The 72,089-nt window shown below is 40.4% G+C and overlaps 3 protein-coding genes and 1 long non-coding RNA gene across 11 annotated transcripts in view; 2 read left to right on the top strand and 2 right to left on the bottom strand.

Annotated features, from left to right (window-relative positions):
• Nucleotides 1-7,192, bottom strand: part of LOC131231473 (uncharacterized protein C57A7.06) — a 13,237-nt gene extending 6,045 nt beyond the window's left edge. Inside the window, exons 1-4 of the mRNA XM_058227674.1 lie at nt 6,751-7,192; nt 4,163-4,813; nt 909-1,130; nt 456-773 (exon numbers count right to left, since the gene is read on the bottom strand). Of these exons, the coding sequence (XP_058083657.1) occupies nt 456-773; nt 909-1,130; nt 4,163-4,813; nt 6,751-7,098 (1,539 nt within the window). The 5' untranslated portion in view covers nt 7,099-7,192. The remainder of the gene's footprint in view (nt 1-455; nt 774-908; nt 1,131-4,162; nt 4,814-6,750) is intronic.
• A 10,868-nt stretch (nt 7,193-18,060) lies between these two features.
• Nucleotides 18,061-20,643, top strand: LOC131231615 (dormancy-associated protein homolog 3-like). 2 transcript variants are annotated; one of them, XM_058227874.1, is made up of 3 exons: nt 18,061-18,274; nt 18,362-18,420; nt 20,377-20,643. In XM_058227874.1, exons 1-3 carry the CDS (start codon nt 18,076-18,078, stop codon nt 20,401-20,403), a joined length of 285 nt encoding a protein of 94 aa, XP_058083857.1. In that variant the 5' UTR covers nt 18,061-18,075; the 3' UTR covers nt 20,404-20,643. The 2 variants fall into 2 exon arrangements, with proteins under 2 accessions (XP_058083857.1, XP_058083856.1); XM_058227873.1 differs by having other exon boundaries at nt 18,362-18,529.
• A 4,884-nt stretch (nt 20,644-25,527) lies between these two features.
• On the bottom strand, nt 25,528-46,032 carry LOC131230679 (uncharacterized). Of its 5 annotated transcripts, none has more exons than XM_058226585.1 (5): nt 45,912-46,032; nt 27,755-27,966; nt 27,247-27,345; nt 27,007-27,158; nt 25,528-26,198 (listed from the first exon to the last, which is right to left on the bottom strand). In XM_058226585.1, exons 2-5 carry the CDS (start codon nt 27,962-27,964, stop codon nt 25,817-25,819), a joined length of 843 nt encoding a protein of 280 aa, XP_058082568.1. In that variant the 5' UTR covers nt 27,965-27,966; nt 45,912-46,032; the 3' UTR covers nt 25,528-25,816. The 5 variants fall into 5 exon arrangements, with proteins under 5 accessions (XP_058082568.1, XP_058082572.1, XP_058082570.1 ...); XM_058226589.1 differs by having other exon boundaries at nt 27,794-27,966; nt 45,912-46,024; XM_058226587.1 differs by lacking the exon at nt 45,912-46,032 and adding an exon at nt 43,242-43,371.
• An 18,057-nt stretch (nt 46,033-64,089) lies between these two features.
• Nucleotides 64,090-66,526, top strand: LOC131231047 (uncharacterized). 3 transcript variants are annotated; one of them, XR_009164172.1, is made up of 4 exons: nt 64,090-64,168; nt 64,249-64,408; nt 66,090-66,161; nt 66,382-66,526. It is a non-coding gene; the product is annotated as an uncharacterized LOC131231047 (long non-coding RNA). The 3 variants fall into 3 exon arrangements; XR_009164173.1 differs by lacking the exon at nt 66,382-66,526 and having other exon boundaries at nt 66,090-66,362; XR_009164171.1 differs by lacking the exons at nt 66,090-66,161; nt 66,382-66,526 and adding an exon at nt 65,794-65,870.
• The last annotated feature ends 5,563 nt before the right edge of the window (nt 66,527-72,089 follow it).

Genomic DNA, 72,089 nt, shown 5'->3' with positions numbered 1-72,089 from the left:
AAAGTCTTGCTTATCATAATCTATCTCCTAGCATGCATTTGGGATCAGGGCCACAATGCTCATTTCACCGTGTTCAGACCAAAATTTCCCCATAAGACGAAAAAAAAAACAATGCTGCAAAGAAGTGATGTTGAGAAATGATGACACAAAAATGTGAAGTCACATGTCAAAATATGATTCTGAACAAGTCCATGATATCATACTTCACCATCAAGTACAGAAACAATACAAAGCATGCCAGTGACAAACAATGAAATTTTCAGTTGGTTTACAAACTTGCAAACCCCGGAGTCACAGAGAAAATGCTTGGCCTAAGAGACTAAAAAGAACATGATGCATGGACTGTTGAGGAACACAAATTATCAAAGGGACTAATCTCTCTTAATAGAAAAAGAAACGAGCAAAATTACAGGATAACATAGCCAAGGCATGACAGAGGTTACTGCAGAGCTTACCATGAAAGGCAGGGAAAGCACTCCTGTTTTGGGCATCTCATCCTCCTCTTCCATGACTTTGAGGGTCTTCTCTTTTGCTCTTGTAAGGAGCTTGGATGGCACTTCATTGTCAGAGCTTTCATCATCTTCATCCTCATCACTACTGTCATCACTGCTACTATTATCCTTCATAGAATTCACTTTTCTGGTCAAAAGTGAATGTTGATGAAGCTGTTCAGAGATTGCTGCTCGAGTTCCTTCATCTTGTGCTTTCAATCCACGCTTTAAAATACGCTTCGCCCATTTGGAGCTGTTTTTGTGCTTGAGTGTCATACGCTCCTGTATTGAATTATAAAACAAACAAACTTGAAGGAATCAACTCCCAAATAAAGCTTTCAACTGCAGTGGATGATATCAGATTAAACAATAAAAGCAGATTTTTTTTTTAATTTTTTTAAAAAAGGTGGCAATCACCTCTGCCCGTTTGAATTCCTGCTTCATTGCATTTTCTTTGGCAGCTTCAGGATCCATTTCTAGTTCAGCAGATGCAGCTTTTAATCTATCCTTCTTCAACAGGCGATGGAAGGTCTTAGACTTAATCTTTTTAATGTGTTTTGCTTTCAATTCGTGACGGAAAAGAAGGCTACGCATTTTTGCTAGACGATTTTGCCGGTCCCTCACGTCTTCAATAGAAATCTGCCAAGCATTATCAACCAGTTAAAATAATAATAATAATAAATTTTATTTTTTTTTAAAGGAGAAGAAGAAGAAGAAGAAAGTTCAGAAATGTTGTGAAACCACATGCATGTGGATGGAGCATAATGGAAACATAGTTGAACAGTTCATACTAACAAGATTCAATCAAAATTATAGACGAGATAACTGGGACTTGTGCATTGCACTATTCTGAAGGTAATGACAAGATACACGACCCCTTCTTGGAAAAGTTCTTAATTGTTTATTTGATAATATTCTTGTTTTTAATCCTAACTCATCCATCCACCTTGATCACTTATGACAAATATATGATGTACTACGGAGGAGTCACTATGTGTTAACTTCAAAAGGAGCTCATTTCCTGTTGATGGTGTTATGTTTTTAGTGTATATTGTGTCAACAGAGGGAATCAAGGTTGACTAGGAGAAAATCCAAGCCATTATGGGTGGCCCACCCCACAAACTCTTTCAGAGGTCCTTCCACAGCTTGGTGATATTTTACCAGGGATTTATCTGAAATTTCAATACAAATATATCTTTTAAAAAATCCAATACAATTATCGCACTCATCATCAACTATGTGCATGGAGGGAAGTTCGTATGGACTAAAATAGCAAACCAAAACTTTGGTACCATATAAAAGAAGATGACAGACTTGCAATTCCAGACTTCAACAAAGTCTTTAAAGTGGAAAGCAGCTTCTAATGTTGGCAGTGGCGTGGTACTGAGCCAAGATGGAAAGCCAAACCTTTCTTTAGCAAAAAGCTTAATGATGCATGGAAGAACTACACATATAATCTTGAATTCTGCAAAGTAGTCCAGGCGCTCTAACATGGGAGGCATTACCTGAATCATCGAGAAATCATTCTATACTCGGACCATGATGCATTGAGATATCTCAACTAATAGAAGAAGCCGAATACTCTTCATCCGAAGTGGACGGTTTTTCTACAAGAATATACTTTCTTTTGCGTCATAAAGTTGGAAGATGGAACAAAGCAACTGACACTTTGAGTAGGAGGATGATTCTATTAGGAACACTCAACGTGGAGGTTGTGGGGTTCGAAGCATTAAAAGAACAATATAAGGAAGACCCAATTTTTGGCAAGGTGCTCGACAAATATGTGGATGGTCGAGATCCAAAATGTGAATTCATCTCACATGATGAACATTTAGTCAAGGATTCACACTTATATATTTCCAAAGGATCACTGCAAGAAAAGATTTTACCTAAGCTACATGTAGGAGGATTGGGTGGATACTTCATGAGAGATAAAAAATTGGTCATGGTGGATACCATTGGCCCCATATGCACCATGACATTGAATGGTTCATAGCACAATATCATCGATGCTAAGTCTCCAAGGTCATGTCCAAAATACTGACCTTTATACACCTCTTCTCATCGTAGTCGCATCATGGGTGGATATTTCTATGGACTTCATTCTAGGTCTCCCTAAGATGACCATTTTTTAAAATGGCCCAAGGACGATAGACACTACGCATATCACCAGCATATTTTTCATGAAAATTATGTGACTTCATGGGGTACCAAAAATAATAATTTTGGACTGTGACTAAGTTTGTGGGGCACTTACAGCGCACTTTATAAAAACATTTGGAGACTAAGCTTTAATTCTGTCATCCCCAAACAAGTGACCAAACTTAGGTAGTGAACAAGAGCCTTGGTAACCTATTAAGGGGTATTGTGGGTGACAAAATATTTCAGTGGGACTTGGCTTCATCACAAGACGAGTTTTCCTACAACAACTCAATAGATCATACCACGAGAAAAATCTCCATTTGAAATCGTAAATGGGAGAAATCCACATCATATGCTTGACTTAGTACTGTAACCAGTTCAAGACTAAGTGCCCGGATATGTCAATGCTTTTGTCAAGCACATCCAAGACTTGCAAGCTCAGATGAAGAAGAAGATTGAACTATGAATGAACATCAGTGAGCGACCGAAAATATATAAAGTAGATTTAGTTATAGTTTATCTCCAGACAGAAAGGTTTCCAAGGGAAACTTGTTTGCTCAAGTCTAAGAAGAATGGCTCATGCCGAGTCCAAAGGAAGTTGAGTGACGACACCTATAGATCGAGTTGCCAAATAACTTAAGCCAATTTTCAATGTAGCAAATTTGTTCAAGCCATATGGCAAGGTATCTAACATGCAAGATGAAGTCATTATCAATATGGATAAACAACTCCTAAAGAAAAAGAAGGAAGAAGTTGAACAAGTGATGTGCATGAAGACCAGTGACACTCAACGGGACCGATACAAGAAATACTTTGTGAAATGGAGAAACAAGCCATATTCTAAATGCACATGAATCACAGGTGGTGAATTGAAAAGATTGGATCCGGACCTCCACTACTCGTATAAAGTGTGTCTAACTTGCCCGAAACAAGTTCTTTCAAGCCCAGGGGGAAAAATAGTGCAACCTTGTTATCGAGTCAATGAGATCCTGACACCTAAATCGCAATGAACGGAACAAGTGCATACTCAACTATTACATTGATTTCAAATCAATTTACAAATAAAAATTTCACCAACAATGATTTGGCCTAAAATAGCAAAAACAAACCGACTAAATACACACAGAATCTTCAATCATATCTTCCACACCAGCCCCCAATTTTCCACATATGGTAAATGTGATCTCTTACATTTAAGCCCCAAATCTTGCCATAAATAACCCAAAATAAGTACATGGTGGGCCTTATGGTGGGGCATGGACATACATAAACATGTTTCCCTAATTTTTTCGATTGTTTTAACATATGATGAAGCCCGTGACTAAGAACCCTTCAAGACTCTCTACTTCATTAAGTAAAGAAATGGAACAACTCAAAAGATGATGACAAAGCTTGACATACGAATGAAGAGGATAAAGCATACAATATCACTCCCAATACAATGACAGCGTCAATATTAGCCTTCTTGATTAAACATTGATATCCTATAATTATGTCTTATAAAATAAATTTAAGTTAGAGCTCCACACCTTGTTAAGCTCAAGAAGCCTTGCACCATCCTGGGCATGTGCTTCCATAACCTTAGCATCACAAACAAGCGAAGCCATCTTCTTCTCGAACTCTGTCCTTGGCTCAAATTCAGAAGCAATCGCACCCACAGTGGAGTACCCCAAGTCCACGTCTTCATCAAAATAAACAGTGGGCGCCTCCCTATTCCTCTTGACCAATGGCTCCCACTTCGTAATATCTTTACTCGATTGCTTGTATGCGGCCTTCCTTTCCAACTTCTCCCGATCTGACTTGGGAAGAGGAGCTTGAATAGATATTGACTTTCTCTCCAGCTGATGCATTCTCTTTCGTAGCTTGTTGTAGCCAGCCTTCCCATGGAGAGGTTCCAAGAGATCTTGGATGCTAATATGGCCATCACCTTCAGGAGCTTTCCGGGTAAGATTATATTCAGATTCTTGGTATGCCTCCGACAAAACGACCTCCTTCTTTTTCTTACCTTCAAATGCCTCACCAGACATTCCGGTAATTCCTTTTAACATCCTTATATGCCTGTCGTTGTCATTGTCGTCTTCATCGGCCCCAGCCTCAATTTCTGATTCATCAGAAGAATCCTGCGCATCCTTCCCTTCACCAGCACCAACAACATCATCATCTGATGGCACATTCTCGTCCTACAAGGAAAGGAAGAAGCACAAGATCAGGCAAACAATCTTTAGTAGTAGAATTGGAGCTAGTGAGAATGAAAATAAATGATCTCCCAGAAATATATATATATATAGTGAGAGAGAGAGAGAGAGAGAGAGAGAGAGAGAGAGAGAGAGAGACATACACACATGTACATATATGCATGTATGTAAGACAGATTTAAAGATATTTGGTAGAGAAAAATGGCAATTTTTTTGCCACATGCAGCAATGGTGCAGCTGAGCCCCACCTTTCTGTGCTCCAGACAGTTCATCTGATGGGAAGGCCCATTGTAGATGGGTCATTCTACGAAAATCTAATCCATCAGATGTTTGTAACTGTCCAAATTTTCCTGTCAATGAACAGTTTATCCAACAGCCTACAGCCCTAAGTTCAAGGTGAAACAAGACTCTGATAATATGGCCAAAAATTGCAGGGCTCGTAGGATGAACAGTTTGGAGCACTGAAAGGTGGCACCCACCTATACCTTTGCTGGCCAAGGAAAAAACACTACTTTGAGCAGTGGGCCAGGCCTCACCCTGAATTTTGAACTGATAGAGATGGGCCCTAATCAAAATTTGATTTTGCCAGGCTCAGGCCCAGGCCATTGCCAGCCTAAAAAAACATATGCCCAAGCATTGTAAATCTTACATATGTATGGAGGAATTATATGATCCTCAATCCCCCTGCAATTTTTGACTCTTCACCAGTCGATTATGGACTATTTCTGAATTTCAAATGTTAACCCTATTTGCAAGCCAAAGATAGAAAGGTTGGTTTTATCATATCAAGGCGACTTTTAGGGCATCATATATCCATGGTTGTTTGCATTAGACCAATGGTCTAGACGACGGAAGCATGGACTCTAACTGGGGGGGAGAGAGAGAGAGAGAGAGAGAGAGTAAACTGCATACCCTTGTCTCCAGGATCATAATTTCCTCATATGATAAAGGTATTATACAATGCTCCACTGTTCAGGTTTTCAGTGCATAAAAATGGACTCATCCTTCTTCAGTGATTCAGACCATTGATTCTATGGGTCCTGCAGTAGATAGTCCATGCACCAAAATTCTCTCCAATTGAAAATTCCTAAACCTTTAAATAGGTAGCCAACATAGAATACATTTTGAAAGAAAATACAACAGCAGTCCCATTCTACCAAAAAAACCCAGATATGCTATAGCTAGGATCTTTCAATCCAGGAGATTTTGGCCCATGAACCATCCACGCTGAATCTCATCATCATCATCATCATATGAACGTCTGGATCACATGTCCATGTGCCCCACTGCACAAAGTAATTCTGAAAATGTACTATAAAATCTCTGGTCATTCTACACTCCATAGTATGTGTCTATGCAACAAAAAATACATCAATGAAGCGGGCTCTGAAAACCAAATTCCTCCAAAATGATCATATTGCACAAAAAAGATCTCAGAAAGGCAATAGACATGAAAAAACAAAAACAAAACAAAAAAACGAGAAAACATAAAAATAGCAATAAACCAAGACGTTGGTTCCTCTACAAGTCCTTGTATAGTAATGTGGGCCTGTCCAGAAGGGTCGCCCCACCACAAAAGTCGGACGGCCCAAAAACTGTACCAGTCCGACCATGATACCGCAGCAGCAGGGCACCACATGAATTTGAAGATTTTGGGTGGTTGTCAATTGCTTTCTATGGTTGTGGCCAACCTGATGATTGGATAGACTGATTTTTGGAGCATCCTATCATCATGGTGGGACTCACTTAATGCATGGGTTTGGATGGAATACACACAACCTGGTGGACCCCACACCGGTGAATTGCTCGCAGAATAAGCTTATTCTACAAGGGTACTTTCAGATGGAACCGACTTCATAAATCAAACCACGAATTCAAATACAAGAGAATGGAATCAACAAAAAGAAAAAACATAAACCAACCTTAAATTTGTGAGGGAGCTCGTACTCGAGATTATCGACGGGATCGAACCGCCTGTTCTTACTAGACTCCTCTTGTGGGACCGGCTCGTCATACTCGTACAAATTGTTCGCTTCTTCTTCTCCGGGGACGAGATCTCTAGTGTTAGGGTTAAGGATACCGAGCTCTTTCTGGAGCGCGGACGGCAGGAGAGGACCCGTTTGCTTTCTTCTTCTGCTGTTGCCGTGATCGTACTTGCTCGTCTTCGTCTTCTTCCTAGAATCTAGGGTTAGGGTTTTAGAAAAACGATGATTTTTCCTTTTCTTCGACTGCCCGTCCTTGAGCTTGCTTTTTGTCCTCTCTTCCGCCATTTTGGAGGAGACTGTCGTTGCTTCTGCAGCAGATCCTTACAAGCGGAATTGAGGGTTTGCTATTTTGCGCGTGTGGAGTAATACCCGCACACGTGACAGTGAGTAGCGTAAGTGAGATTGAGCTTTAGTACTGCAGAAGCGGATTGCGTACTACCCCGCCACCAGCCGATGGCTGATGGTTGATGGTCGGTGCTCTGTGGGCCCCACTATGATATATGTATTCCATCCATGCCGTCCATCTATTTTTTCAGATCATTTTATAGCATGAGACCAAAAATTAGATATATCCCTATCTCAAGTGAACCACATTACAGGAAACATTTTTTGAATGAGCATCGACCATTAAAAACCTTTTGGAGGCAATAAAAGTTTTAGATCAAGCTGATTTTTTTATCCTTCATCTGGGCCTGGATGACCTAATCAACAGATTGGATGTCAAATAAACAGTATAGTGGCCCTTAGGAGGATTTTAATGGTGGATATTCAATAACTATTGTTTTCTTGTGGTGTGGTCCACCTAATATCTATATCCTTCTCATTTTTGGTATCAAGCACTAAAATTATCTGTACAAAATGGATGAACGGAATGGATGAAACACATACATCATGGTGGGGTCCATAGAGCACCAACCATCAACCACCGGGTTGGTGGCAGGGAGAGTAGCTAACCGTTTCCAACTAGAGGTGGGCATTTTGAACCCGATCCGGTGGATCCGACCCGATCTGACCCGACTCGGTACCGTTCCAAACAGAACCGACGGCTTAGATTGGCCTAATTGAGTATATCAACCCAGATCCGATAGTATTTCGGGTCGAGTTCGAATAGGGGTTAATCCGGACAGATTCGACCCGGATATCCGAACTGAAAGGATCCGGCCCGAATCGACCAGACCTGATCCGAAGCCTAAAGATGGTAGATTGTAACCTTGACTTTGACTCAGATCATGATCAGGCCCATCTACTTTCGTTGCATACACGTGCCCGATTGGCATGTGCGAAGGTCGAGTAGCATTCCCCATTTTTCCCGCTGAAACTCATCCTTTCATCAGACGTAAACCACGTGGTCCGTATTACCACACGCCAGCTACACTAGCCTCAAGCTAGGTGGCTAGTTCCGTGCGAGGGGACGGATTGGTTGCTCCCCTAGTCGGTGCTCTGTGGGCCCCACATGATGTATGTGTTTCATCCATTCTGTTCATACATTTTTACAGAACATTTTATGGATTCATAAAAAAAAAATGATAGGCATGTAAATCTTAGGTGGACCACATAACAAGAAAACAATAATAATTGGATTTCTACCATTAAAATCATTCTAAGGTCCACTGTATTGTTTATTTGACATCCAATCTATTGATTAGGTCATAAAGACCCAAGTGGATGGAAAAAATAAATATCAACTAGATCCAAAACCTTTAAGCCTAGAACATTTTTAATGGTCAATGTTTATTCAACATTGTTTCCTTTAATGTGATCCACTTGAGATTTAGATATATCTCATTTTTTTTTTTCATATTGTAAAATGATTTATAAAAATAGATGGAAGGCATGGATGAAACACATACATCATGGTAGGGCCCACAGAGCACCGACCAACAACCAATGGCTGGTGGCACCGTGGCAGGGGGAGTAGCCAATCCGTTTCTGTGCGAGGATGAGACTGGCGCTCCTCAAGCTCCGACTTGTACGAACGGTTCAAAGGAGATTAAAGGTATATGGGCCCCACAGTGATGTATTTATTATATCTACACCATTTATATATTTTTAGAGATCATCTTAGAGTATTATCTAAAAAATTATTAATATCCAAAGATCATCTGGACCACACCACAAGTAGTAGCAGCGAATGATTTTTACCATTAAATATTTTGTGTGGTCCACTTGATAGTTAGATTTGTCTTATTTTTCAACGTAAGCCTTATGACGAGCTCACCAAATGGATGAACGGTTTAGATATAACACATACCCCATGATAAGACCCACATAACTCGCTAAGTTCATTACAGCAAGTCCCCACTCACTGTATATATATATAGGAAAAAAGTCAGAGTGCTTTCGTGTAGTGTACGTTAATATACATGTTCGGTAAAAACATAAACACAATAACGGATAGTTTTTTTATAGCCATGTGGGGCCCACCTTGATGTATATGTTTTATCTAAGCCGTTTATCCATTTTCACATATCAATTAAGGCCTTGAGAAAAAAAATAACATATATTAAAGGTTGAAGTGGGCCACATTATATGAAAAATTAAATTAAATTCACATAGATCCGAATCATACCCAACTCGATCAGACTCGGTTTCTCTGACCGAGTTGGACTCTGTTCGGATCAGACGAATTATTTATTGGATCTGTTCGGGTCAGGTGACCCGGATTTGATTCCAAATCTGATCGAGTTTGGGTCAAACCATGGCCATTTCAGATCCGACCGGGTTGAACCCAATCCGCTCCGATCCGGACCGATGCCCACCTCTATTTCCAACTCGCAACACTGTAGTGTATGGAGTAAACTCTGTGGGGGCCCACCGTGATGTATGTGTCTTATCCACGCCGTCCATCTGTTTTATCGGCTCATTTTAGAGTACGACCCCAAAATTGAAGCATATCCACAGCAAGAGGACAACACCACACTGTGAAGGCTGGTACACCATGCAATCCGAGCCAGACGGAAGCAGATTGGCTGATGTACCACATACCACTGAACTGACTAATGTTGACATGACCAAATTATATGGGTCCCACCATGAGGTATGTGTTATATTCAAATTGAAGTTTATTTGGCCAACTGGTTGCAAGGTGTGAGCCTAAAATTAAGACTAGTCTAGAGATCAAATAGACCACATTGCAAAAGATAGTAGAGAATTGAAGGAACCCTTCCGGGGTCATATAAGTTCGGTCGATATGGTATCTATTTTTACTCTTCATCAATGTCCACATGACCTTATAAACGTATTTGATGAAAAATTAACGTTATGGTAGGCCCTATGAATATTTCAACGGTAAGAATTATTACCCTCACTGCTACTAGTGGTGTGGTGCACTTATGTTTTGAATATAACTCACTTTTTAGCTCATGCTTTGAAATCTCACAAGTGGATGAATGGTGTGGACATAATAAATACATTTTTGTGAGGCCCATGTAACTTTGATATCCTATACGGGTATCACACACCACCAACCTTGCTTGAGCTGGTGTTAGTAAGTTCTATGAGTACTCATGTGCTATATCCAAACTATCAGTCCATTAGGGAGCTCATCATAAGATTTGAGCTGAAAAATAAAATACATCCAAAGATCAAGTGGACCACAGTGCAAAAAACAGTGGAAGATTGAACGTGTACATTAAAACCCTTTTGTTAGTAATAAAAGTTTTGGATCAATATGATATTTATTTTTCCTCTTCACCCCACATGTGTGACCTTATAAATAAATTAGATGGAAACTAAATGCTATGGTGGGCCTACGAATGTTTTAACAGTGAGAAACATTCTATTTACTACTATTTGTAGTGTGGTCTACTTGAGCTTTGGATATGACTCATTTTTGGGCTCATGCTCTAAAATGATCCCACCAAATGGATGAGTTGTGTGGATATAATAAATACCTAATTTCAGGGCTACGTAACTTTGATCTCGTTTGAACTGTTCTTACAATTGAGAGCTCCGAGGAGCGTCAGCACCCATCTTTGCACAACAGTTGCCCACACCAGCTAGGTCGGTGGTGTGTGGTACACCAACAATCCGGACACGGATGGGCTACTCCCCTGCCACCAGCCAACGGCTGTGGTCGGTGCTCTGTGGAGCCCACCATGATGTATATGTTTCATCCATGCCGTTCATCTGTTTTTCTAGATCATTTTATAATATAAGACAAAAATTGAATATATCCCAATCTTAAGTGAACCACATTACAAGAAACAGTGTTGAATAAGCATCGACCATTTAAAACTTTTTGGAGGCCATAAAAGTTTTGGATCAAGCTGATCTTTGTTTTCTTCCTTCATCTGGGTCTGTATGACCTAATCTACAGATTGGATGTCAAATAAACAGCACATTGGACCTTTTGAGGATTTTAATGGTGGATATCCAATCACTATTATTTTCCTATGGTGTAATCCACCTGAGATTTGTATACCTCTTATTTTTTGTATAAAGCCATAAAATGATCTTTAAAAATGGACTAACAGTAACACATACATCATAGTGGGCCCACATAGCACCGACCCCAGACACCGGGCGGTGCAGGGAAGTAGCCAATCCGTTTCCAACAATCCGCGAGGACGCGGATTTCCTGCGAAAGCTCGCAGGAAGTTCCTGCGCAGGGATTCTGTATGGGGCCCACTGCAGTGTTTTTGGGAAAGCCGCTCCGTCCACCTGTTTCTAGAGCTCAGGGCATGCGACAAAAAATAAGATGTATCCAAAACTTCAACGCGCCACACGAGATGGAACAACGGAAAAGAAATGCCGGAAACGGATCGGCTGCTCTCCTGCCACCAGCCATGGGCTGGTGGTCGGTGCTCTGTGGGCCCCACTATGATGTATGTGTTTCATCCATTTCGTCCATCTATTTTTATAGATCATTTATAGTATTAAAAAAATGAGGTGTATCTCAATCTCAAGTGGACCACATTATAGGAAACAATGTTGAATGAACGTTGACCATTAAAAACGTTCTGGGAGCCATAAAAGTTTTGGATCAAGCTGATATTTACTTTTTCCCTTCATCTGGATGTTTATGACCTAATCTACCGATTGGATGTCAAATAAACAGTTCAGTGAGCCTTAGGAGGATTTTAATGGCAGATATCCAATCATTATTTTCTTCCTGTGGTGTGGTCCACCTAAGATTTATATTCCTATCACTTTTTTGTATTAAGCCTAAAATGATCTGTAAAAATGGATGAACGAAATATATGAAACACATAAATCATGGTGGGGCCCATAGAGCACCTACCACCAGCCACTGGCTAGTGTCAGGGAAGTTGCCAATCCGTCTCCAGAAATGCCTACTGTTGAAACCTTCCTCGGCTCCACCTTGATGTTTATATTCAATCCAAACCGTTTATAGGGTCATTTTCACTGAGATTAAGGGAAAACACTGAGAACTTAAACCAGGCTCCACCTTGATGTTTATATACAATCCAAACCGTTTATAGGGTCATTTTCACTGAGATTAAATAAAAACACCGAGAACTTAAACCGATACAAAACTTTTGTAGTCATATAAATGTTTTAAGGGTGGTCACTAAATCCCCACTATTTCCTTTCCAGTGGCCCATTTAAGTTTTGGATACATCTTATTCTTGGTCAAACGTACTAAAATGAGCTCTAAAAACGGATGGACGGAGTGGCTTTCCCACAAACATTGCAGTGGACCCCACGCAGAATCCTTGTGCAGGAAGGTCCTTCTCGTACATAAGCCATGATGCATTTCTCAGTATAATTAATGCTGTCATTGGGCTAGGGCTAGGTTTGCTAGAAGCTCAGATTCCAAGTTTACATTTGAAAAGCCCAGGATCTAGCCCAATTTCAACCTGCGAAGCTTGTACAAATCTGGCCCATGAACTAGATATTTGGGCCTAATTGGGCCCAGTCCACTAGATAAGTATGACTGGGCCGAACCCATCCTACATTGCTAACCAATAATGTTCAAATAGTGCTAAATATGTTAGACCTAGTAGTAGGTTCTTTTAGGGCTTTAATCAGTTAGCCATTTTGATTTTGATTTTTGAGCCACATATTTACAGTGGCCCCACTGATGAGCCACCTATATCTTGCACCGGCATGGATTGGGTTATACCCCCACCTGGATCTAGCTAGAGAGAGATTGTCCTGTTAAGGGCTTCGTGGGTATCACGGTGATGTATATGTTTTATCAGAGTCATCCATCTAATTTGGCAAATTATTTTAGAATGATAATCTTAAAAAGGAGGCAGATTGAAGGCTCAAGTGACCACACCTTACAAAGCAGTGGGGATTGAATTCCTTTCATGGAAAACTTCTTAAGGCTTACAATAATGTTTATTTGTCATCCAACCTATTCATAAGGTCACATAAACCCATACAAAGGGAAAAACTAAATATTAGCTTGATTCAAAACTTGTGTCCCCAAAAAGTTTTTAACAGTGAGCTCTCAATCCCCACTACTTTTCATGTGGTGTGGTTCACTTGAGCATGCAATCTGCATCCTTTTGGGCTCGTGCCCAAAAAAGATTTGTCAAAATGAATGGACAACATGTGGTGGGCTCCATAGAGCCACTGACAGGACCATCCATCTCTAGCTAGGGCTTGTGGGGGTGGTACCCAAACCGCATCCATACCACACACTCATGCCCCACCTTTTCAATCTTTTGTGGTGGTTCACTTTAGCATCCCCTTGGATGATAAAAATTATAAAAATGGATTTGCCCAGGGGATACCTGATAGACCTAACTTGATTTTAAAGTCCTCGATTAGGTGCTAACCCCCATTAGGACCCTGCTAGAGACGAACAATCTTTGTCATAGCCTCTATACTATGATGTATGTGTTTTATTACCATTTTGACAAGTCATTTTAGGTGATGAGCCAAAAAATGAAACATATGAAACCATATCACACAAATGTGATAGGGATTGAATGCCTACTGCCTAAAACCTCTAAGGGATCACAAAAGTTTTGGACTGAGCTAATATTTATGTTTTCCCTTCATTTAGATCTATGTGACTTTATAAATAGATCGGATGGCAAATAAGCATCACGGTTGGATACAAGAAGGTTTCAATGGTGGGGTCATTGTCACCACTGCTTCTCATGGTGTGGTCTACTCAAGCCTTCCATCTGCCTCCTTTTTGGGATCATATCCTAAAATGATATTTCATAATCGATGGATAACTTAGATAAAAGATGTATATCATGGAGGTTCCAGGGAGCCATGACAGGACCATCCGACTCTAGGTAGGTCGGGGTGGGGTAGTACCTAATCTACACCCAATATTAACAAACCTAGATGTTATTATTTTTTAGATGTATCTAATTTTAATGCGGCTGTTTTTTTTCCTTCTTCTTCTTTTCTCCCCATTTTAGAAATCAAGATAGTTTTTTTTTTTGGGTCAGCTTGTTAGTACACACCCATGTCAGTACACACACTCCATGTTAGCCACCCCTGCTAGGGATTGATGCCAAGACCTCAAGTGTTGAAACGAGGTATCATGTCTGCCAATTGAGCTATGGATCTGGGTGCGCCACTTTGGATCCGGTTAAAAGTTGGGTTGGCCTAGGTATGCCATCTTGAACTTGATTAAAATCCAGTTGGGTTGAATTTAGTTGGTTTTTATAATAATATTATATATTTTTAAAATGCATTGAGTATTCTAGCCCAATAAAATGCTGAAGCGGATTGCATAACGAGTAAATCAGTAGAGGGTATGGAGTAAATTTTGTGGGGCCCACTGTGATGTACCTATTTTATCCACACTGTACGTACATCCGCTTTATAAGATCATTTTAGGGCACGAGGCCAAAATTGGAGCATATCCAAAGCTCAAGTAGACCACACTGCAGGAAGAAGTTTTGGATCAAGTTGATGTTTGAGTTTTCCCTTCATCCATGTATGTATGACCAAAATATTATCGGATGAATCATGAAATATAAACATTATTGTGGTGGACTTCCATATCCCTACTGTTTTTTATAGTGTAGCCAACTTAAGATTTTGATATGCTTCAATTTTATATTATAACCTAAAATGAATGGGTAAAATGAATGGATGGCATGGATAAGACACATATATCATGACATAATTGAGATTGGGTCCTAAAAAGGTACCTAGAACCTGTGGATGGCCTTACCAAAAATAAAAAATGAGCTTAGACTCATTAGGGGCTCTGTGGGGCCCACCATGATGTATGTGCTTCCATCAATTTTTTTTTCAAATCATTTTAGAAGTGTTTGTTTTTTCAATTACATATATAAAGGTAAATCAATAATAATAACTTTTGAAGGGTGTTTGTTTAAGAGCAAAATACACACGTAGTGTGAAATCCAAGATGGATAGGGTACTATTAAAAATAGTAGGTCCCAAAGTGATGTGTGTGTGTGATCCACGCCGTCTAACCTTTTTACCATCTAATTTCAGGACATGAACAAAAAAAAAAAAAGTAGATCAGAATCTCAAGTGGATCACACCATAGGAAATAAGGTGGTTAATGATATTAATCATTCAAAATTGAAGCATTTTTAGGGCCCGTAGGCATGTGTATTTATCATCCAACCCATCCATAAGATCACACTAACATGTATAAAGGATATATATAAATACTAGCTTCCAAAACTTCCATGTCGAAGTATTCAACATTGAATGTTCAATTCCCACCATTTCCTATAGTGTGGTCAACTTGAGTTTAAGATCTCCTGTAAACTCAAGTCCTTACCCCAGTGGTAGACTCTAGGTAGTTTTAACATGAGGTCTTGGGTTCGATACCCATAGGTGGTGAAGTCCTACTATGGCGTGTGTGGGTGTGTGTGTAAGATTAAAATAAATAAAAATAAAAAAGATCTCACTCCCTAAAAAATTTTAAGGATGGTTGAACGGGCATTGATAAGATGCATACATCATGATGGGCTCTACAAATATATGAAAATTTTAACCATTCTAATTTACAAATGGACAGCTTAGCAAAAAAAGGTTCTAGGCAGTGTTAACCATTGGTTGCTCATTTACCTTCAAATACACTGATAAATAATTATTTTAAAAAGAAAAAAAAAAAAAAAAACACCACCAGCGTGAGTCTAGAAATTAGTTAGGTTGAATACTTAAGTGGACCGCACCACAGGAAGCGTTGATGTTTATCTGCCATCAAACCTGTTTATAAGGTCATATATACGTGGATTAAGGGAAAACAAAAATATAAGATTATCCAAAAATTCTACCGCTCATTAAAAGATTTTAATGGTGGGAACTTAATCCCCACTGTGTGGTCCACTTGAGCCTTGAATTGCTTTAATTTTTTGTTTATATTTAAAATTGATCTGGAAAAATGGATAGATGGAGTAGATAAAACCCATAGATCACGGTGGGCCCACAAAGCAGCGTGCAGTCAGCTTCCAGCTACTGACTAAAGGCGATTTCTAAGGCACAGATGATGGTTTTTTTATACGCAAATACCTCTATTCTGTCTTTCTGAATTTGTTAGTATAAATGGTAGTCTACTTTAATAATTAAGGTTTCTTTCCGTCCAATAAAACAACGAGAGTAATATGTTGGGTCTATAGCACGCAAAATCCCGGTTTCCAAACTAAGCCTCGAACAGTTGATCCACAAGATCTGCCATAAACCAGCTGGGAGTTATCTGATACTCTGGCGTCGTGACGCTTGCTACGCAGGCAATAATAAATTGTACACCTAGCATGTGTTTCCTCAGTTTAACTACCTAAATGTGAAACCGACTCTCTCACATTCCCACCGTAAGATTGGTTGAATAATCCCAACCGCTTATTTGTGGACACTTGTTTGTTAAAATTTGGCTATTAGCTATTTTTCATTATTAACCGTCCAATAAATGTCCACAAAACTGATAGTCATGTATTAGAATCAGAGTTTTTTTTTTTTTTTTTTCTTTCCTAATGAAATATCTAAAGAGGGATCCATAATGTTTACAGTTTGATTTGAATTTCCTGTATACCATGTACACAATTAAGAGTAATTTATAAGTGCATGCGTATCATCCATCACATTGCCGAGCAACGAAGGTTTTTTTCTACCCGCCGTGGCGTTTTTGTCGTTATCTAAAGGTGGATTTTGTTTCGATTGGATAAATTCGAGAAAATCGTCGTTCCGGACAGAAGCGAATTGCGTCCTGCACCCGCCTGGACGGACTCGGTCCACGCAGGGGCTGTGGGGCCCACTGTAATGTATGGAATTTATCTACGCCGTCCATCCATTTTTCTAGATCATTTTAGACATGACAATAAGAATGAGGCAGATCCAAGCCTCAAGTGGACCACACCACAGGAAGCAGCGGTGATAATGACGCTACAGTTCAAATAAAAATAAGACTGTAAATGATTATCCGAACGGTGGTCCATGTTCAATCGAACGTGTTGATTATAAGTCGCCTGTAATATGGCTAGAATTATCAAAATACAAGGACCCACATGATGAACGGCTTAGATATTCACACGCATGCAAGGATCGCAACTGTGGCCCGCGTGTAGAGATGCGAGTGGGCTTGCCAGAACTCACACACGCAGCCTTCCGGAATCTTCGTTACCCGGCAGAAATGATCACGTATGATAGCTACCGGAGGTTAGAGCTAAGTAGGGCCCACCGTGGTGTGAATACGCCATCTAAACCATCCATTAGATGCATTTCCCATTTTAAGTACTGAAAACCAAAAAATATAGTTTTATCTACAATTCATGTGGGCCACACCAAAGAGAAAAGTTGGGGATATTCGGGGAGGGTAATGCCCATTGTAGAAACTTTGAGATAGAGTTTAGGGTTCTCTGTGTTTTTTATATTCTATCCAAACCATTCATCAGGTGAAACTCAAGAGGATGAAGTAAAAACAAAAAATAAGACCGTTAAATATCTTGTATGGGCCACATCATGTGAATATATAAGTTATCTTTTTTGTTGTACATCGGTCATTTTGGTGTGTCCCATCAGAGTTTAGATACATATGATTATTGGAATGTATGATAAACAAGAGAAGAAGGACGGTTTGGATTTGACATAACCATTATAGATGGGCCCTGCACATCTGACGTATGATAACTTCCGTACGTGCGTGCGTACGCAATCATCCCCAGTGAATGCCCTTACATCTGACTCGCTCTCCCTCCGTATAAAACAAAGCACAACGTGGCAGTCCTATGCATAGATCTCGGCTTCTCTTTATCACAACACGTGTTCTTATCTTCTCCACGTCATCCCTCCGGATGAAATTCAACGGCCAAGATCCCTTATCTGGCCCACAAACCAGTTCAATGTTTAATGGCCATCGCCTATTTCAGGACTTCTACCAGAGGTGGTTTTTTCTCCTTTCCTGATTTTCTTCTGTTATCGAAGCAGGATACTCCAAAAGCCATGGGCATTCTCGACCACCTCTGGGATGACACGTTCGCCGGACCTCTGCCGGAAACCGGCCTCAGCAAGCTCCGGAAGTCGTCGACCTTCAGTTACCGTGGCAAAGGTCTGGTGGCACACCAGGCGCACGTTAGATTCGCTACTGCGGTTTTGTTTGTTTTGGGTACTGATTGTTTTGGTTGCTGAATGGCAGAATCTGACGGAGGGAGCGAGCGATCGGACGGCGGGGATTCGTCAGACGATGTGATGAAGGTGAGCAGGAGTATAATGATAGTGAAAGCTGCCGGAAATCCGTTGCCAGGGAACGGATCGCCGCCGTCTTCGCCGGCCGGATCTACACCGCCGGTGTCTCAGTTTTCTGGTAAAATAGCCTACCTTTGGTAGCTAAAGTTTTAGGTTTTTTTTTTTTTTTTTTTCATATAATCCCTTTGTTTTCTGATATTTACGATTACGTCTCTGGTTTTGCAATTTTCATTTCTCTCGTCTGTTGGTGTCTTTTGAATGTGAAATGACGAAAAAGCCCTCTCTTATGTAAAATGATCAAAATGACCCCACAGCCGAAACCTCCACTAGTCCAAGACCCCCACCTACGCCGCCATCCAGTCCACCTCCTACTCTACCCAATCAATCCACTACGAGAGGAAGATGTCGGCCCGGCACTCGTCTGGTAGATCTGAAATGACATTGTGAGGAGGAGCGAGTGTGAAAATCTAATCTTTGATGGTGGAGATCGAGGCTGCTGATTTTGTGCTCTTCATTTGATGGTGGAGATAGGTGGGGCCCACCGTGATGTTTGTGAGAAATACAACCCGTCCATTCAATTTTCCAGATCATGTTAAGACATGAGCCCAAAAATGAGGCAAATCCAAAACTCAAGGGCCACAGTACAAGGAAAAAGTGGGTAAGGAAATGCCTACCATTGAAACCTCCCTAAGGTCCACGGTGATGTTTATATGCCATCCAAACCGTTCATGAGGTGGGATGAACTGAAAACAAAAAATATTTGAGCTCGTGTCCTAACATGATCTGGAAATACGGATGGACGGGTGGATTTCTCGCAAACATTACAGTGGGCCCCACCTAGCTTCTGACAGTGTGTCGCAGGCAACGGGCGTCCGTTAGTTCGGGGCCAGTGGAGGTGGCGAGGTTATTTGATATAAGGAAAGGTATTCTGGTCATTTCGGCTAAACTGGGATTGTGTACTTGCGAGTAGGTTTCTGATTCTACCTGCTCCAGGAGCACAGCTAACGGTCTTTAACGAACACCGATTGCGTGGTGACCCAGCCACCACCCTCTATGGTGGCGGGATTCTGTGGGGCCCAATGGGATGTATATGTTTTATCCACACCGTCCATCCGCTTTTCAGGATCATTTTAGTCCATAATCCAAAAATCGAATCAAATCCAAAGCACAAGTGGACCACACCACACAAAACAGTGGTAATAATGATCATTCACCGTTGAAACCTTCCTTGGGCCCACCTTGATTTTTTTACTTGTCATCCAGCCTGTTCATAAGGTTACACAGACCTGGATGAAGGGAAAAAAAATACTATCAGTTTGATCCAAAACTCCTGTGGCCCCCAAGAAGTTTTCAAGAGTAGGCATTCAATCCCCACCATTCTCTGTGGTGTGGTCCACCTGTGCTTTGATATGCGTCAATTTTCAGCTTGTGGCCTCAAATGAGCTGGAAAAAACGGATGGACTGCGTGGATAAAACATATGCATCATGGTGGGCCCCACAGAATCCTGCCACCATGCTGGTGGTAGTTGGGTCACCATCCAATCCGCATACTCTTCAAAACCAGATCTTCACGGCCCACCATGTTGTGTACACGAAATCCATCCGTCCATCAGGTGCTAAGGACATCCAATTAAAAAACGTGTTGATCAACGGTAGAGCCTGCAGAATGCCTTGTTAAGATCACCGTACACGTGTTCATGATCTCGGTCCCTCAAGGTGCACTGGGTCAGCTGATCCAGCTGTCAAGTTGCACCAGGGGACTTTTGGGAGAGATGGAGCCGGTTTGCATTGCACCATGGTCTATGATCTAGGAATCCAACGGCTAAGATAACTTATCGAATGGACTACAAAATTCTGGGCCGTTGGATTGATGAACTTTGTTACTGTTTCTACGAGTTGGTGTTTGAGGGCATTTGAGGAAATTCCATTCTCTAATACACAATCCTCTCTCCATGTATATGTCAGGAAGGAGGGAATGGAGCCGTATTCTAAGGTCAGATACTCAAGAAAGAATTTTTCTTCTACTACTCACGTTGACGTGGGAGATTTGAGTACATTTTTTTGACAATCTCATACAAGAGAGTAAGAAAAGGGGGTGTATACATGTACGTATTTGTATATAGGTATGCGGTTTTGTGGGTGTTTTTGTAAAAGAGGTGGGTGTTTATTGTAAGATGTTTGTTTGTTTTATGTACAGTAGATTGTAAGAAGGTTGATGGATGTTTTGTGGGACTCACTCTCTCTCGTGTTAATCTGATTGGGCATTGCATGGACGTACATGTCTCAAATTCTGCCATACTGGAAGATCCTAGCCATGGGAACTTTGTGAGAACTTTTGACACATGATGTCAGCATAAAATCTGGACCGTCCCCTTATAGCTTGATCCATAAATCTAGTGGGCCATAGCAAAGTGAAAACCCCTGGCTCTTGTTATGTCTCTTGTTTTACTATGGCCTACTTAGATTTTTAGGACATGCCAAAAAGTTAGCCTTGAGATTTCATGATGTGACTCATTTAGTAGGCTATCTGATTTAATGCCCACATCATGTATCAAAAGTTTCCAAAGGAGAATTGTTTCTTAGAGAACATTTTTCTCTCTACACACATTTATACTCACTTTGCATATCCTTCTAGGTGAGAACTTGGGTGCATTTTTACATGTATTATGAGTAAAAAATCTGAAGGGTCCACATGATATAGCACCCATCTATAAAACTTTTAGGGCCCAACTTTTAGCCTGATCTAAAATTAGGCCATGGTAAAGAGAAATAATTTCTTATCTTGATTTCTCTGCTTTTACTATGCCCTACCAGAGTTTTGGACTTGGCTAAAAATAGAACCTTAGGGTTTCATAGGTGCCACACAAGGTGGACAACTGTTTGAATTTTGTGCCCATGACACATGTTCAAGGGTCTGCACCAGTTTTCACCTAAAAAGGTATGCACTTGGGCATCTCAATATATATTTCTTATAAATTCAATCTTATGCCAGTGTTATATTATATCAGTGTTAAGAGAATATAATTTATTAAATAATAAAATATATAAATTATTATGAGCTATCATCATGTTGGATCTATCTTTGTCATGGATAGTTCATTATTTTGATACTATTTGATTGGAGGGTGTAGATTGAATTTTTCCATTTATAAAGAAGTGTGGGATTTAACATACTCTATTACAATGGTAATGAAGCACAAGTTTTTATTCTATTAAAGTTCTTTATAAACCCTAACCTCATCTTTGAATAGTGTATCTATAGTGTTTTCTTCCCATTCTTGAATTTTTTTTATCCGATCTTTTTTTTTTTTTGGCTTTCAAATGTCCTGACATTGTTATAGCATCATAATCCTTACATCTTGGTCGTGTTATAATAATCCAAACCTCATCTTTGAACAGTGTATAGTGTTTTCTTCCCATTCATGCACCTCTCATTCCATTCAATGCTCTCTCTCTCTCTCTCTCTCTCTCTCTCTCTCTCTCTCTCTCTCTCTCTCTCTCTCTCTCTCTCTCATATATATATATATATATATATATATATATATATATATATATATAGCTTTCAAATGTCCTGACATTGTTATAGCATTATAATCCTTACATCTTGGTCGTGTTTTAATAATCCAAACCGTTTATATGATGAGCGTCACTGTGGATTAGGGATAAAACAAACCTTGATTGGAATAATTTCAACACTTTGATCATTTAACTCTTTTCCTTTGGAATTCGAATATAAACTATCTCCTATATGATGTTTTGTGGTCCAATTCGATCAAACGTTTGAGATCTTTTATTGTTGAATACTTTCGAAGCATCTAACATCAGCTATGGATCTCGCCAGATCAACGGTTTGAATCACCAGGCATGACCCCTAGACCCTATAGCTACGGTCCGGTTGTATCCTATAACAGTAGGTTGGGAAGTACTGTAGTAACCTCCTTAACAAAACCATCTATGCATGGCAAAATAATGACATGATAGCTTGCTTGCATGGATTTATCATCAGCCATATTGGACAATTTAACATATTTGGATCGTGTAGAAATACTAGGCCAAAAGAATAGAAATCCAGAACCATCTAGAGAGTAGTGAAGATTACCTCCAATGGAACATCCTAGCCATTCAAATGGTGGGACATACAATGAAGATTACGTGGAACGAAATTGGTACAATCCATCCATTAGATGGACCCCAAATCTACATTGAGTTTGGGTGCAAATTTCCTATGAGACTTGTTGTAGGGAGCCCATGCAATAAAAAGCTAGTGGGACCTACCGTGATGCTTGTGTAACTTACACTGTCCATCAGTTTCTCCAACTCATATTAGGATGTGACCCCAAAAATAAGATTGATTCAAAACTCAAGTGGGCCACACTAAAAGAAACAGTAGAGTTGGGGGAGCCCACCATTGAGACCTTCATGGGGCCCACCTTGATATTTGAATTCTGTCCCGTCCATTCATAAGGTTGAGTCCGTCCCCCCAGAATGACGAGTACGCAAATATCAGACTGAGCCAAAACTTCAGCTAGCCCCGAGTAGGTTTCAATGGCCCGGTGCTATTCCCCATTTTTCTTGTAGTGTGGTCAACTCAAGCCTTGGGTCCACCTGATTTTTGGGCTCACGCTCAAGCATGAGCTGGCGCAACTGATGGATGGAGTGGATCTTACACAGATTTGACAGCGGGCTCCACAGAGCCTTTTGTTGTGCAGCTCCCTGCAACACTTGATTTTGGGTGCGTGGAGTTTTGACTGTTCGATCATCTGGGGTCTATCAATTTCGACGGTTTTGCTTGCTTGGTGATCTTTACTCCCACCTTTAGCCAAAAAGGAAAAGAAAAAATAGAAGCGTTGTACGTCCAAGTTCCAATACAACGTTTGCTGTGAACATTTATTCTATGAGGCGGTTTCTTCTGCATCATTTGTAGAGTAAGCTTATTCTACAATGCAGTGTGTGAGGCCATATCCATTAGTCCTTAACAGATGGTATAAGGATGCCAATTGTTAAAACTTTCCAAATTATGTGGGACCCACCATGTTTTAAAACTTTAAGAGTGCTGTGTGGAGGAGATTTTTGGGTCAGTGAGATTAGAACAGATCAACGGTCTCAATTATTAAACCATGAACTGCATTTGTCAGAACTGAAAACACACTAATATGGTGCGCAGTAATGTATCATGTAATAATTTCTTACGATACTCACCCTTTAGGGAGGAATTATAAGATAAAAATTTCATCAAATCCTCACCCTTAGGACTGATGGCCCATCTTTCAAGTTAATCTCAATCATTAACGTACATGTAAAGGTTAGTAACGTACGATGTGTGGGCCGACCGTGCTCCACACACATTGAGTTGAATACAAGAACCGAAAATCAGGTCAACATAATCATTAGGTGGGTCACACCATAGAAAATAATGTACATTCACCCAAAAACTTCCAAATTCACATGGTTGCAAAATTTCCATTTTCTTGTAAAACACAAGTCATTGCCACATTTTCCCAACTCTAAAGAAATTAAAAGGCTGAAATGATTTCACATCACAGACATTTGAATTTAAAGTTTAGTCGGATGACATCCAACCCCGTCCATCCACACCATGATGATCAGATGAACCAAACATCTGGCCGATGATCATCAAATGGGCTGCATGTGATTTGGATGTTTGTCTTGGGTTGCATTTGTTGGTGGGTTGGAAGTCACATGAATGTATTTAGTTCTTTTCGCAAAAAAATCAAATGAACTATATATATATATATATATATATATATATATATAGAGAGAGAGAGAGAGAGAGAGAGAGAGAGAGAGAGAGAGAGAGAGAGAGAGAGAGAGAGAGAGAGAGAGAGAGTCATGCTCCCCTGCGCACCTACGCACATGCGCACCTTTGCACACGTGTCATGGGTGTCTAATCTGAACGGTCCATGTGATGCGGAATCCCATGAAACCCCATGTGACAAAATTTCACCCTGATCTAAAATTCTGGTGGGCCATAGCAAAGAGAAATGCAAATCAAGGGAGGAAACTGTTTTCATTTTTCATGGCCCATCAAAGTTTTAGATCAAAGTAAAACTTGGTCCTGGGGGGTTTCATGAGGTGTTGCTTCACATGAACGGTTCAGATTTTGGATCCACATCACGTATGATGGGTTCTCAAAAAAGTTTGTATGTAGTACGTACGAACTGGTTCGCAGGTGAGTGTATGTGTGTGTGTGTGTGTGTATATATATATATATATATATATATATATATATATATATATATATATATATATATATATATATAGAGTCATGCTCCCCTGCGCACCTTTGCACACGTGTCATGGGTGTCTAATCTGAACGGTCCATGTGATGCGGAATCCCATGAAACCCCATGTGACAAAATTTCACCCTGATCTAAAATTCTGGTGGGCCATAGCAAAGAGAAATGCAAATCAAGGGAGGAAACTGTTTTCATTTTTCATGGCCCATCAAAGTTTTAGATCAAAGTAAAACTTGGTCCTAGATGGTTTCACGAGGTGTTGCTTCACATGAACGGTTCAGATTTTGGATCCACATCACGTATGATGGGTTCTCAAAAAAGTTCGTATGTAGTACGTACGAACTGGTTCGCAGGTGAGCGTTTCCGTGTGTGTGTGTGTGTGTGTGTGTGTGTGTGTGTGTGTATATATATATATATATATTTGGGTTGCAAAAATGGAAATTTGAAAGAATTACAATTCAGCTGAAACAGAACATTTCAAACAAAGTGGGAATTGAATGTCTATTGCAATTTTGATCCAGGTGAAAAGGAAAATTTTAAGGACTCTACTTCACAATTTAGGGAGGTTTTCTTCTTTTAGTGTGCGTTTGGTTGCACCAAATATCAAATTATCATGAAATTCTGTGATATTTGGTGCAACCAAATGCACCCTTGAAAACAAAACTTCTGACCAGGCAAGGAAATTGTTGTTTGACCAATGGAAATCAAACATGGAGAAGATAGGGCCCACCTGGGATCCCTAGCCAAACGGAGCCTGATTGATCCCAGCATGCAAACAGGACCTGGAACAACGTTTTTACGCTACATCATTAGATGATAACAAGCCCACTTTCCTGACTAGAAAACACAGCAGCAGGCATGACTAAAACCACAACTAGCTAAAATCGATTTGGATGGAATACAATGCACTAATCTAAGGATATAATCCATCTTTGTGTTGACAAGTAAAAAATGCAACAAAAAAACATCTTCATGGGACCGTCTGCCCATCCTACACGGAGCCCACATTGTACTTGTGATGTAAAGCATCGACATCCTACAACGACCCAAAAGGCCAAACAAGTGCACAACAACCGTCTGATTCAGACAGGCCGCCTTGGGGATGCCAATAGAATACACAGTTTCTAAAGGAGAGCCGCAGTTGGAATTCATGACCCCACATTGCCTAACCAGAAGAACAATGGGAACTGGGCCACGGCCATGAACAGTAGAAGGTAGTGGTGTCGGCTTGAATGCTTCTCGTAGCTCCTTACCTCTGCGAAGAGAACCCTTTTCATGGTCTTCACCAGGAACACCCCCATGCAGATGCACATCCACGGCATCAGGCAGTAATAAGCATATCTTGAGAAGATGCCCGCCAGAACAGCCAGCGACATGCCGGTGAAAGCATACCCACCGTATGCAACAATATCCAGCAGTGGGGCCTCCCCAGTCCCCAGTGAATATAAGGAAGCTTTAAGCAGGGCGACCTGCAAAAACCAGCCAAGCAATCCTTTCGAAAACTGCAGGCTCAAAGCTTCGGGGCTAAACCTGCATAAGAAACAAGAACAGGTGATGGGTATAAGACTGGCGGGATTCCATATTATATTTGACCCCACTTCGCATTGCTTATAATTCCAAGGTAGCACTTTGGTTTGATGATTCTAACCATGTGATCTACAGCTCGTAAACAACAGATGGTTGCAACAAATTGGCCCCATCAAAGGGTTGGATCTTCCAAAAGCTCTCGCGCATTGGAATATTTCAAACACTTTGATCACTGAGCTGTTTCCTTTGAATATGGAGTCTCCCTAGTTGTCTTTTTGTGAGCCATTATCAGAAGGTTAGGATCTTCCCATCATGAAGCTTTGTAAGGCAGTCCTGCAGGTTGTGTATCTCAATGATATCAACGGTTCCCATCGCCAAACCATGGCGCCACACACATGGAATCATGTGCATAAACAACTCGTATGTTTGCTGATGAAGACCCTATAATTCCTCATAAGATTCTGATGAATTATTATTAGAGCCGAGAATTTGTGATGTCAGGATGAGCATATTGTCATGATTTGGCGCGATCCGCACAAGTGGGGCCCACATTTTGGTGATCCAGTATTGTTTGATGGAGCAGGAAGTTGATGGGGATTCCCCAAAAAACAGAATTAAATTTTATTTATAAAAAAAAAAAAAAAAAAACTTCCATCAGAGGAAGTAGCCAACGCTGCTGAAAGCTAATCAATGGTCTGGATCAGTAAATGGTCGCTCCAGTTGTAAGGACTGTACATGCACATCCTAATGCATCACAATTAATTCCCCTAAGAAAGAAAGGTGTATACGCACAATTAAATTCAAGTCTTACTTTCCAAGAAGGCCCAACGCGAAGCCCACAATAACCACATAGGTGCCAAATGACATGAAGGGAATGTACAAATCTGGAGCATTGATGTCGTAGATTGGAGGTTTATAAGAGAGCCTGCCCCCGACTGGTTCTGTTATCCTCGTCCAATGTCCCTGGACAGAACACAGAGAGAAAAGATTCAACACCTTTTTTAAGTATGAAAGCAGCTCAACACTGATAAAGAAGAACTGGACTGTTTACCCTGTGTAGGAATGGAAACAAGATAACCTTCAACTTGTTCCTCACATATTGGTCATTCACTTGAAAGTAGTATTGAGGATCCGAAAAATACCTACTGATCTGTTGACATGGTTTCAGAATGTTAATACAGCAACATATCATGGAAAAAGCTTTGCTAGCCCAAATGTACCTCCACACAATGGCCACAAGATCTAACCTGGCACAGATATGGGATGTTTGAGCTGTACGTGAGAAATGACCTCATCCAAAAATCATGCTGGTCAACTTGTCAGGTGGGCCACATGTAAAAGCAACAAAGAATTTTGAATGAATTGAAGACTGCTCACATAGCACCAACATCAGTGGCCCACCTGATAATGAGCCAGGATGATTTTGTGGGCTAGTTCATCTACTCAGTGGGATCCACCTGATACAGGTTATCATGTGCCACACATATTCCAGGTGATCACATGTGGATAGGTAAGTGTGCTTGGCAAAAACTCATTTAATGAAATATATTGCAGGGAACCATTGGCTGTATTTCTTTTGATCTCCGGACATTGCATACATTGCTTTGCACGTACTCAGAGCTCGATCCAAGGATTTTCTCCCCGTATGCGCCCAGCCCACCTCGGATGAGTCCTGATCCAGCTCCATAGAATGTATTTCCAAAGGGATTTGGTTGGGGGTTCATGGGTGGTCTTGGCACCCCAGGCTGGCTTCCCAAATTATCATACATTGCTGTAAGATGACAGAAAATGACATTAAATTATTTATGAAATCAAGAGAGCCAGCAATTGGAACAGAACATGAGTACTAGAACCTTATCAAGCAAGAATACTCTCATTTGAGGATAAAAGCCAATTAATCTAGAAGAGCAATAGTTATCTTGTGATAAATTTCAGATAAGCTGCCCACGGAGCATCTCCCTAAGTGGTTGAGAGTGGGCACCGTGGGCATAACGAGCTTTTTGATTTGTAAGGAAAAAAAAACAAGAATATGTGGACAGACTGCCAAATGATATTTTAAAGACGGGTGGTTTCAGAGAGGATCGTATTGCGAAGGTTGGCACTTATTGCTAGCACTTGATATTGCCAATGAAGCCTGAACAAAGATGAAATGTCCACGTGGGAAAGACAATCAAAAATACCACCACTGAAAGTAAGGCTAGAATCCCAACATATTCATATGAAAGCATTAAACAAACAAACATTTTAGGGGGGAAATTAGAACAAAATTTGTCATTTAAAGTAGCTTCTGGCTTCAAAGTTGGAATTTATTGTAGTAAGTTAGGCTCACAAACGACAACCTGCGGAGTTATCATCTATTGCAATTTGATTTGGTATATCACGGTTGGTTGGACCTACATAGATTGAGAATTCAACTTTAATGAGATTGAGAAATGGTCCAAATCTTTTATCCACGAACGCACGCACGCATATATTGAGAGAGAGAGAGAGAGAGAGAGAGAGAGAGGCATGCTCACTTGTGCACCTTTCCACACGTGTCATGGGCCCAAAATCCGAACGGTCCATGTGATGCGGCACCCCATGAAACCCTCAGGGACCAATTTTCACCCTGATCCAAAACTCTGGTGGGCCATAGCAAACAAAGATGAAAATCAAGGGAGGAAACTGTTTTCTTTTGCCATGGCCCACCAAAGTTTTGGATCAGGGTAAAAGTTGGACCCTGGGGGCTTCATGGGGTGTTGCATCATGTTGTCCGTTCAAATTAGGGGCTCACATCGCGTGTGATGAGTTCTCAAGAGAACTGGTGCACAGCTGAGCAATGGGATATATGTGTGTGTGTGTGTGTGGGTGGGTGGGTGGTACTATAGGGTCAAAGCGTATATAACACTACCATGAGGTCAAGTTGTGTTTTCTCATCATCCATCGGATGACAGATTTGCAAAATTCACGGTGCAGATGCCAGCGCCGTAATAAAAAAGCAAAACCGGCTGCAAGAAAGAACCACAACAGGAGAAATCGGCCCTCCAGGCAAGTACTCAGCCGTATTGGTTTACCCCACTACGACTCCTACGGCTGCGGAAGCAGATTGCGTGGTGCGCACAGAACCTCGGTGATGTCTTGACGTCACCAAGTTTTGTGGGCCCCACAATAATGTATGTGTTATGTCTATACTGTCCATTCATTTGGCAAGACCAGTTTAGGGTATGAGCTCATACCCTAAAATGCTTCTTGGTTTTGCTTTTTAGTTTAGACATAACACATACAAAAACATTGTGGGGCCCACAAAACTTGTTGACGTCAAGACACTGCTGAGGACACCACGTAATCCTTCGGCCTTCTTGGTTTTGCTTTTTAGTTACAGCGCTGGCATCTGCGAGACGAATTTTGCAAATCTTTCATCCAATGGCTGACGAGAAGACACGACTCGACCTCACAGCCCTATAGATTCGCAACTGATTGGTTGGTATTAACATAGATTAAGATTTATGGTAAATTTTTTTAAATCAAGAAGGTGATAAAATTTGCCCTAAATCCCAGTTGTATTGCACTCTGATCTCCTTATGATGGAGATGATCAAACCCATGCACCTGATAGGCCCCAACATGGATAAGCACTATAAAATAAGTAACAATCGGGCCATAAGTCTATAACCACACAATCCATTACATATAAACCAAAGGTGAACTTCTAGAAATCTTTAGAATTTTAAATTTAGAAAAGAAGATTTTAAAATTAGTCAGACAAAGCAAAGTGTATGGAATGCAATTATGTAATAATAGGAGTGGATGCGGGAAATTAGTTAAGATTCACGGCTACATAATACCCCAAAATAACCATTTCAGACATCTTGGATCAATAATTCATGGGAATGGAAAGGCCGAGAAGGATGTCACTCATAGAATTAGAGCCGGGTGGATGAAGAAGAGTACCTTTGGAGTTTTACTTAACTGCATTATACCAATCAAAGATAAAGGGAGACATTAGAGGGCACCTATAAGACCAGCTATGTTTTACCTGATAGAATGTTAGGTACTTAGGTAGTCAAGAAACAACACATTAACGGATTGTGTGGCTGAAACAAGGATGTTGAGATGGCAGAGTGGAAAGATGAGGAACGATAGAATTAGACATGAATGCATCCGGGTGATCTTAAGAGTAGCCCCAACAAATAAGAAGATGAGGGAAGTAGATATAGACGGCATTATTCAGAGTATCCCCAATATTATCCGTATCTCTAGCTAGGAGATACCAATAACACTGGTAGTTATATCGATAACGTTGGTAGCCTCAGAAATACCAGGTATCGGCGATGTATCACTAAGCATTGCCAATGTGCCGATATCATCAATATTTTCAACTGTGTAAATTCCAGGTGTCGCTTATATAGCCAATGCATCAATCTCGCCAATATTTTCGACTATGTAAATTCCAGGTGTCGCTTGTATCACCAATGTTTTCGACTATGTAAATTCCAGGTGTCGCTTGTATCACCAATGTAGTGTATGGCAATATTTCAATAAAATCATCAATGTATCAATATCGCCAAAAATCTGTTTATTAAAAAAATCATTTCATTTTTTTTATGGGCGCATGGTTGTATGTAGTGTTCAAATTGTCAATGAGACCAGTCTTTCATTTCCTTTTCGGTTGTCGATGATTTCTCAGCGAAATATTGTGTGTTGTCGATATTCTAAAATATCGATGGATGTTTTGATGAAAGGTTGGATGGATAGATAGGATGGTTGGACTAGTTTCTTACAACCACACATGCGTTTAGGCCCTCATTAAATAGAAATTTATCATGTATGCATTCTTTCTGCAATTTTTTTATTCCTAAATATGCAATATGTGTATTTTAGCATCTCCTAAAGTTTCATTGAAAAATTCCACCATTTCCCCATGTTTCCCCGCATTTCCGATTATCAGCGATATTATCGGTGATATCAATATCATTTTCGTATCCCCGGCTAGCGAAACTTGTAGTGATATCAATACTTCAAACATTGATAGACAGTTTGGCCATGTGTATGCAGACCAAGAATTGCACATCAGTAGAAGTGAGTTTGCTAAGTTAAAAACTATATAAGAGCAAGGGAAGGCACAAAAGAACATGGGTGGGGGTAGTCAGAAAAGAATTGACAATCCATGATTTAAATGAGGACATGGTCCTTCATAGAATGGAATGGCAGAAAAGGATTCACATAGCTGACGCCAATTAGCAGGGATAAGGCTTTGATGATGATAAATGATAAAAACAAGAAAGAAAAAGTATTTAACAAATACCCATTTAGGCTCAAAGCTTTATACAAACCCCAGGTCATACTAAGCATGAAACATGGTAAATGTTGAACCACTGTAAGCTTCTAAAAAAAGTATGGTTCACAATTCTAGCAGTGTAGTACTTTGCAAGTCAGGGCCTTGTGCTATTTGAAGTATAACTACTACATGCAGCCCTATACAAAGGCTTAGAGACAAACCCAAGCAGTTTATCAATTTTTTATTTTTTATTTTTATTTTTTTCAAAGATAATGATATTATATTAAAATAGAAGCAGAAATACAAAGGAAAGATCAGCTGAGATAGCAGAAAAAAGAAAAACTAAAAACCTAAAAACAATTGATCACAATCCTTACTCCCATTGATGTAAACCACCCACGTGCTCAAAAGCATATGTTAATGCCCTATGGTGACAATGCCACCGACTACCCACAAGAAAAATATTGAATGTTGCCTCTTTAAGGTTATTTCTTTCATTCATTATCCTCTCTACCAACAATGGAAAATGCATTGTTTTAACTAATAGGCAAAACCATGAATCATGCTAAAGCTAAAAGCAAATAACAGAGCCCTATTGCTTGGAATAGAAGTTTGTGAGTTATCTGATTGAAGTGGTCCCTCACAGATCCAACTTGAATTGGAAGAAATTGCAATTTGGGTATTGGTCAGGCCCTAATCATGAATGGTGTCAGGTTAGCCCCAATACTTGTGATTTACTCTTTAGAGACTCATTATTGCAATGCAATTCAGTAGAACATCTGAACGCGACCCAAGACAGAATATCCCAAGCATTGTCAGGGTCCTCCAAAATAACTCCACCAGATCCAGATTTCAGCAAAAATCAAGCTCAACCTCCCTATTACAAGCATCTGAATTAGCTCTTTGAATGAAATCTACTTCAAATCCATTTACACTAAAACCTAGGGTTCCAAAAATCTTGACTTTATCTTCAAATCAAACAAAATTTCCACAGATTGAATCAACGAAGAGATTGAAAACAAACAAAATGTATAAATCAAACAGAAATGCATTTGGAAAATATAGAAAAGAAGATGATGGATTGAGATTTGTAAAAACAAACCTCCAGTTTGGTTGTGGCGATAGCGAGATGGATCTAATTTTGGAAGACTCATGGTAAGCTTTCTAAAGAAGAGAGGATTTATAAGGGGGCACAAAAAGCTTTCTTTGGCCAGTTTTGATTTTCCTTTTTATTATTTTTAAAAAAGATGATGAGCAAGAGTTCCTAGTGTTTTAAAAGTTAAAGCACAAGAAGGAACCAATCTGTTTGTAAGCTGTTCAGTCCAAATCGGCTTTACCGGATCTATTTAGCAATCATCCATTAACATTGATATGCATGAATATGGTCTGCTGATTTTAAATGAATATATGCATGAATATGGTCTGCTGCTGGCCCATTTTGTCACAAAAGTTTGACCTTATTAGCAGAATTTATTTTGGCCCATAGGATGTTCATGATGCACCCCCTACTTGATGAATGGCCAAGATCTTTGAGACATTTGTCATATGCACAGATCTCTGACACGTATTCCACCTCACATAAGGGGCTGCTCACTGCATCAAGACCCTAATGCATGGCATCCCATTTAGTAAATGTTAATACCAGTCCTGCAATTGCAAGATTGGCAATTGCTGCAATCAACCCTGACAAAAAAGAAAAGGCCAGTTTGTTTACGAACCCCTTTTGGGTATAAAACTGGGAAACATTAGCTTTTGATCCAATGTCACCATGAATGCCCAGGCACTAAACTCAACTATACTGGAGGATCTTAGCTACAGAATTTTAAGCCCTTTTCTTCAATTGAGTGTGGACCATTGCTCGATTTTCCTTCTTAACCATCTACTTTCCGGGGCCACCTGTTGAAGGTTGGAATTTTCTAACCTGGAGTTTTCATATTTATAATTACTGAAAATGACATTGTGTCATTTTAGGGGACCACTGATACACATGAATATGGTCCACTGCTGGCCCATTTTGTCATAAAAGCTTGACCTTACCAATTAGCAGACCAGCATTACTTTTGGTACATGGGATGTTCATGGTGAATCCTACCTTTCCAATTAGCTGACACTTGCACCCACGCACGGATGTCTAACACATATTCCACCTCCTCGCAAGAGGGGCCGCTCACTTGAGTCGCTAACTTTATTTTGCAATGTCCAATTTAGCAAATGTTAACACTAGTCCTGCGATGGTAAGATTGGTCCTTGCATAAATCACCAAATAAAAAGAAAATGCAGGTTTGTTTATGAACCCCTTTTGGGAATGAAATCAGGACAAGCTAGTTTTCTTGTCCAAACTCACCATGAAAACCCATGCACTAAACTCACTTACATTTGAAGATCCTAGCTATAGAATTTCTAGCCCTTCTCTTCAGATGTGGGGGGAGAGAGAGAGAGAGAGAGAGAGAGAGAGAGAGAGAGATGATAAGGCCTTAATTCATTCAAAAGAAACAAAACACCCTTACGGACAAGCCCAAAGCAAAACAATGACCCTCTTGTCACTAAACAATTTAGGAGGCCCACCATAAATCAAACACCCTTACAAACGGAAACAAAAGCCAATCCAGATACAAGCTTCCCCAACAATCCAGAAGATCCGTCTTAGAGCACCCACGAAACTCATTTGCAAGTGCTCAATTGATGATCGTGAGGAGGATCCTCTAACAAATACCTTCAGTCCATGAGATCTTATTCTAAAGACGAGCTCTATCTCCTCTACCAACCAAAAACCGGCCCATTACAGCAAGTAGCTAACACCGAATATGTGTGAAATGGTCCTATTAGCACCGTGTATTGTTTTCCTCTTTTTCTTGTCTTTCCAAGACAAAGAACCCATTTGCCTATTGCTCATGACTGGAAAACCATCTCCCTTCAAACAGACCATATTTTCCCATGACCATGTTCCTCATAATGCATTCATCTCTTCCTCATGTGTCCACTGCCATTTACACAATGATGCCCAATTCTTTTCTCTCGCATCCAATTCCAAGACTCCCTTCCCATACCGTCTACTTTTTCAGCCACCTGTTGAAGGTTACATTTTTCTTAACCCGGGGTTTTTGTATTTATAATTAATTGAATATGAGATCATGTTGATTTACAGGTCAATTCAATAGAACCGGTTAGGATCAAATGGCCCACAAAATGGACCAATGAAGGAGAGGAAAATGAGCTTTGTTGGCATTGTGATGGAAAGTGGAAAAAGGGCCACTTTTGTAAACATTAAAAAATAATAATAATAATAAAATAAAAAGTGGCAAAAGGGCCACTTTTGTAAACATTTTTAAAAAATAATAATAATAAAAATTAAAAAAAAAAATCGTTCTCATCGAACCAGTTGAAGAACCAAATGATGCATATGATGACCTTGATGACAACAAGAATTTTCCTCAATTTCAACCTCAAGGGAAAGGTTGTTTTGAAAAGAGGAGGGATTTTACGGCATATAAGGATTTAGCTAAATATTCACCCTTAGCCAACTGCCTCTAGACTTTCCTATCCTCCACCAGTTGATCCAAGTGCACCTCATTCAACTTAAAAGATTATCAAATTAGCTAGTTATGTGTCATATATGTTTCTTCTCATCCTGATATCCCAAACCACGGACTCCCCACCATTTCATAACCTTCATGAATTTTTACCTCCTTGTCAATAGCTAGCTCAAATAGATCTTAGAAAGATGACTCATGACACTCGTTGTCAACCATGTGTCCTTCCAGAGATGAACTCTATCTAATATACCAACCAAAAACCAGCCCATTACAGCAACTAATACCAACTGTGTGAAATGGTCCTATTAGCACCGTGTATCTTTTTCCTACTTTGCTTATGTCTTTCCGAAACAAAGAACCCATTTGCCTATTGTTCATGCCTGGAAAACCATCCCACTTCAGACGAACCATATTTTCCCATGACCATGTGATGCGGACATCAGAGTGTACCAGCATCGCCGTAGGAGAGCCCCAGGCCTTGGCCAACCCAGCCCACACTTTATTTGGGTGATCGCTACTTGGGCCTGGCCCGTGGGCCACTTTGAAGACCCCATGTGCATAGGATGTGCATTATGAAGGCCCCAGACTAGGAGGATGCACACGAGCTGCATTATTTGGAGTGCCAGGATAGTTTTTGAGAGTTTTGGTTGAGATCCGACCGTTGGATCACGTCTGATCACATGGTGGGCTCTGATCACATGGTGGCCCACCATGTGATCAAGTCCTTTTCAGTTTTAGTGTCCATTTATGTTTTGTTATTTTTCTGCACATTTTGGTTGGTTTGGATTTCTTAGTGGGCCCCTACTTTGCTAGATTTTAAAAAGGGGCATGTTGGTCATTTTACTTTTAAATATAAAAACTCTATTTAAGGGGGGGAAACGTCCAACCCTAGGGAGAAGAGTACACATTTGTTTTCTAAAGAGAAGCCTTTCTTTCTTCCATGTGACTTGGAAGAACCCTCCATGAGACTTGGAGCAATGTGGTGAGATTCCATCTTTTTGTGGGCGTGCGACTCGCTCACGTGTTTATCTTCTGCAAGGTATGGTCTTTCCTTCTCCTTCTACTCCTTTAAAAAAACCTCTTTAATCCTATCTATCCTAAATCCTTCAATCCATTGTGCCCAAAACCTCGACACCCTATGTCCCTGCCTCCCACATAAAACCTACCCTAGACCCTCTCCCAATTTCCTCCCACAACCCTCAATTCCCAAATTACAGATTTATCCCACCCCATATCCCACGTGATCTTCATCTCCTCTAAACATAGTTTATGTGGTGAATGAGTACGGTAAATTCTACGGTGTATGAATCTGCCCATGAGTATTTTGTTGATATTCTGTGCTAAGTGGTTGTTCTAACAACCTTAACATCCTGCGATTTAATCTTTATATGATTGTGTGCATGTGGGGATGATTTCTAATGAAATGACATGAATTTTTGCTTGCTGAAATTATTATTTAGTGGGCTTGGCCCATAACCCACAGGTCCTAGGATCTGTATGCTTTGAATTGTCCTTTGAATAATCTCCTGTGAAACATGACAATCATACATGTATCCTACATCACCATGTTCCTCATAATACATTCATCTCTTCCTCACGTCCAACGCCATTTACGCAACAATGCCCAATTCTTTTCTCTCGCATCCAATTCCAAGACTCCCTTCCCTCACCATCTAATTTTTCAGCCACCTGTTGAAGGTTACATTTACTTTTCGCATTTATAATTAACAGAATATGAGATCAGGTCGATTCAATAAAACCGGTTTGGACCAAATTGCCTGCAAAATGGATCAATGAAAGAAAGGCAGATGAGCTTTGTTGGCATTGCGATGGAAAGTGGCAAAAGGGCCACTTCTGGATTAATGCTGTGAGCCCTAAAAAAAAAAACAAAAAACAAAAAAAAAAACTCACCTTTTTTTCTTTTCTTTTCTTCTTCTTCTTCTCTTTCTTCTTCTTCTTCTTCTTCTTCTTCTTCTTCTCGAGCAGCTGCGGCTGCGGCTGCGGCTCCAGCTGCTTCTTCCTCTTCTTCTTCTTCTTCTTCCTCTCTCTCTCTCTCACTCACTCTCTCTCTCTCTCTCAATCTATTCTCTCCCCCTTTCCCTCTTTTTTTCTTTTCTCTTCTTTCCCTCTTTTTTTCTTTTCGTTTCCCTCTCTCCCCAATTTTTTTTTTTTAATACTGCTGTAGGTACGTGTCACGCAAAGACGAGCGCTGACACTCCTCGAGCTCCGAGTTGTACGAACGGTTCAAAGGAGATCAAAGTTATATGGGCTCCACAGTGATGTATTTATTACATCTACACCGTTCGTCTATTTTCAGAGATCATTTTAGAGCACCACCCAAAAAATGAATTATATCCAGAGATCATCTGGACCACACCAAAAATAGCAACAAAGATAATGATTTTCACGTTAAATAATTCGTACGCGCACGGTAGCGTTTATTTTCCATCCAATGTGATCAGACCCAAGTGGGGCCCACTATGATGTATATTTTCTATCCATATCGTCCATCCATTTTGCCACGTCATTTTATGTTAGGATTCAAAAAATTAGTAATATTCAAATCTTAGGTGGACCACACCATAGGAAAAAATGGTTATAGAATGCTCACTATTAAAATTTTCTTAAAGTCCACTGTAACGTTTATTTTCAATCTAACTTATTAAGTGGGTCACATTGACGTGGATGAAGGGAAAACACACATGTCAGCTTGATCTAAAACTTTTCTAGCCCTCAATAAATTTTTAACGGTGAACATTTAATTATTGTTGTTTTTTATGGTGCAGTCCACTGAGCTTTGGATGTGCCTCATTTTTGGGCTCATGCCCTAAAATTATTTGGCAAAATGAATGGACGTTATGGATATAACACATTCATCACGGGTGGGGCCCAAAAAACTTTGACACGTGTTGCACTTTACATCTGAGTCCCTCCTAATTCAAGCCTTAAATAATTGTACACGAGACATATATTAACTTAAAATTTGACAATTAAATTATGGACTGCAATTGCTAACTCACAATGCCAAAATCAAATTACTTAAATAGTTTTAATTATTAATTTGTGAGTTTTTATTTTTTAAAATAGGACCTTTTGATTTTATTTTATTTTTTATGATTCACTATCCAATAAATGTCCACCAATTTATAAGTGGGATAATGACAATAAATAACATGAATTTGAGGCTGATTTGGAGAATAGATTGGTCCTCCAAGTCAGCCCCAAATTGGTAACGCCATCTACCTAAATTTAATTTCATTTTTTTTTAAAGAACTATAGGGAGAAATAATATCAAGTTGTTAAGTATATAAATTACATATTTAAAAAAATTAAATATATGAATTTTGTAGTCAAATTCAAGTTACCTGGTTAAAAATTAATCAGACAGTCCGATACAACTTCTCACCAAAGAGTGGACAGTTACACCACCATAAACATGTTCCAATTTATAAATGAATGCATATTTGGAATGCTTAGAATATTTCGGATTTAATCAATATTTTTTCATATTTTTTTGGCAAAAAAAAAATTTTGCGCCGTTACGCCCCCGTATCACCGTTACACCCCCGTATCTAATTTTTCAGTCACCTGTTGAAGGTTACATTTACTTTTCGCATTTATAATTAACAGAATATGAGATCAGGTCGATTCAATAAAACCGGTTTGGACCAAATTGCCTGCAAAATGGATCAATGAAAGAAAGGCAGATGAGCTTTGTTGGCATTGCGATGGAAAGTGGCAAAAGGGCCACTTCTGTAAACAGAAAAAGTTGTTTCTCATCAAACCAGTTGAAGAACCAAATGATGCATGTGATGACCTTGATGACAACAATAACTCTCCTCAATTTCAACCTCAAAGGCAAGGTTGTTTTGAAAAGGGGAGGGATTTTACAGTAATATATATAAATGAATATGCATTAGTGGATGCCCATATAATTCGTAGGGTATATTTATCATGCTATTTTTTAAAGAGATTTTACTGATTTGGGGGATTATATTTTGAGTTATTATCTTTTGGGATTTTGTTCGAGATTATGAGTATCTTGGGGGATTATTGCAAATTAATTAAAGAAGTATCTTGAATTTCCCAGTTGCAATTGGGTCTATTAGGTTTTCTTCCCTCAAAAAATAACCAAATAGTCGTTTTTGGCACAACCAGAAATGCAAAGAAATACCAATTACAAGAATATGCATGCATGTACCCATTTTTACATCGAATGATAGATTCACATGCTCAAACAATAATAAAAGATACTTGCCCCCCTCTCAAATCAACTACGGTAAACTGAAAGGAAAATTATCTTTTACTTAGGGAATAGCACATGCAACGCACGTGTAGCATGGGAGAAAAAAGATAGGGAGGGAGAGGAAGTGAGATAGAAACTGCAGAGACATCCCTATGCAAAAATCATGGTGTGACCCACAAAATAAACAGTTCAGATCACAAACCATTACAAACTTTTTGAAATGATTGAATAAAAAACTCTGAAAAGATCAAAAGATAGAACAAAAATAATATAGAAACTTCCAACAATAAATAAATAAAATTAAAAAACTCAAAAAAAGGGGAAAAAATCACAACCCTATAAAAATCAATATCATCAAGAACATGAGGACATAACATAGATTCATTGCATAGAGACATGCAACAGTGCACTCAGACCACTATAAGTTATAATGTTCCTAGTTGCATTTAGTTGAATTGGAACACTTTGACTATCCAATCAATTGATCTAGATTGTGCACCAAGTCCAATGCACATTTTATGGGCAACCTTGCAACCATCACACTAATCTGACAAATAGAACTATTCAATCAATGGTCTTTAATATGGACAGTCCAGATCATTTACATAAAAATGGGTCTAATTAACAATCTGATCCATCTATTTGTTAGGACCATCATTGATTGCTTGCAATTCTAAAGAATCATTTTTGTAAGGCAACCGTAGCCATCCCGTTCATGGCTTGGAATACGGATGGCTATAGAAAATAAGGCCAAATCAAGGATGGACTGGATCATAGACTTAGAGAAATCTTTGCATCATAGCCTTAGATATGTGTCATGGACTCAATGGTAGTTCAGATCAATCGATTGGACTGTCTAACTGAAGTTACTGAACTAATGCAACTAGGAGCACTATAATTTTCAAATCACTGGAACATTTCTCCATTCTAAATAACTTCAAGAATATAATGATTTAATTTCCAACAAATAAACCACAAATCATCATCATCACCATCTAAGCCTTGTCCCAATTAATTGGGGTTGGCTACATGAATCCAATTCCACCATTCCACTCTATCGAGGGCCAAACCTTGATTTAGACCACATGTCATTCTTAACCTTCCCCTTGCCCTTTTATGGCCTTCAACTTGTACCGACTCACTCTTAACTGGTGTGATTCTTGGTCTCCATTGTACATGACCAAAACATTTAAATGTACTTTCCCTCATCTTATTACCAATTGGTGCTACTTCTAAATTCTCTCAAATGCATTCATTTCTAAACCTATCCTTCCTCATCTTTCCACTCATCCATCTCAACATCCTCATTTCAACTACATTCATCCTATTAATATGTTGTTCCTTAGCTGCCCAACATTTTGTCCCATAAAGCATGGCCAGACTTATAGCTACTTTATAAATTTTCCCTTTCAAATTGGGTAGTACACAACACAACAATCACATAAAACTCCAATCCAGAGGCACGTCTCCATTTTTCCACCATGCTTGAATTCTATGGGCAACACCCTTCTCAACCTCTCCACTCTCGTGAATTATCAACCAAATATATCAAAAGTGGTTATTCTGCGAAACTTCTTGGCCAACAATCTTAACTAATTTCTCATTTTCACTCGTATTGTTACTAAAATGGCACTCCATACACTGTTTTAGTCCGACCAATTTTAAATCCTTTAGATTCTAAAGCATCACTTCATAGATCTAGCTTTGTGTTTACCCTCCCTTGTCTTGTCAATCAAAACTATGTCATATACAAACAACACGCCATGGGATCTCTTCATGTAAATGCCTCATTAACTCGTCCATAACCAATGGAAAAAGGTGTGATCTCAGTGTCGACTCCTAGTGCAAGCCAACAATAATTGGGAACTCTTGCCAAGGGTATTCCGTATCGGTAACAGTGGACGTAATGGTCACCACCATTACCGATACGGGTATCGGCCATAATGGTCGATACGGGGGTGTAATGACCGTTACAACCCCCGTAACGGTTAAAAAATTTCTTTTGCCTAAAAAATTTTGAAAAAATATCTAGAAAATCAAGAATAGTGAAATATTTCAAATATGTATTCATTTTTTGTTTTGAACATGTTTATGGTAGTGTAACGGTCCACTCTTTGGTGAGAGTGTTGTATCGGGTTGTTTAGTGATTTGGTTAATATGATTATGTCTCTAATGTTTACACATCACAATTAAGCATTACAACTAGAAATCAGAGAAAGGCATAAATACTGTTTTTTCAAATTTTTGAAAAAAAGGCCTTCGGAGATTCTTTTCGCTCAAATCACTTCAATCCACAATTTTAATCTTAAAAGCTATAGTAAGAGTGGTCAAAATATGTTGTAAATTGATATAAGAGAGCTTTTGAAATGAAAAAAGTGAAAAAGACGAGAAAAATAAATTTAAATAGGAAAAAAAAAAGCGATCATTTTTCAACTGTTATGGGAGCAACGGTCGTTATGCACTGTGACAGCCTTACGACCACCATAACGGTTGATACGGTCTCAAAAAACTAACTGCCCCTTTCACCCCTGTATCGCGTAACAGTCATGCCCGTTACCCTTTTTTTTTTGTTAGGTTGTTAGTACACCCACTGTCAGTTCACACTTTACAGTTAGCCACCCCCACAAGGGAATCGACACCAAGACCTCAGTGTTGAAACGAGGTATCTTTCACTTAGTCTACCACTTGAGCTATGGATCTAGGTGTAGTCATGCCCGTTACCTATACATATTGGCCTTTACGGGCATATCGTAACGGATACGGAACACCTTGCTCTTGCCTCTCCACTAGAGGTCCTCACATTTGTTACCGCTCTCTCCCACATACCCTTAATCATGTCAACATGTCCTCTTTAAACTCATTTCTTTCATAACACCCACCGAATAAACTCTTTAGGGGCCCTATCGTATTCGAGATCCTTCCTCTTCTCCCTATGTTTCCCTGTCAATTGTCTAAGTAGGAAAATAACTTCAGTGGAACACCTCCCAGACATGAAACCAAACTAATTTTTTGATAAACTCATGTGAGCAAAAGAGGAGAAGGTTGAGTCATTGAATAAATCCCCATAAAAAATTCAGCGATATTGAATTATTGAATAATCAAAATCATTGATAAATTCCCCTAAACAATTCAATGTCTTGTGTACTAGGAAGTAGATCTCCTCCAAAGAGGATCAAGCACCCATCCCTGCTCTTGGAGCAAGGACCATATCAACTGGTATCAGAGAGCATCAATCTTGGGGATTCCCAAAACCAGAAATGCGAGCTCAGCAGATCAAATCGATGAAGGTTAAAGTTGAGAGGCTGGAAAAATAAGTGCAAGAAACATTCAGAGCTATTGCGGGAGATCAAAGAGACCCTTGCCTGCATGAACCTCCAATATGAGCAGTTGGCATCTTGAATGATCAAGGATACAACCGATTGGACCAACGATGAAGATACGAGGAGCAAATCCGGTGGATCTAACAGTGCATCCAATACAGATATTGTATTCCCCATCCAAGCAAGATAAACCCATCTCGATTTTCCAAAGTTAGGAGACAAAGATCCCACTAGTTGGGTCTGTCGCACTGAACAAATTTTCAATTCTAGAGGATTAAAGGGTTCTGTCAGCATCCTTCAACATGGAAAGGGATGTTGTTTAAGGGTATCAAAATCATTCCCTCCCCTCTCCAAACCCCCATTTCTTCTCTACTTCTCTTCATAGCATTTCTCACACAGACAAAAAAAAGAAAAAGAAAAACAATTCAAAACCCTACATCAAAACCTTGGGCCCATCGTAGATGGGTCGTAATCCCAAAATCCAAATCAAATCAAACGGTCCAAAACGGGTGTCCATCATAGATCGAGTGATAACCCTAAAAACCATACAACATTTGGAAAAAAAAAAATCACATATAAAATGAAAGAAACGAAAAAGAAAATCTTACATGTCTTCTTCTTCTGGAGAGAGAGAGAGATTGGATATTGAGAGGAAGGCTCCAGAGAGAGAGAGAGAGGAAGGTACACGCACCCAGATGTGAGAGATTACGCGGGCTACGCGCACATAGAGAAGGGTGAGGAGACTACACGAAGAAAGGAGGAGATGGTGAATGGGTGTGGCAGCCCTTTGAGAGCAGGCAAGGCCGTTGCTTGCAGGTGAAATTTACAAATAAAATGAAAGAAACGAAAAAGAAAATCTTACATGTCTTCTTCTTCTGGAGAGAGAGAGATTGGATATTGAGAGGAAGGCTCCAGAGAGAGAGAGAGAGAGAGAGATTGGAGAGATTGGATATTGAGAGGAAGGCTCGAGAGAGAGAGATAGATTGGATATTGAGAGGAAGGTACACGCACCGGGAGCGTATTGGGATACCGAACGCTTCAGTAGCCAAAACGCTACTGAAGTGACGTGGTGAAATTCAGTTGGTTGAATGCCATGAGCGTGTTCCCTCACAATCAATGCTCTTGTCTTTGGAGTTCCGTTAGACGGCTCTCTCCCTCCCTTTGCCGGTACACGCACTCGACCAAATGAGGGGTAAACGTTATTTTCAACTCATTTCCTTTCTTCGCTCCCTAATGAAGTGACATCACCACTTTCCGTGGGCGCCAACATGATGTATGTATTGTATCCACACCATCCATCCATTTCGTGATATCATTTTAAGGAATAATGCAAAGAGTGAGAAAGATCCAAATTCCCCGTGCATGCCAACATAGAAAACAATAGAAATTGAATGTCTACCATTAAAACCTTTTTGAGCCACAGAAGCTTCCGATCAATCTAATATTTATGTTTTACCTTACTCCACATCTTTTCTAGCTTATAGAAAGGTTTGATCTCAAATAAACATCATGGTCAGCCCTAGGAAGGTTTCAACGGTAGCAGTCAGCTTCTACTGTTTTCTGTGGTGGGGTCCACTTGAACTTTGGATCTGCCTAATTCTTTTGCTCACTCCCTAAAATGATCTCTCAAAATGGATGGATGGTATGGATACAACACATACATCATGTTGGGCCCAAAGAACGTGGTGACGAGACATCGGTAGCAAGAATAGTTACCGTCTGGTTCAGTAGCCAACCGGCGCCCCCAACTCTATTTAATTTAAAGAATTAAAAGTCCCGTCATCCAAATTACAAAAATGCGGTCACATGAGTATTAAAAGTAGTAACATGTCTATGTGGCGCCCACCATAATGTTTTTGATAAATCTATCCTGGCCATCAGTTTTTCTAGATTATGTTACAACATAAACCTAGCAATGATATTGATCCAAACTTCTAGTGGGCCACATGATAGGAAAAGGTGAAGATTAAGTTTCCGCCATTGAAATATTCAAGTGGCCACAAAAGCTTTGGATTATGTTAATGTTTTTATAATTTCAGTTCATCCCAGTAGGAATGACCTCATGAACCATATGGATGACAAATACATGTCATGGTGGACCCAGGAAATTTTCAATCAGATGATATGAAAAAAACGAGGGACAGAGTGAATTTCTCACAAATATCACTGTGTGCCCCACCTAGCTTGCCGTGGAAGGAAGTTCATGCAGATGGCTTTGGCCGCAATTGGAAACGGATTGGAAAAGGAAGCTGGTTGGCTTCTGAACCTGACGGATGTCACGTCACCAAGTTCTTTGGGCCCACCATGATTTATGTGTTGTATCCACACCATCCATTCATTTGGAGGGATCATTTCAGGGAGTGAGCAAAAGAATTAGGCAGATCCAAAGTTCAAGTGGACCCCACCATAGAAAACAGTAGGAGGTGACTGCTACCGTTGAAACCTTCCTAGAGCCGACTATAATGTTTATTTGATATCTAACTTTTTTATAAGTTGAAAAAGACATGAAATAAGGTAAAGCATAAATATTAACTTGATCGAAAGCTTCTATGGCTCAAAAAGGTTTTAATGGTATGCGTTCAATTTCTATTGTTTTCTACAATGGGATGCACTTGAAATTTGGAACTTTCTCACCTTTTGGATTATGGCCTAAAATGATATCACAAAATTCTTTCTCACTTTTTGAATTATGGCCTAAAATGATATCACGGAATGGATAGACGGTGTAGATACAATACATGCATTATAGTGGTGCCTATGGAAAGTAGTAGCGTCACTTCAGCGAGCAGAGAAAAAACTAAAAACTTGAAAATAAAGTTTACCATCATGTGGTCGAGTGTGTCCACAGGCAAACGGAGAAAGACATCTAATAGAACTACGGGGGCTCATTTGGCTGGGTGGATTGGAAGGGATTGAATGGTACTTAGGTTGGATGGCACGGATTTCTAGGTAACGATGGTGTTGGTAGTGGATTGTCTTGAGATCCTTGGGATTGCTCTATCCCTGGATTGCCAATCGCGGGATTAAACCTTCCATCTCATCCCTCAAACTAAACACGTCCCAAGCAAATTTGAACTAATTAAGGTGAAGGTAATGATGGTGTTGTAGTGGATTGTCTTAATATCCATGGAATTAGGATCGGATCACCGACTCTGTTTGGCAGGCCTGACAAATCCGAGATTTAACTTCCTATCCCTTCCAATATCATTCAGTCCTTTTCAATCCGACCGGCCAAAAAGGATAAGAGCATTGATTATGAGGGAACATGTTATTAGTGTCCAACCAATTGCATTTCACCACGTCACTTCCGTAGCGTTTTGGCTACCGAAGTATTTATTATCCAATCCGCTCCTGCACGCACCCAGATCTGAGAGATTAAGCGGGCTATGCGCACATCGAGAAGGGTGACGAGGGTACACGAAGAACGAGGAGAGAGTCAATGGGTTTGGCAGCCCTATAAGAGCAGCCAAGGCCGTTGCTTGCAGGTGAAGCAATGACAGGAGGAGGTTTGCCTAACGCATCCGGATGTATTTATAGTCCAACTATATCCGTTGGATCTGGACCATGTCTTGATTCAAGCTGTTGACATCAAAGAATACAACGGTGAAGGTGGCTGCCAAATTCTTTGGGATTAGAAAATCTTATGACTTCCTAATCAATAAACCATAAATCAACAGGCCAGTCAACGGTTTATATTCATCAGAAAAAATATATATATAATAAGGGACGCTGATTGCCTGCAAAAGACTTTGGTAGGAAGTTCCTTAGCTGGGAAGGTAAGTGGGGTCCATCTCGACGTTTGTTATAAATCTGATCTGTGTATCCATTTTGTTAGCGCTTTTTAGGACATGACACAAAATAGCAAGATTAAGGCAGGTGAGAGGAAACGATGGGGATTCAATCCTGTTGAAATCTTCATGGGTACACCGTGATGTTTATAGTCCATCCCCCACTAGATAGGATGGACTGAAAACATATAAAATTAGTCATATAAAACTTCCAAATGTTTCAATATATTAGTCCTTCCATCCCCACTAATTCTTCTAATATTGCCTCCTTGAGTTTTAAGTGCACCTTCATTTTGGTCTAGCTGAAACAATAGGTGGGCAGGTTGGATTTATCATAAGCCTTTTCCATAGATCATTTTTATTCTAATAGAAGTGCCTAAGTATTCTAACTATGGATGCAACTTGGGTGGGCCAGGTTGGGTAGGGCGGAGGTTCAACTCAAGAACATACTGCTCAAAGAACCCCGGCTCGAGCAGGGGACCCTCCGATGCCAAAGTCAGGCCTGGACTCGGGGTCTCAAAGTATTGAAAGGTTTTTAGAGGGAATTTGTTTCGTACCTCTCAAGGTGACAGGGGTCCTCCTTTTATAGCTGGGGTCCTCCCGATATTGAGCGCGGGATCTTCTCCTCGGTATCACGGAGATAGGATCATGCCCGTCTTGAGCCGTCATCCGATCCCGTGAGCTTGGGTCGGAGATCTTATCCCAAGATATCCGGGATGAGATCCGACCTAGCGACGATCGGTCTTGCAAGGTGGTCCGCCCGACACATGCCCTGAACGCCGATAAGTCGTCCGAACCGACTCAACCATTGTCTCGGTTTAGCGAACCATGCCTCGGATTTGACACATCCTTCGGTGACCCGAGGTATTAAGTCCGAGTCCCGAGGCATTAAGTCCGAATCTTCGGACTTGTATTTTTGCCCCCAACAAGAGTCATTTGAGTGTTTCATATGACACTTAGGAGTAGCGAGTTTTGGGTCGGTTCACAACTTAGTCCGAGACGAGAAGTGGTCATTAAATGCATTTCGTGAGGCTTTTGAGGGGGGACGGTTCAGCTTCTGACATCGCATGCGCCGTCAGCCGTCAAATCGTACACCCCGCCAATGAGGGTTGGACACGTAGCAAAGGCATTACTGTCGCTAGTCGACGTGCGGCACGTGTCGAGTGGGGGAATCGATGCAGGCGTCGAATCATTTCCCCATTAAATGCCTCCGCCGTATGGCGACCTTATATAACGTCCGGGGCCCCGCACTTTAAACTTTTACTGCTCTTGCCATTCCCGCTCCGCATTTTCTTTGGGGTTCGCATAGCCTTTCATCTCCTTCCTTTCCTTTCTCTTAACCGTCGGTGCCTCTTTCCGCCATTTCCGTTTTCCTTTCTCCCTCCGGTGAGTTTCTCCTTCCTCTTTATTAGGTAATAATGGCGGATAGGAGTTCTCAAAGTCCTCAGGGGGGAGCTTCTGGAGACGAAGGCGAAGCGCAACGTTTTTGGAACGTTGCGGAATCGCCTTCCTTACTGACGGAGATAGCAGTGGACGCCAACGCTGCTTGTCTACCGGAGAGAGTCACCGAAGCTCCGGCGGAGCGCCCAGCTTCCGTCATTCCTTCTCGGGGCGGGTCGTCTCTATTAACCCGCCCGGGAAGGCCTAACTTGCCAAGGGACATGGAGGAGGATGAGGAGGAAGAAGATGAAATTTTAATCGCCGAAGGAACCCCTGATCTTGCTCCCGTTGGTGAATCGGCGCAGGCCGAGTCTGAAGAAGAAGGATCGGGGGAAGATTTAAGCGGTCCGGTTCCCTCAGTCATGACCGAGACGGATTTGGACAGAATCCGAGTTGGGTACCATATTCCCGAGTCGGTCATCACCTATCTCCCCCGTCCGAATGACTTGCCGGATCACCCTCCGGCCGGGGCAGTCGCGATTTACCAAGTGTCGATGCAATGCGGCTTGCGTCTGCCCCTTCAGACCATCGTCCGGGGAGTTCTGTCTCGCATAAAGATTGCCCCGGGGCAGATAGTCCCGAATGGGTGGAGGAACTTACTCGGATGTGCGGTGTTGTGGGCTGAGATGGAACAGCCACCGCTTACAGTCGACGAATTTCTCCACCTGTATCAAGTGCGGGTAAATCCGAACTATCCCGGCTTCTACGTCTTCGCTGTTTGGCGAGGCGAAGGCGGTTCCCTGATAACCGACCCTCCCACTTCCAACAAACACTGGAGAGAGCGTTGGTTTTGGGCATGTGGTCGCTGGGAGACGGATGAGTCCGGGTCCTACGAGAATCGTGTCCCTCGGGCGTTCCAAAGAGCAGGTGACTTGGGTCTTCTCTCCCTCTCGCCCCCCTCTTTTTTTTTTTTTTTTTTGTAATATTCTGAGTCTGACGGGCTTGTGTTTGGCAGATATTCCAAAGAAGCGGCCGAAGCTCGGCACCACTGCCTCGGCTCGGATCAAAGAGTTGAGGTCGTTGGATCCGAGGGACAGGTCTTGGAAGGTGCTTCTACAGCCGGAGCGCCTTCATCTTGCAGGTCTGGACTCGGAAGTTACAGGTAATTGAGAATGAATCTTCTGGATTTTCCGAATTTCCCCCGACTTACTTCGCCATAACTTATTCTCTTTTTTTTTTTTTTTTTTTTTTTTTACAGATCTGCCCGAAGCTCGTCCCAACCTTAGGATTGTCCCCGAACCGGAGATGACTGGAGCTCGTCCTGCCCTTAGGCCAGTCACGAAGTTGAAGGCTCCTCCGCGGTCAGTTCTTCTTTCGGAACCTCGGCCGCCGAAGAGGCAAAGGGTGCTGCGGAAGGAGAAAGAGCCAGTGAGCTCTTCTGCCCCTTCCGTCGTCGTGATTCCCGACCCGGACGAAAGGGCGGAAGAGACGGCGATTGCTGCTTCGGAGCCTCAGGCGGCACCTGACTCGGCACGCGTTGAGACGGCTGTGCCGAGTCGGGAAGAAGAGGCCGGGGCCGCGTCCTCCAGAGGGGAGGGAGAGACGAGGACCGCGTCCTCCCGAGGGGAGGAGACGGACCAGGAGGGGCCGTCAATCCTGCAGCAAGTGGTGTCGGGGATGGTTCCTTGGGCCCTGGCCCGCGGGTGTGAAAGAGAGTTCGTGAAACTCTACAACGCCCCGTCGTCGCAGACCGTCAGCCACGCTGCCCGGATGCTTTTTGAACTCGCTCCTTGCTTAATCAAGGCCAGCAAGGAGCTATCCTCAACTCATCGGCTGCAGGCTCTTCTGTCTGAGGCCGAAGGTCGACGCGAGGAGGCCGAGATCCGGGTCGGCGTCCTGACAGGCGAGGCGTCCCTTGCCCGGAAAGCTGCCGAAGACGCGAGGGCAGAGGCGGCTTCCTCCAGAAGAGCCCTGGACGAAGCGAAGGCAGAGGTCGCTCAGGCACTGGCTCGACTCTCCAAAGCTGAAGAGGAGAATCAGCGAGTTCTAGCAGTCCATGCTTCGTGTGCGGATGACTTAGCTCGGGCTAAGCTTGAGGCGGCGGAGCACATTCAGCAGGCCGTCGAGAAGACTCGGGAGGCTGAGAAGGCTAGGGACCAAGCCGTCCAAGCATTCCTTGAGTCGGCGGAGTTCGAGGATGAAAGGGACCGCTTGTTCCAAAGCGGATATCTGGAATGCGTCAAGGACATAAAGAAATCCTTCCCTGACCTTGACCTTTCAGAAATCGAGGGTGGAGCAGCCTCGGGATCCGAGAACCCGAACGCCACTGCTGAAGATACTGCTGGGGACGAGGCCGGTGCATGAGGACCGTTACCGGGGCCCTTGGACATATATTTATTTTTTTTTTGCTTTGATGTAATCGCTTGCTTTGTACTTACATATGTTTTGATGAATGAAAGAGAAATGCCTATCTTTACTTATTCGACTTGGCTTTATCCTTTCTTAGTTCAGGGTCTTTAATCGTTGAATATAGAACTAGGAATAGTAGACTTTGAGGTGTTCAGCGTTCCAAGGGTGAGGCAACGGCTGTCCGTTTAGGTCTTCCAGCTGATACGTTCCCGGTCTAATGGTGCCCGAGACGATGTAGGGTCCTTCCCAATTGGGTCCCAGTGCACGAACCAAATTCCTTGGTGTTAGAAAATACTTTTAGAAGAACCATATCCCCCATTCGAAATCTTCTAATCCTAACTCGGGTATTGTAGAACCAAGCCACTTGTCGTTGCCGCGCCTCCGTGCGCAGCTGTGCCACTTCTCTTTGTTCGTCCAGAAGGTCGAGTCCGAGTGCAAGGAGTTCTTCGTTTCTTCTGCATTGAATGTGGTGATCCGAGCCGAAGGTAATCCGATTTCAACGGAAGTGACTGCTTTCGAGCCATAGGCTAGTGAAAATGGAGTCTCCCCCGTGCCGTTCGAGCGGTGGTTCGGTAGGCCCAAAGAATTTTCGGGAGCTCTTCGGCCCATGCTCCTTTGGCTCGGCCAAGCTTGGTCCGAAGATGTTGCTTGATAATCTTATTAACCGCTTCAACTTGTCCGTTGGTTTGAGGATGATGAGGCGAAGAGTAAACGTTTCTGATTCGGAGGTTGTCGCACATCCCGCGAAAGCTTCTATTATCAAATTGCCTTCCATTGTCTGTAACAATGGTACGGGGTACCCCGAATCGGCAGATAATGTTTTTCCATACAAATTCGGTGATCTTCTGCTCGATTATTTTAGCTAATGGTTCTGCCTCGGCCCACTTCGTGAAATAGTCCACCGCTACCACAGCAAACTTGGTCTGACCTTTTCCCATAGGGAGCGGTCCTATGATGTCGACGCCCCATTGTGCGAAAGGCCAGGGACCAGTCATCGGTGTTAGTGCTTCGGGTGCTTGCCTCGGAATTGCCGCGAACCGTTGGCATCTGTCGCATTTTTGAACGAGCTCACGAGCGTCGTGTTGGATAGTGGGCCAGTAGTATCCCTGTCGTAGGACCTTGTAGGCGAGGGATCGCCCTCCAGAGTGGTTTCCGCAGATTCCTTCATGAATTTCCCGCAACACATAGTTTGCCTCGCTGGGTTTGAGGCACCGCAGCAACGGGGCGTAGTAACCTTTCTTGTAGAGGGTTCCGTTGAATATGGTATAACGGGAGGCTCGAGTCTTAATTCGTCGAGCCTCGGCACAATCATCGGGCAACTTTCCTTCGTCAAGGTATTGGCGGATTGGATCAATCCAGGAAGGTTCTGAGTGGATTGTATTGACGGCCTCGCTAATTGGTTCATCTATGCTTGGCTTGTCAACGTATTCGACAGTGACGGACCTGGGTATTTCATCTTCTTTGTCCGAGGCGAGCTTCGCTAGCAAATCGGCTTTGCTGTTTTCCGCGCGAGGGATCCGAGTCACACGACAGAATTGAAATCCGTTGATAAGTTCTTTTGCTTTCTCCATGTAAGCCCTTAGCCGGTCTTTCCGTGTCTGGTATTCACCGGTAACTTGGTTAACAACCAACTGAGAGTCGCTGAAAACACTTAGGTGCGTGACCTCCATGCTAGCGGCGAGTCGGAGGCCGAGTAACAACACTTCATATTCCGCCGTATTGTTCGACGCTTGGAATCCAAGTCGTAAGGCATACTGTATATAGGTATGATCGGGGGTTTCCAGCACAACCCCAGCCCCACTGGCCTTCGAGTTGGAAGAACCGTCGACATACAGATTCCACGGAATAGGGCAAGGGGGAAGCGGTTGAGGTCGGAGCTGCACCGTCCTTCGGTGTATCATTTACCGAAAGTTCGGTTGAAGACGTTCCTCGGCGATAAAATCAGCTACGGCTTGCCCTTTGATTGCGCTTTGGTCGGTATTGAATATCAAACTCACTCACTCGATAGCCCATTTGGTGAGTCGGCTGGAAGTTTCTGGTTTCTGCAGTACCTGGCGAAGCGGAAGGTCGGTCATTACAATGATGGTGTGGGCATGGAAATACGGCCTAAGTCGCCGAGAGGAAGTTATTAAAGCCAATGCCACTTTTTCCAAGCTTGGGTATCTCGTTTCTGCTGGCAATAACGCTTTGCTGACGTAGTAAACCGGCAGTTGCTTTCCTTCAGATTCTCGTATCAAAGCCGAGCTAACCGCTGCCCACAGCTAGGTAGAGGAGCAACGACTCCCCCGGTTCGGGTTTTGATAAGAGTGGTGCAGAACCGAGATATGATTTTAATTGCTGAAATGCTGCTTCACACTCTTCCGTCCAACCCATCGCTTGTCTTCCTTTCAATTGTTTGAAGAAAGGGAGACATTTATCCGTTGCTCTGGACAGGAATCGATTAAGTGCTGCGACTCGTCCGGTCAACCTTTGGACGTCCTTAATGGTTTTGGGGGATTCCATATCAATCAGAGCCTTTATCTTCTCAGGGTTTGCCTCTATCCCTCGCTGACTGACCAAGAAACCGAGGAATTTTCTGGAGCCTACTCCAAAAGCACATTTACTTGGATTTAGCTTCATCCGGAACTTCCATAGGATTAGAAACATTTCTTCCAAATCATTCACATGATCTGTCGCGTGTATGCTTTTGACGAGCATGTCGTCGATGTATACTTCCATAGTCCGGCCTATAAGCCGAGCAAAGATTTTGTTAACTAACCTTTGATAAGTTGCGCCGGCATTCTTCAGACCAAATGGCATCACTCGGTAACAATAAAGGCCTTTGTCGGTGACAAAGGTAGTTTTTGATTTATCTGTTTGATGCATTACAATTTGATTATATCCCGAATATGCATCCATGAAGCTAAGGAGCTCATGTCCGGCCGTACTATCTACTAGCTGGTCTATCCTCGGAAGCGGAAAGCTATCTTTGGGGCAGACTTTATTTAAGTCGGTATAGTCAATACAGACTCGCCACTTCCCGTTGGACTTTTTTACCAGCACGACATTCGCGACCCACTCTGGATAGTGTATTTCTTCTATGAAATTAGCCTGGAGTAGTTTGTTGACTTCTTTCTCAATGATGGCGTATCGTTCGGGGCCGAGCGGTCGTCGCTTCTGTCGGATCGGTCGATATGACGGATCGACGTTAAGTCGGTGAGTCACCACGGAGGGGTCGATCCCTTGCATATCTTCATGACTCCAAGCAAATACGTCGGCGTGCCTTCGGAGCAGGGCTATCAGCTTTTCTTTCAAAGGGGACTGTAGAGATGAGCCAATTCGTACTGTCTTGAATCCATCTGTTTCGACTAAGGGGATCGAGACAAGATCTTCGACCGGCTGTCCTCGTTCATAATTCTCGCCCCGAGGGTCCAATGATTCGATCGTTAATATGTTGGTCGGATTCTTGTCGGCGGCTCCTTTTACAGCTATCATGTAACATCGCCTCGCGTCTTGCTGGTCTCCTTTGACGATTCCGACTCCTGACTCGGTCGGAAATTTCATTGTAAGATGGTACGTGGATACCACGGCCTGGAGGAGACTCAATGAAGGTCGGCCGAGTATCGCGTTGTATACCGAGGGTTGATCGACGACCAGGAAGTCAACCATCATCGTCGTCTGATGTGGGGCATTGCCAGCAGTGAGTGGTAATGAGACAGTCCCCTCGGACAGTACCTGTCCTCCGGAAAAATCGATCAATGGGGTCCGAACCGGGCGTAACGCGGATCGTTCGATCCCCATTTTGTCGAACGTCCCAGTAAACAATACGTCTGCAGATGATCCTATATCGACGAGTATTCGGAACACCTTTCGGTTAGCGATCGCCAAGGAGACGATCAACGCATCATCGTGGGGGTGATAGATACCTCGGGCGTCTTCCTCATTGAACGATATGCAATATCTTTCTCTTTTCTTTTCCTTTGACGGCCGATCTATAATCATGAGCTCGGACTTAGGCTGACTAAGTTTTCGTGCATGATTCCTTCGCGCGTTGTTTGAGTCGCCCCCACATTGTGGACCGCCGATAATCGTTCGGATTTCTTCCATAGGCTGACTCTCGGTCGGGCGCGCCTCAGCTGCCCCAGCTTTGACCATATGTTCTCTGAGTCGACCGTCTTTTATGAGTCGTTCGATCTCTTCTTTTAAGTGACGGCAATCACTTGTGTTATGCCCGTGATCGCGATGATAATGGCAGTACTTATCCTTGTCCCGCCGATTAGGATTACTCCTGAGCTTATCGGGCCAGTTAACAAAGCCTTCGCTTTTTATTTCCATCAATACCTCTTCCCGAGTCTTATTCCGGGGAGTATATGTGGAAAATCTTCGATCCGGCCGTTTTCGACCTTCGCTCGTCACGCGCTTGATCCTCTTTGCGTTTCCTCCCTCCGGTCGGCTTTCTTTTTGGCCGACTCTTTGGCCAAGGTTTTAGTTTCACGCAGAGGATTCGCGCTTCCTCGGCGTTGGCATATTTATCGGATCGTGCCATAAACTCTCGGAGTATCGGGCGGAGTTTTGTCTAGAGATGCCAGGAATGGCTTATCCCTAACTCCTTGCATGAGCGCATTGAGGGCCGTTTCTTCCGAATGTTTTCGAACTTGAAGGGATTCGAAATTAAAACGCTTGATGTAATCTTTCAATAGCTCTCTCTGCTTCTGGACTACGTTGTTCAGATGTGCCGGGGGCTTCAATTTCTTCTTTCCGCCGATGAAGTTGGTGAGGAAGGCGTCGCTCAACTCAACGAATGAACTGATGGACTTTGGTTTCAACTGTTTGAACCACAGTCGAGCTACATCGGTCCAATGTAAGAGAAAAGGCCCGACACATTACTGCATCCGAGGCATCGTGAAGTTCCATATAGGTTCTGAAGCACTCGATATGCTCGGTCGGGTCGGTCTTGCCGGTGAAAGGAGTGATTTGAGGTAATCGAAACCTCTCGGGCAATCGGGCCTTCAGTACCGAGTCCACAAAGGGGGATGCCTTCGCTTCGGACCCGGTTGAATATACATTCCGGCCGTGCTTTATGTCCGCCATCTCTTTTGCCATCTCTTCCCGCACTTCTCTTTTGAAATTTTGAATGTCGGCTTTCCAAGGTTCGCTGCTTTCTGCCGTGCCTTCCATGGAAGGGCGATTGCGCCTTCTTCGCTCTATTTCGTGCCGAAGATCAGTCGGGGGCAGGGAAGCGTTGGCTGACTGCGCCGGAGATGGTTCTGATCCGCCTTGGGGTTGGCTTGGGCGGACAGACTGCGGCGCGGGAGGTTGAGGATCAACCGCCGTAGTTGGTACGTGCGCTGTCTCCCCTTGAGGATGCGGGAGCGGCTGCATTTGTTGCTGATACATTCGTTCCAGCATCTGCTTCATCATATTCATATCAGACCGGATTTCTTGAACCTCCTTATCCAACCGTCCATCGTCGCGACCCCGCTGATTGTCGCTTGTCCGGGTCGCTCCTCGTTGGCGGGTGTTAGGTGGGTTCTGGGCCGCGGGGGCTGCGACTGGACCCACCGGTCCTTCAATCTCATTTAAATCTTCCTCTGGGACCGTCCTTCTAGTCATCACCATTGGAATCAATATAGTGATACGAGATGGCTTTCTTGCACGGTTCCCACAGACGGCGCCAAACTGTTGATGCAATGTGTCTGGTTCGTCCTCCTGAACCCTTGTATGCCTGCACAGGAAGAGGACAAAGGAGACCCTGGCTTGACCCTCCGATGCCAAAGTCAGGCCTGGACTCGGGGTCTCAAAGTATTGAAAGGTTTTTAGAGGGAATTTGTTTCGTACCTCTCAAGGTGACAGGGTCCCTCTTTTAAGCTGCTGGGGTCCTCCCGATATTGAGCGCGGGATCTTCTCCTGGTATCACGGAGATAGGATCGTGCCGTCTTGAGCCGTCATCCGATCCCGTGAGCTTAGGGTCGGAGATCTTATCCCAAGATATCCGGGATGAGATCGACCTAGCGACGATCGGTCTTGTAAGGTGGTCCGCCCGACACATGCCCGGAACGCTGATAAGTCGTCCGAACCGACTCAACCGTTGTCTCGGTTTAGCGAACCATGCCTCGGATTTGACACATCCTTTGGTGACCCGAGGTATTAAGTCCGAGTCTCGAGGCATTAAGTCCGAGTCTTCGGACTTGTATTTTTGTCCCCAACAATCACCTATGGATGCAACTCGGGTGGGCCAGGTTGGGTAGGGCTGAGGTTCAACCCAAGAACATACTGCTCGAAGAGAAATTGGCGCAAGATCTAACCTGTTTTGTATTTATTACTCAATCTTGGTGAAATTTAGGTCAAGTTAGGTTAAATATGATTTAATTAGTTTGGACAGGATAAATTAGATTGAGTTAGATTAACACCTACAACTAGTAAGATAATATATGAAATGAAGTATTTGGCTATCAAGTAGAGCCATTAAGGTTAAGTTTAGATTGAAAGCCTACTTGGCTTTTCAATTATGATTGTAAATAATTGTAAATTAATAATGATTATTTACTTTTATAATTGTGCAATGACATCACTTACGTTTAACTACAATTATTTTGTTAAATTGTGCTTCACTCATAAATCACGGTAACAATACTACTTTATTATTTATTACGCTTTTTCGTGGTAAGTTGGAAAACCAAAAGGGCCTGATGTAATATAGGAGAATGCAAAAAAGCAAAAAATTGACATAAGCGGAAGGTAAACTGACATTATGAATAAGGGAAGCAAATCTTTTACATAAGTTCCTTTTTTTAAAGAAAATCTTTGGATGTTATTTTTCATCTGCATTCGCAATTGTTTGGCTTGCAATATATAAGGGAAACATTTTTTCCTCTAAAATTTACATTTAAAATGTCATATTAGATGCAAACTTCTTTTTCCCTTTTAAGTTTTTAAAAATATTATATTCACTTGTTAAAAAGGGGAAAACAAGCGCAATACTTTTCTACAACATTTACTGCTTCTCAAACATGAACAAATGGCTTCTTAATGCAAACTAATTGCATTCTCATGTTTGCATTTTATCTAAACAGGCCTTAAACAATATATATATATAAGAAGTGAAATAATGCTAGTAAAATAAAGTCTACAATCTTAATCATCGATTTTTAGATTGAATAAAAGCCATTAAAATATTTATTTTCGTTGTTATATATTCATCTATTGATAGTGATGATCACAGTTGTCCATTTAGTGGAAGTTTTCTTTTTTTTTTTTCTCTCTTCAGTAAACCATTGTTGGAGTTGTACCCTAAAAAAACAATGTGTGCCTTAGTCCACTGGCTATGCAAGATGTCATAGAGTCGATCTCAACTATTGATCTTAGCAACCATGAGTCCTTTAAACATACACGTTATGCCTTAGACACTATTTGGTGCTGCCTTAAACTTATATGATATGGGTAGTGTAACGTCCTGAAAATCGGGGGTCGAGCAGAAGCTCAGCTTCCGAGTTTCAACGATCACTTATGCAACATAGATAATGATGATTAAATGTTGTCTGTATTAATGCATTAAACATGAATGAGATTATACTAAAACAACATATCATACTTCGAGACAATTGGATTATGCAAGCGGAAGACTGTGATAGATATATATATATATATATATATATATATATAAAGCATGTAAGTGGTTGTAAGTCCCCAGAGTATGAAAATGTCACCAAGCTAAATAATTACATGTATAGTTTCAAAATTTACAAAATAACAAAATGTGATGGCATCTAATCCATATCCCTGTGCCCTGGTGACGCAACTCCAAGTCTACATAGACCCGTCAGAGAATTGCATATAGGAGAACTCCTCCTCATCATCATAAAAGTCAGGCTCTATCTCGTAAGCCTCACCATCACTTGTAGCTACAACAGAGTCTGGTTGGTGTTTTAAAACACCATCCCAGAGTGGGAGTGAGTGATCAACTTAGTGATACTATAAGGTAAAGGTTAACATGTTATCAATTCAGTCAAGTAGTAATGATAAAGCAATACAACAATCATGTCCTAACTACTTTGGTTAATGCAAAAATGGTATGCGATAATCACTACGTGAAAAATGGAAAAAAAGGACGGATTTAGAGACGGTTCTGGACCGTGTCTAAAATTGCTTGGTTTAAAGACACTTTAGAGATGGCCGTAAACTGTCTCTAAAATTTTAGACGGCCCCTGACCGTCCTTAATATTGTCTAAAAAATTTGAACGTCCACAAATCATTTAAGATGGTCGTTGACTGTCTTGTATGGGTCATTTGAGACGGTCATTGGCCGTCCGCATTAGAGACGGTCCTTGACTGTCTTATATGCCGTCATCTGAGACGGCCATTGGCCGTCTTTTACTTATAATCTGAGACGGTCAAAGACCGTCTCCATTAGAGATGGTCCTTAGCCGTCTTATAGTCCTGGCAAAGACCGTCTATATTAGAGACGGTCCTAAACCGTCTCTATTGGAGACTGTCAAAGACCGTCTCTATTAGAGACGGTCCTAGACCGTCTTATAGCCCTGTCAAAGACTGTCTCTACTAATGCTCAAGTCAAAATTTAAGAAGCTCAAAAAAATTATAAATTTCAAAAAAAAATTTAGTTGAAAAGCTTAGAAAAATAATTAACAATGTTTAAGAAAAGTTTAAATTTTGAAAAAAAAATTGTAATTTTATAAAAATCTAGATTTCGAAAAAAAAAAAATTAAGAACTTTGAATAATGTTGATAATTTTGAAAAAAATAAAATTCGATAAAAAAAATAGTATTTTGAAAAAGAAAATTAAAAAATTAAACAAAATTGTGAAAAAATTGATAAATTGCAAAAAAAATATTTTTTAAAAAAGAAAACTAGATTTTGTATTTTGACAAGAAAAATTAAAAAGTTATATAACAAAAGTGAGATTTAAAAAATGATATTTTGAAAGAAATTTTAAAAAATTAAACAAAATTGTGAAAAAATTGACAAATTGTAAAAAAATATATATTTTAAAAAGGAAAACTAGATTTTGTATTTTGACAAGAAAAATTAAAAAGTTATATAACAAAAGTGAGATTTAAAAAATGATATTTCGAAATTTTTTTAAAAAAAATTAAGCAAAATTGTGAAGAAAATGACAAATTGTAAAAAAATATATATTTTTAAAAAGAAAACTAAATTTTGTATTTTGACAAGAAAATTAAAAAGTTAGATAACAAAGGTGAGATTAAAAAAATGATATTTTGAAAAAAAATTTTAAAAATTAAACAAAATTGTGAAAAAAAATTGACAAATTGTAAAAAAAAAAAAAATTTTAAAAAGAAAACTAAATTTCGTAAATAAAAAAAATGTTAAATTTATTTATAATGAAAATGATATTTAGTTAGAAGAGTAAAAAACATATATATATTTTTTAAAATGTTAAATTTATTTGTGAAAAATAAAATTACTAAATTATTAGGCACATTCACTAATTGAACCTTTAATCATTTTTGGACAATCTAATTAGTTCAAATTAAAGAGTAAATAACTTTAGATGTTTAAATCAAATTTCACTGAAATTGTTGATCAATCTTGTATGCCCAATATCTTTCTCATATGTAGCATGATTGAGGCGAGTAACTAGTCAAATTGAGAGTATTGATCAATAAAATAGAGTGAATGGACTAGACATGTAAAATGGGCCAAATATTCTTGTTAAAATTGTGACCCAACTTACTGACCTCATGAGCACCTAAGAATTGATGTTAGTAAGTTTTGTGGGCCCCATCAAGATGTGTGTCGAACATCAACACCGTGGATTTGATGTGTCCCTTTAGGTTATAAGATATCTCAAAAATCATCGGTAAACGAAACTCAAGTGGGCCATACCATTTAAAACTATGTGAAGGCATCCTAAAAAATATAAAAGTACTTGGTGGGGCCCACATGAGTTTTGAATGCGGTTGAAACTTGGTCTGACCCCTCATCCAAGTGGGACACACATAATGAGTGGGTTGGATATGTGAATCACATTTAGGCAGGCCCAATATATGATTATGAATGTTTTAAGGAAACCTTTCTCCACTACATTTGAGTTACTTGTTTCCTTTACCAGAGTAAACTCTATGGGGTTCACCGTTATTTATTTATTTTATCCACTCCGTTCATCCATGTTAACAAATAACTTGAGGTTTGAAGAATCAAAAGAAAGCATATCCAAAGCTCAAGTGTACCACACCATAAGAAATAGTGTGATTGAACCTCTACCATTGAAAATTTCTTAGAGGCCATAGAAGTTTTGGGTCGAGCAAATATTTGTGTTTTTTCTTCATTCACATCTTTTTGATATTATGAACAGGTTGGAGGGCAAATAAACATTACTGTGGGCCTAAGGAAGGTATCAACCTAGAAATCATTATTCCACACTGTTTGGTGTGGCATGGTCCACTTGAGCTTTGGATTTACTGAAAATTTAGGATCAACCCACACCGTTCATCCATTTTTCGAGATAATTTTAGAGAATTATCTAAAAAATGAATCATATCCAAAGATTAAGTGGACCACACTACAAATAAGGGGAACGGATTGACTACTCCCCCTAATACCATCCAATGGTTGGTGGTTGGTGCTTTGTGAGCCCTACCATGATGTATGTGTTTATTCATGTCGTCCATCTATTTTTACAGATCATTTTACGGTATGAGACCAAAAATGAGATATATCCAAATCTTAAGCGGACCACATTCCAAGAAACAGTGTTGAATGAGCGTCAACCATTAAAAAACATTTTAGGGCCATAAAAGTTTTGGATCAAGTTGATTTTTGTTTTTTCCCTTCATTTGGCCTTGTATGACCTAATCAACATATTGGATGTCAAATAAACAGTACAGTAGGCCTTAGGAGGATTTTAATGATGGATATCCAATCACTATTGTTTTCATATGGTGTGGTGCACCTAAGATATCGATTTATATACTTTTCATTTTTGGGATCAAGTCATAAAATGATCTTTATATACCTCTCAATTTTGGACCCCACCATGATGTATGTTTTGTATCCACACCTTCCATCCATTTGGAGAGATCATTTTAGGGCAATGTCCAAAGAACGAGTTACATCCAAAGCTCCAGTGGACCCCAGCACAGAAAACAATGGGACAGTAATGCCCACCATTAAAAACTTCTAAAGGCCACAAAAGTTTTTGAAAAAGTTGATATTTGTGTATTCCCTTATTTCATGTTTTTTTCAAAAAAAAAAAAAAAAAAAACTTTTGAACCAGTAGGATTTCAAATAAACATTCCAATGGACCTTAGGATAGTTTCAACAGTGGGAATCACCCTCCTCGTTGTTTTATGTGGCGGGGTCCACTACAAATTTTTATCTGTCTCATTCTTTGGCTAATGACTTAAAATAATATCTCAGAATGGATGGACGGTGTGGATATAACAAATACATAATAGGTTTTTATATTTTTTTAAAATATTATATATATATATATATATATATGGAAAACGGTTCTTTACGTAGAGCTCATGGGAACTCCCCATGAGGTCGAGCTGTGTGGGCCCCACCATGATGTGTGTCAAACATCAACACCGTGCATTTGATGGGTCCCCTTTAAATTATGGGATATCCCAAAAATCAGCCATATACGGAACTCCGATGGGCCATATCATCTAAAATTATGTGAAGACATGCCTAAAACATATAAAAACACTTTGTGGGCCCCACCTGAAATTTGGATGCGTCTGAAACTTGGTATGACCCCTCATCCAAGTGGCACACACATAATGGATGGGCTGGATTTGTGAACCACATCTCGGTGGACCCAAAAAATAATTATGAATGTTTTAATGGAGGGTAACCCCTCTCAACTTTTGTATGTGGTGTGGCCCACACAAGTCACAGATTGACTTGAGTTTTAATCCTTGGGCCCACCATGGAATGGTGCATCTGACTGATGGGGTAGATGTTTGACATGCATCATGATGGGGTAGATGTTTGACACAGAAAATGGTGACGTCTATTAACAGTGGATGTCCAATCACTACTGTTTTGCCTGTGGTGTGGTTCATGCGAGATTTATTTTGAGCTAAATTTTTTATTATCGACCTTAAATTTTTTTTTTTTACAACTTGATGTATGGTGTGGATTAAACACAAACATCACGGTAAGGCCCATAGAGCCCTACCAGATCCAAAGCTTAAGATAACGTTGTTATTTGCATGGTGAACAGGTGTGAGTTTTGTATTTTAAGTAAAATAGTGGTTACTTGTTCATGGAAAAAGTGGGTTTAAGATATGGATTCCAGACCATCCAAATAATGGGTCTTGTTGTAGATTGTTTATATTTATAATTTTCTTATGTAATAGTATCTTAACCATCAAGTAACTTGAACCCTTAATTGTACGGTTGTGAAGACCGTTTATTTTATAAATTATGGAAAACACACATTTTTCAAATTTGAATCTTTTATCCCATTTCAGAGGAGGAATTTCCAAATCCCTCTTTCGACCGCCGTTTTCTTCCTCTCCGTTCCCTCTTTCGAGCACCCTCTTCATCGCCGGTCGAGATTGAGCTGTGAATCTTTCGAGCGCCCTCTTCCTCACCAGTCACCATGCAGAACCATCTCAAATAGGTGAGCATTCGCATGACTGCACTCTAAATTTCTGTTTCTTCGATTATCAGTTTTGTTGCATAAAAGATGGTGCACGTTTCATTTTATTGCAACATTTCATCAACGCCTGATCATCTAATGAGGTCCCTAGTTTCTTCGATCTCATCAGTTTTGTTGCGTAGAAGATGGTGCACGCCATTTGTTTGATGTCTGGCCTCAACAAGATTTGTGTTTAATCCCTATGAATGATATTATCAAAATTTTATTTTTTGGAGAGATATTTTTTGAAATGCTTCCTTCAGATCTAAAAATGGTGTAGGATTCAAGTTCTTCTTTCAAATGAGTTCTTGAAATGATTAGATCCGAAAGTGGAGTTTTTTTTTTCCTACAAAGTTTGAGAGATTTCATATGTATGTTGCAAAGTTCCTTTGAATCACTTTCTAGAACTGAAAATGGCGTACAATCCCTTGAATTGATCTTGGAGGTTCTATTTTGTAGGAATCTGAGAGAATTGCATCTTTTATGTTGGAAATGTCTTTGAATTGATTATTCTTGAGTGGAAAATGGTGCAGAATTCAACATCTTCCATCATGAGAGCTCCTGAATTGATTAGCTCTAGAGAAGGGTAGATTTTACCTTTTTGTTCTTACTGGCAATCTAAGAGATTCTCATGTCCCTGACAAATATTGCCGAGTTTTTATAAAATCTTGCAATTTTTGTGAAATATTAATTAAAAAAATTGTTATCATGTCATTATCACGAGATACCAAAATCTCAGCAGTTTTTAATTGTCTGTCATTTTATACTGAATTTATTATGATATTAAATGGAATTATTTGAATTATTTTTTGTTCAAATAATCATTACATACATACATATAAATAAAATGATATGTTAATTTATCATAAATATTTTAAAATTTTATGTTTTAAGTGAGATTTTCCCAATAAATACACTGAGAAAAGCTTCAAAAATTTGAAAATCCCTTGAGAAATTCGTAACCCAAAAATAAGTGAGAATGAGATTTGTCACTGTGATTTTCATATGTGATGTTAAAAATTCTTTTGAATTGTTCCTAATGGTTTAAATGGTGAAGAATTTGTGTTCTTTTAAAAGAGTGCTTGAATGATTAGCTTTCAAGATGGAATCTGACAGATTTCTGGTGATGCTACAAATTTCTTGAAATAGCTTCATTTGGAGCTAAAAATGATGTAGAGTTTGACTCCTCTTTCAAGTGCTCTAAGATCGATACATCCAAACTACGACATCTTTGCCTCACTGAATTCGAAGAACTTTCATTGCAAAATTAGATTATTTTTTGAATCGCTTTTTTGGGAAGTGAAAATGGTCTATAATTCAACATTTGCTTCCCTCTAGAGTCTCGCATATATCTGAAAATCAGATAATGAAGTTCAAGATCAGCAAGGCTTGCGATCTGAGCTCCATTTCTGTCCTTCCACCACATTCTAGGTCCAGATTTATCAAGAAAACCCGATCTGGTCACATTTATAGTATTCTTTTGTGGTGATTTTCTTACTCTGTTCATGCAGGAGAGGAAATGTAATCCCACCAGGAGCAGATACTTCAGTTTTTGGTAAAAGCCAAGGTTCTTCGTAGTTCCGGTTGCATTCGCAACAGTCATTTTCACAGGGCATGTCAATGTCTCAGCTCTCACGGAATTCTCAAGAGGAAATTGTGACAAATGAACATGTAGGGAACTTAGATATTGCCTTAATTTTTCAGATATTTTACATGAATTTATGATACATTTTATTTTCATTTCTTGCTAATATGACATTATGATGAAATTTAAAAAAATTAAATAAAAATTGAATTTTCTATGGTTTTTCCTTTTTTGGAAGAAATTGTGGTGAATTATTGCAAGAAACTCGATTTTAAGCTCATGATTATAAGCTAAAAATAATAATTTAGTTAGTTCCATTTTCTTGTTTTATGGTAGGCATCATTGCAAGTTATGTAAGAAACTATTTTTTTCTTTTTTTTTTAATCCTTTTTTTTTTTGGAGGAACGAAATGTGTGTGTGTGACTTTAATTTCCTCTGATTTCCCGATTCTGGAAAGCTCACAGGGAAATTAGATTAGTCGCTTGAGTTTACACTAGATTTCCCAAGGAAGCTGCAGTAATCTTTTACATGAATTAGGGTGGTGATTTTGCATGAAGTCATCTCTATTTTTATTTTCCTGTTATTTGAGATTGTGATGATGACCTTGAAAAAGAAAATTGAACTTGCTTTGGTTTTTCCCATATTGAATCAGATCATGGCAAATAAACACAAGAAACTTGATTTTGCCATCAGTTTCTAAGTTTCAGAGGAATAAGTAGCACTCATACATGTCTTTGGTAAGCTTTTGATTTCCTCTTAGTTGAGTTGTGAGGATACAGTTGAAAGGAGTTAATGCTTTAATTGATGCTAAATTTTTTCTTCTCATCTTTGAAAGCGATCAAGAATATTTTAGGAAGCCCAATTTTGCCTGAAATTCCAGGGTTTGGAGGAATTAGGTGTGACTTTTAGATGAATTCATCTTTAAGTCACTTTCTTTTCCTATACTATGAGAAATTTTTGATAAATTTGCTAGCATAGAAAAATAATAATATTTCATTTTCTATAAAAATTCACAAAAAACCAATTCAAATTTTGTTCAAGACAAGTTGCACTCAGGTATTTCGCTTTTGAAGTTTGGTATTATGGAGAGTTTCCACTATGCATGAACTATTATAATTAATTTTTGTAAATAAATTGTGCAGGATGAGAATGATGTCTGGTATAAAAAATAAATGAAAAGAAATGTCATCCTGCATTAATTAGATCCAATTTTTTCATGTGTATGTGTGCATGTTTGGGTCTTGCAAGACTGGAATTCATAGCAGTCCATTGGCTTTTAAATTTATCTAGAATTTTTGCCAAATTTAAGAAAATATTAGATGCATATATTTGGATTGATGAGTATAATCTTTGCTACCATCTCTGTTGCTGCTGCCAAAATTTCCAGATCCTTCTTGAGTTACTATTTCTTCACATCTTTAGCAACACTTCTTTTTCTTCTTGACTAATCATGTGCACATTGTAAATTTAGAGATTTGGTTCTCAAGACAAGTCATTGAAGAGGATTTCTTGCTTGGCGCCTATTACTTACACGCGAGAAGATACTCATTGAAGAGGATTTCCGTGTGGACCGATTCTATCAGAACAAAGATTGTTCTCTTTTCTTGAACAATCCTCTGTTTAAGAGTGTAATGTTGGATACAATGGATTGTATTGTCAATTATTTCAGTGCAAATTGGAAAATTCTTTAGCTACATTATCATAGAAACTAAAATTGATTTGATTTAACTCAACCTTTCATGGGTTTTGTTCTATTATACTAAACAGGGTTGTGCTAGGAATCCTAATCATGCATTCATGGGGCTTGTCAGCAAGGGTCTTGAGCTATGGATATATTAGGTATGAAAACTGCACTTTCTAAAAACTGATTCTTTTCTGATTTTCTGGCAAAATATTGCAAAAACTGGTGCAGAACTCAAGGTACCTGTCATCCTTGATCCCTACTCTGATTGATTGTCTGTTTGCTGAGTTTGGAGTTCCCAAAGCACCAATTCACACAGGGAACAATGTAGTAAACAGTTCCACTGAAATTCTTGTTCCATGCATATTTTGTTTTTAGGCTGTTTGCACAGAGGGGAGTGTCACCCATATGCTAGCAATAGTCCACTATGTCAGAAGATCCAAAACCTTCAACTGGAGTATGGCAAACATATTTTCCAGTTCAGGACTGAAAATTAGGCAATGTGTTTCTTGAACAGAGGATCTGCCACGTGTGAAGCTCAGGTAAATAGCTTACTATGAGCAGTCCTAATAACAGGGTAGCATAGTAAGCATAGCATCCAATGTTTGTATGTGATCGTTCCTCATTAATTAGAGAGAATTTTCTTATGATTAAAAGCGGGAATCGGGTCCTGGGTTGGGCTATTGCGTCACCATCATCAACATATGGCTGATTTAATGGCCATGTAGCCACATTTCCAACATGGGATATTTATTGGAAAGTTAAAAAGTGAAAAATCCAATGTTCCTGTTTTAACAAAAAAGATGCCCACTAATTCATATGTTAGGACTGTTCAAACAATATGATGTTTGGAATGTGTCTTAGAAGTGTAGCAGTGTTGCCTATTTTCATCCATCGTTTTCGTATGGGCCCACCATCTTGTATGCAAGCATTTTGTAACATATCTGCTATCACATTGTAGCAGCCAGTTTGAATGGTTGCATGCCAACTGTAACCAACCTGAAAAATCCTGTGAACAAATGGTGTTATGGTGTTGTTCTTATTACGGTGGGATATCCATTCCTTTTTAAAATTAGAATCTAAACTGTCATTAGTTATGATTGCTGCAGCCAAATTTTATTCATTGTTTCCTGTTCTGAACTTGGCAGCACAATAAACTTCATGTGATATTGAAATCAGTTTCTTCTTGCACTAGAAAAAGACTCGAGCAGGGTCTTTTTGGTTTTTCGTGTTATCATCAACATATGGCTGATTGAATTAAAAGCAGGAATTTCTATTTTGTCTAAAAGAAACTACTGATGTCCATCTTCTCGGCACCATGTCCATCTTCCAAAGCTGCCAGTCTTCCTTCTTCACATGGGTATTTACACTACCTTTTTTGTCAGGCACAATTCCAGCTGAGACAACGACCACCTTCCCTAGGAAATCAGCCAGCTCTACCACCTCTCCATGCATGTCAATTGCATCAGAGGATCTGTAGAAAACACTGCAAAAATGGCATTCATCAAGCTAGAGACTGCATGCTAGTTGGCAAGGAAAATGTCCAAGTTGTAATTAGTATAATATGTACCAAGGAACTGTTTCATTTGTTCCTTTTTTTTTTTTTTCATTTTATGTTTGTCCATCTTTGTAATATGAGTTAAAGTAGAAGAAGTTATTTTATTGTGTAGGCTTGAGAGGAGGTCCATAATGTTTCACTGGGGAGTTCACATGGGTGCATGATCAAAGCTTTCTACCAGGTGCAAGCCACAATCTAGCTTCTATTGCACATAAAATTCAGGTAAGTGAGTCTAACTCACCTTGTCTAATAGGTACGTAGCCCATTGATGAAGTAAGTTATTACTATTATTTTTTATATATCTATCTAGATTTGGGGGCATAATTTGGACAGTTCAATCTAAGTTACATGTGTACCACGGTGGCATTTTTAATGCCTATGCATCAACCATTCCACTCAAGCAGAGTATCAAATTTTTTTTGTATACAAATAATGGCCTTAGTGCACTTGTGCAACGGTATCCAAAGCATGAATGGACCCTCATGGTTGCCAACAACATTCTAGAAGTTTTCTAGACAAATACCTTCATGGTGATCAACAACATAATGGCCTTAGTGCACCTGTGCATGCATGCTTGCGTGAGTATAGCTCACCTCCTGTTAAAGAGGCATTTGTAGGATGACCTATCTAGGAATGCTTTCTATTCTTTAGGTTGTCATGGTAATGATTATCAATTGTGTTGTCGGCATATTTTATTAGTTTTGTATTTTATATCTCATCCAACTTGATTAAATGCTGACAATCATTTTTGTCCATGGTTCTTGGTTTGCAGGACTCCACTTAATGGAGTCATGAGTTCATACTCAGATATGTAACAGGTTTCTAATAGGGACATGAAAACTTGTATGAAAACGAAGTCATCTTAGGCATTTGGTTTTTTTATTGAAGTAAAAGTATTGCATTTGGTATGCTTTTCTGCTTCTTAGATTGGTTACAAGTGCCTTTAGTAGTCCTCTTTGTATTTGAGTTTCCAATATAATTAATATGATGATCATGATGTTAAGTAGTTATGCTAACTTAGCAAGACTAATGCACATCATATTGTTTGTTTTTCACTACTTCGTTCTTCTGATGATGTGTAATCCTCATAATAACTCTGTTCTTTACTTGAAAAGAAATAGAAATATAGTGGTATCTAGTTCCTTGCAAGAATATAAAGGATGCTGGTTCTATTTCTTACTCCCACTCATCAATCCTGTGATTTAGACAGTTTATCTGCCAAGCCCATGGATGACTTGTTTCCTAAAAGTTTTTCCAACCACATGATTTAGGGACAGTTTGGATAGAAATTTCAGTAAAAAAATGTGAAAATAAATCTTCTTATATCTTTAGATAGTTTATCCATAGATCTGCTTGTATTGTAGCTACTTTTCATGGTTGACTAAAATAGATGATGAATGCTTCCTTGTGTATAACATGTTTCAGTGAAATTCATATTAGCAAACTTTTCATTGCATCGGCTAATCTATTGGGGAATATCATATCAGAATACAATGACTTATTATCCGAGAAAAACATCATTGAGGTATATTGCTGTATTTCTCAGCCTGTAAAGGATCTCATCTTCTTATATGGGACGGTCCATGATCGTCCTTTTAAAGGACGGTTGCATGGCCGTCCTTTTAAGGCCCATAAGAGACGGACCATGACAGTCCTTTTAAGGACGGTCCATGACCGTCCTTTTAAAGGACGGTTGATGGCCGTCCTTTAAAGGCTCATAAGAGACTGTCTAAGACCGTCCTTTTTAAGGACGGTTCACGACCGTCCTTTTTTAGGACGGTCCATGACCGTCCTTTTTAGTCAATAAAAATGACGGTTTTCGACCGTCCTTTAAGTAATACGACACGTCAAAATTTGACGGCCCTTGCGACGGTCCATGACCGTCCTTTTTGGTCATTTGAGACGGTTTTGGACCGTCCTTTTTTCGCAGTTTTGGTGTAATGACTCAGGCAAGGAGTTGTGGGCCTCATCTCACAGTCGCACATGCTAAACTCTCACTGTGCTCTTCCTCACCAAAGGCACATACAATGCGGTGCATGAACGTGTTAGCCAAGTAATTTATTAGGCTTATTCATACAGGAGATTCAGGAAGCTAAGGTACCACCTTTTATATCATTTACCCAAACGATGATCCATCTAGGGTCGTTAATCCTAGTTAATCACATACGATAGGCAAGTTATAGGGCAACATCACCCCTGATTTGAAAGCAGTGGATAGACAAGTTCAGGTTACTACGAAGTAGCTCATCACCTCAGTGTAGGCCTTAGTTTATACTCAAGGTCACTACGGAAAGGCTCGTCACCTTAGCGTAGACCAACAGCTCGAATACGGTGTCCCATACACCACCATATTCGGCTCACGAGTTTGTATTGCTGACTGGTCACTATGGGGAGGCTCGTCACCCTAGCGTAAGCCGACAGCTCGACCACGGTGTCCCATACACCACCATGTTCGGCTTATGAGTCTTTGCAGATCGTGGTACCAAGGTTAAACGGGCTTTGCATTGGTAAGTAGTACCTTAGATTTAAGCAGTAACGTCCATACATGGTGAACATACATTAGGCCAATCGGGTTACTTGACAAGCTCGACCGGTATGAGTGTACGTTGAATTTAATTGACATGGAATGCAAACGCACTCCTCGTGGCCTAACCACTGTCGATAATCACCGTACGACTCGAATTCACCGAACATATCCATTGTAGCGAAACTAGTTCGGCCACTTATCGTAAACCGTTACCGATTGCCTGAACTACATATTAGTCCCAATCATACTTAGTTTTAATAGGCATTCATATATGATAGTCAAAACAGCATGTGACAACCAATTCAAATGTAAATCTCGTTCGAGCATTTTAACAAACACATAGTGTACATGTTATCATACTTAGGCATTTCGTCCATAAATCACGTAGTAGCGAGATAGGTTACATGAAGGAAACTGTAACTATAGATAAGGTAATTGAGAATCCTATCTCAACACCCTCGTTAAATACGTTTCAACAAGCATTTTCTCATTCAGGCATTTTATCAAACACTTAGACTACACATATCAACATAAAGGTAATAAATTAGTTATAACATATGGTATAGCAAACCCTTTCACAAGGAGTTGTCACACATACAACAATCATGTATTCGCAATCAATAATCATGGCAAGCACAAATCCTAATTCCATATTCATTCAAACATTTCAACAAACACATGGAATGCAGTATATTCAACATAGTTCATATATATGTATAATACGCGGAAAACATCGCATCTAAGTACATGTAACAGCAATCAAGTCAGTTATAAATCATTAACTGACATTGAAAGCCTTAAAAAGCATAACATAAACGTTTATAGTCTGCACCTTCCATCGGTAAACTCGTATTGAACTCAATTCGAACACTACGTCTTTGTCTATGGCACAACGGCTACCTGAATCACGGAATAGGTTCTATTTCGTCGATTCCTCTATTTGGACTTCCAAAACAAAATTAGGGTTAGGGTTCCTTATCCAAAACACAGTCGAAACGAATTGAGTAGTGTAGCAAAGAGGCGATATAGTGTGTGTAGTCGCACAAGAGAAACACCGCCTCAATCTCCCTGACTTTCACTCTTCTCCTCACACTTTTCTCTTCTTTTCTCTCTTCCCTCTCCTAGGGTTTTAGGAAATTCGTATGGAATGAGAGAGGGGTGGGTTTAGGGCTTTATATAGGCCTAGAAGTGAAGTCAATGGGCCCAGGGTCATGGTATACTTAGGTTATAGCAAAAAAGTGGTTGTTTCGGGCCAATGGAGCTCATCTGGAGGCCCATTACCTGCATACAGTATGGAGAAAGTTTCCTGACGATGGATCTACACCAGGCTAAGATTTTGGTCCGATCGGATTTATGGATCGACCGTGGCGGACCTATTTCAGTTCAACGGTCATCGTCACTCGATCAGGGCCACAAGTACACTGACCTGTGTATGAAAATTTCCCTGATCCAGGGGTATAGTTGGGTTAGATTCTGACGATTAGAAACCTTAAATTTAGCCTGCAAGTGAACGACCCAAATCACTTAAGTTGAGTCCATATTCTAAAGATATTCGCGTTTCTCACACACTTCGCTCCAAGCTCAAGTTGTGCGTTTCTGGACACTATTTGGACTCGATTCCCGCGATGGTTGTCAAGCCCAGTAAGGCGGTAATAACCGTATAGTTTCGCGGTTATCAAACTTTCGACGCGTAGTCCAGGCCCAATACAGAGTTTCAATGTGCTCCCGAGAGCAATTGGGTTTTGAGATTGATCCTAGGTTTCTAAGTAATACTGCGTTAGCGATTCTAATGGTTTTGGGTCTTGCAGTTCGTATAGAAAGTAGTTCAAGCTAATTTACCGATTAATTCAGTTTAGTACTTAATTAATTTTTGTCTAATTTCTACAGAATTCGACCCTTAGTGATTTCTACCTGAGGTGGTACTCAGGTCTTTGTACGGATTTTTTCGAGATGTTACAATCTACCCCCCTTAAAGAAAAATTTCATCCTCGAAATTAGTAC

This window comes from Magnolia sinica, chromosome 17 (genome assembly GCF_029962835.1).
Source record: "Magnolia sinica isolate HGM2019 chromosome 17, MsV1, whole genome shotgun sequence".
Lineage (NCBI taxonomy): Eukaryota > Viridiplantae > Streptophyta > Magnoliopsida > Magnoliales > Magnoliaceae > Magnolia > Magnolia sinica.
This window is presented reverse-complemented; position numbering and strand designations above follow the sequence as displayed.

Coding starts and splice junctions, on each gene's coding strand:
- LOC131231615 (XM_058227873.1), top strand. CDS start 18,076: ATGGCCATCGCCTATTTCAGGACTTCTACCAGAGGTGGTTTTTTCTCC. Junction 18,275..18,361: donor CTTCAGTTACCGTGGCAAAG/GTCTGGTGGCAC, acceptor GCTGAATGGCAG/AATCTGACGGAGGGAGCGAG. Junction 18,530..20,376: donor GCCGGTGTCTCAGTTTTCTG/GTAAAATAGCCT, acceptor TGTATATGTCAG/GAAGGAGGGAATGGAGCCGT.
- LOC131230679 (XM_058226585.1), bottom strand. CDS start 27,964: ATGTATGATAATTTGGGAAGCCAGCCTGGGGTGCCAAGACCACCCATG. Junction 27,346..27,754: donor CAAAAGAAATACAGCCAATG/GTTCCCTGCAAT, acceptor CCATGTCAACAG/ATCAGTAGGTATTTTTCGGA. Junction 26,199..27,006: donor GCGTTGGGCCTTCTTGGAAA/GTAAGACTTGAA, acceptor TTTCTTATGCAG/GTTTAGCCCCGAAGCTTTGA.